The sequence below is a fragment of the Anoplopoma fimbria genome, chromosome 9, assembly GCF_027596085.1.
Source record: "Anoplopoma fimbria isolate UVic2021 breed Golden Eagle Sablefish chromosome 9, Afim_UVic_2022, whole genome shotgun sequence".
Classification (NCBI taxonomy): Eukaryota; Metazoa; Chordata; class Actinopteri; order Perciformes; family Anoplopomatidae; genus Anoplopoma; species Anoplopoma fimbria.
In genome coordinates this window covers 16,113,529-16,185,617 of record NC_072457.1, presented here as the reverse complement: position 1 = coordinate 16,185,617, position 72,089 = coordinate 16,113,529, and positions in this window count along the sequence as shown.

Here is a 72,089-nt window from a genome sequence, read left to right as displayed (position 1 = left end):
TGGCTATGACCAACACTCTGTCTATTTGATCTTCACAAAGTTGTTTCTTTCTCTGAGCAACATCTTAAGAATCTAAATGCAGCTGAGGTAACTCTGAATCGTCCAGCTGTCATTAGCTGCTGGCAATAACATTACCTTTTCACTTTGATGCCAAGTAATGAACCAAGCTCAGGACCGACCTACTTAACCAGCAAGGCAGGTAGCATATGTATATGCGAGGCTACATAAATGAAAGGAGCTGTTGGTTTCTGTGTCTGTGTATCTACAGCAGCAGCTAACCCGAACCCCTAACCCTAACCCTTAACCCCTAACCCTAACCCCTAACCCTAACCCTAACTTTTCCAAATGCTAACCCTAACCCTAACCCCTAACCCTAACCCTAACCCCTAAACCCTAACCCCCAAACCCTAACCCCTAACCCTAACCCCTAACCCTAACCCTAACCCCTAACCCTAACCCTAACCCTAACCCTAACCATAACCCCTAACCCCAGGAGAAGATAACCCTAACCCTAACCCTAACCCCTAACCCTAACCCCTAACCCAGAGGGGCTAACCCGAACCCCCCTAACCCCTAACCCTAACCCCTAACCCTAACCCCTAACCCGAACCCTAACCCTAACCCTAACCCCTAACCCTAACCCTAACCCCTAACCCTCAGCCCAGTCGTTTATCTTACTTACTTTAGAGGCAGGGGAATGAGGTGGAAGCTTAGAGGTGAGATTCCACTGATGAAAAGTGACATTGTTAAATAAAATCTGGCATGAAATAAACGTGTAATTAGGAAAAAATGCCTGAAGCAAACTGACTTTTGAAAAAGGGGGATTTTAAAATCAACTTGAAAATTGTAACAAGAAATAAAAATCCATCATATGATATGATATTAATCACCTTTATGAATAGTTCTTTTTACATATTCCATAAAACTGCAAGTATATGAACAATAATTTGAAATACAATGTAAAATCAGGTTCTGGGATCAAACCACCAATCCTCTGATTTAATGATAACCCTGCTATACCACTGAGCCACAGTCGCCCCACTTACTGCCCAGCCAGCTAACTAAGGATGATGGCAATGCTTTTAGATGGTTGTTTTGTTTATGGCCTTATAGAATATTTGATTCTCTCCAGTTCAAACTGAGCTTGTGCTGTAGCAGCCCTGACACAGCACATGTCCCAGACCTTTCTATGACCTCATCTCTTCCTATCCAATATTCACTACCTCCTATCTTTCCCTCCTTGTGTCTTCTTCCATTCCCCCCTCACTCCCGTCCAAAAAAGTCTTTCATATTTCAGTAGGTTTTAGCAAGGATCAACTCTCTAAGGTTAAATTGCTCCTTTTAAAGGTCTCCAAATGTGCATGTGTGCTTTGTGACAGCTGTACTTCATGCTGCTGTTCTTACTAGTCAATGCATATAGATGTTCAACTTGCCAATCTTTCCAAATGTATTTAATCCTGTTTAAAAACATGGAAAACATGCTGTTATGGAATTTTACCTTTTGATTGCCAAAAATGTTTCAAAATAATGTATCTTTGAAGCAGAGGCCTTTTCTTTTCATTTGTTTCTTTTACCCCTATTATTTTTTTTTTTTTTTTTTGGGGGTCTGTTAAGAGGGTTTGAACATCCTATAATTCGTTATGTAAATTATTCCCGACTAAATTACATCAGCATAAGCAAATAACTCAGCATAATACCATGCTTTGTTAACGTCGGAGGCAATTAAAAGAGAATATTTCCACCAGTGGACTGAATGTCTACTTTTTCAAACTCTGCAAATTTAATATAACAAGCTTGGCTATGTTCTGGTTTTCTACCTTCATGTGTGTGTGTGTGGAGGCTATGCTTGCATTGACATGTTGACATTTTTGTTGTTTCTATTTATGTGCTGACGACAACCTGACCTAAATCTTACTCTCTGATCGGGTCCCTGCGAGGCTTGTACAAGTGCATTCTGGGAAAATAAAACCTCTCACCAGCTGACCCTGTCACACCTTTCTGTCACTCCTCAGGAAGTGAATTTGTATGTTAGTGTGTGTGTGTGTGTGTTTCCCTCTTTTTTTACCTTTTCTTTTCTTGTGAACAGCTTTTTTCACCTCTGCCGCTCTACGGCTGTCTGAAACAAACCCTATCAAGTGAAGTTTTGTCTTTATTAGATAGCGTTGTGTACATCGCCTGAACCTTTCCCAAAGTTACACTTGATACTTTTTGGTTAGCAAGTATGGATAGCCAATACTTTGTAGTTTTATAAATATCTCTCTCTAAATTGACCACCGTCCTTATGATTTTTGTTCTTGGTCTAGTTTCATTCCTGTACTTACTTTTGCTGTGTATTTTGTTTATCTCACAGTGTGTCATTGTTTTGGTGTGTCAGGGTCCACATTCACTTTCTCAGGTTTTACACTTCTACGTTAAACATGAATAGTTTAGGCTTTTTGAGACAACAAAATGAAAACATGAAAATCACTCGTGACATTTTCTCATGACACCAGCAATATGTTCTATCGACCCTTTGCTCTCGCCTACTGCTATTCTGTCAAGCTATCAGAGCTCGCATGGAGCCCACACTGTCACTCGCTGCATTCGCTGCATAACGTTTTTTGGGGAAAAACAAAAGAGTGATTTCAGAAAGAAGCTTGAAGTATAAATACAGGATTCCAAAAGTATTCAGCAGAGGAAACAGGTTGTATAGATAAAGATAGAAGCTTAAACATACAGAACAGTGTAAAAGTGTAATTGTGTTCATTTTTAGTCTTATTTTGATGCAAAGATTTGTAGATTAGCAGGAAATGTAGCACAACATGGAAGTGACAGCATTGCTCTGTTCATTTAAATGTTAAAGTGCAATAACTAATATATTGCCCCTTAAATCAATGAATAATGTTGATTAAATAATAGTGATCTCAACATTGATAAAAAAAAAATCATGATTATCATTTTGGCAATTATCATGCAGCCCTATTAGATGTTTACTCTGAATACTTATCAAGCAGACATACTGTAATAGAGTCCTTTTTGAGAACATTTCTGCAACGTCACACTGCACAGTACAGACTTTATGTTGTATGATTGTATGATGTTTTAGACTCTCCAGCCCTGGCAGAGGCTGTTCTGCCACAGTAGTTCCCCCATCATGTAGCAGCACTGACACAGCACATGTCCCAGACCTTTCCACGACCTCGTCTCTCCCTATCTAATATTCACTCACTCCTTCTGCATCTCCTTCCTCCCCCCGCTCCCCTCTTTGTGTCTGCTCGTGTTCAACCTCCTCCCCTCCTCCCGCCAGGTCTTTCATATTTCAGTAGGTTTTAGCAAGGATCAACTCTCTGAGGTTAAGTTGTTCCTTTCAGAGGTCTGAGTATGCATGTGTGTGTGTGTGTGCTCAGTAGACCAGCATTTCCCAGAGGTTAAGTCGAGTGTTTCAGAAATCAGTAGGAGAGGTGCTTTACTGCTCTATAGTCAGTGCAGCGTGTGTCTGTGTGTGTGTGTGTGTGTGTGTGTGTGTGTGTGTGTGTCTGTGTGTGTGTGTGTGTGTGTGTGTGTGTGTGTGTGTGTGTGTGTGTGTGTGTGTGTGTGTGTGTGTGTGTGTGTGTGTGTGTGTGTGTGTGTCTGCGCCTGTGTGTGTTTCCCCATCAGCAAAGAAATTGTGAAGCATAGGAAGAAACACAGGGAACAAGTTTTTTAAGGCTTTGGACATAAAAATGGGGAGACTATTTGGAGTCTTTCCTCGGAGTGAGCCTTGGAAATTCTATTTCTACGCTGGCAGATACACACATAGGTACAGCTCTTTGACCCGGCACCCCATGTTTTTATGACATTATGGCACCAGCATCATTGGCCTGTGGATGTCTTCCATATGGTTGCTATATACATTTTCACTGGCTAATGATGCAATCTTCATATGCATCATAATCTAGTTTTCACAGTTAGAGGCATATAGTTACAGGCTGTGCTTGCTAGCATTTCCATAATAGTATACTTACATATTTAAATACATAAACATTGTTGTTGTAAGAGAAAAACCTAAAAAAAACATCAACATGCAAAAAAAATAAAAATAATAATTCAGTCAGACTTGCATTGACTTAATGTTTTTTGCATGAGATAGTTGGTTAGTCTTCCTCATACAACTGTAGAATGGAATGCTGCAACATGTTTTCTTTACAAGGCCACATGACACCGGCTGCCTCCGTTTCTATGTTCTCTGCTGACCCCAAAAAGTAGCTGCAACCTCAGATCAAGCGGACAAATTAGTTTCATCATTCAAAGAACCATCACTGTCTATGGTGAAAGTTCTTTTAAAGATTGTATACCATTATCTTAGTGTGAGCTACAGTGACATTTTAAACTACATTCATTTATAATTCTTAAGGATTTTACAAAAGATTAAGGATCAAATGAGCACTGAATGTACAGTTCTTGACACTGAATGACAATTCTTTGGATGACACAATTTCCAGGTTGTTTAAATTGCTTCATGTTTTTGTTGTTTTTAACTTGGTTTAGTGATGGACTCAGACCTGAATTTCCAACTCGAACTCACTGCAAACTGGTCAAATACTGTCAGTTGGTTAGTGACCCTCAGTGTCAACGCACTGGGCTTTCGACTTACTCCATAGTAAATCCATCTGTGTCATTATGAGACGATTAGAGCAACCAATGAAGTATAAAGAGCGAGGTAGTCCACATGCGGTGGGCTGGAGGGGTGGTGACCGGGTAAAACAAACTCAGGACTTTCATTCATGAGACTGCTGTTCGTGTCTTGTGCTAAACTAAAAGTAAACGTTGACATTTTGTCCCGTCAGTGGTGCCTCACGTGAGTCTGTCAAGTGATGAACCACATTATTTTCCTAAACCAAACAAAGTAGTTTTGTTGTCCAAACCTAATTTCCTGTGATTACAGAAGTTTATTTTGAAAAGACATTATGCTTGTCACGAGTGGAAATTGACAGGCTCTCCCTGACATTTCCAAAACCGACGCTGGAGGGGTTTATAGAGCGTCATATTTTGAAGCGCATTGCCACTGGCACAAGTGTATTCGCAGAGTAGTGAGTGAGAATGTGTTGGAATTTCAACAGCAACATTATGAAAATGATAAAGTCAGTCAACAATCACCTTAAGCACATATCAAGGATTAAAGGATCACATCACTCCAGTTCTGAGGTCTTTACACCGGCTTTCTGTCTGTCAAAGAATTGACTTTGAAATACTACTGGTGGTTAATAAAGCCAAAAAAATGGTTTATCTCTGATGTTCTGTTACAGTATGAACCATCCAGACCTCTCAGGTGGTCTGGGACACAGCTGCTTCCTGTCACCGGACTCAAAAGTAAACATGGAGAAGCAGCGTTCAGTTTCTATGCACCACGTATCTGGAGCAAACTCCCAGAAAACTACAGGTCAGCTCCACTGTCACTTCTTTGATATCGAGGGTTGAAGACTTTTCTGCACTTTACAAAGCATCTCTTTTTTTTTGTGTTGTCTTATTCTAGTTGAGCTTTTTTATCTTATATTCTCTTGAATCTTTAATGACTGTTTTTAATTGCATTTAAATGTCCTTTTATAATGTGTTCCTTTTGCACATTGTATCAATGCCTATGATGCTGTATGTAAAGCACTTTGAAATGCCTTGTTGCTGAATTGGTCCAAATGAACTTGCCTTGCCTTAAATTGGCAGTATCTCACCGCTTTATGCATTAATACAATTTCCTTTATTGTTGTTATTTGTTGAAGCAGGCTAGACAGATTCATCAACAATTTAACAGCAGTTGTAGTCCCCCATCCAGCTTCATCTTTTATTATTCTTCACTTGTTACCTCTTCATCACACTGTCCTCCTCCCTCCGCTTTCATATTGGTAGTTTACCCAGTTTTTTCCCTCTCCTCTCCCATTCCTACTCTGAGTTACCAACAGATAGAAATGTCCATTTGGGAAACGAGTCCACTAGTGTCTCTCTCCCCCTCTCTCTTATCTCTGTCTCCATCTCACAAACATGCCCTTTATACCTTTTAGTGACCTATAAATCTCATGGTGATGAACACAAACACACTAAAATGCATCAATTCACACCCACAAACATGCCTGTCCATGTACTGTATCATTCTGAAGGTAAAATACCATCTTCCTGCTGCCTATCTATCTGTCTCTATATATATCACTCACTCACTTACACACACATTTATTTTACTTGGTGACATCAGCCCCTCATCATTAATTTTAATGACCACCAATAACCCATAATACACCGGAGTATGCACGCACACACATCCGCACAGCAACAGGCGCCACAGATCCTGGAGAGCAATTATAGTCTGCACTTTGTTTATTATCTATTACGAGAGGCAAGGGACTGTGTGTGTGTGTGTGTGTGTGTGTGTGTGTGTGTGTGTGTGTGTGTGTGTGTGTGGGGGGGTGTGTGTGTGTGTGTGTGGGGGGGGGGGTCGATAAGATCAGCCCTGTGTTTCTGCTATCCTATCCTCCATTGGCACCTCTCTTTGTCCTGCCAAAATTACAGACACCCAGCATCAAACAGGGAGGGAATAACAGGAAAACATAGGGAGTTTGTGTGTGTGTGTGTGTGTGTGTGTGTGTGTGTGTGTGTGTGTGTGTGTGTGTGTGTGTGTGTGTGTGTGTGTGTCTGCATCCACGCACATGGGACTGAAATACTTCTGACTCTATAAAGAACCTGATTACAGTACAGTGCGGTTTTACTTGGAGCTAAGCCTGCAGAGATTATGCAGGAAACTTTAGTCAAGGTGCAACTCACATGTGATTCGTCATATTTATTCACCATACATTTGTGAGTAGATATGTATTGAAATAAATACATATTAAAAACTTGCTATTTTAAATCTGGGTCAAAGGACTTTACAGGCTGACCATTCAAAAAAAGTCTAACTAACAGATGACAACTGTCCCGATGATAAAGCAGTTTGTTTTGACCCGCAAATACAAAATGTATTTTCGGCTCATGCTTAGATAGCTCTAAGCTTATTTGATTTATTCCCAAGGCGCACCAAACTGAAGAGAATTACACAACCAACAAAACCTCTTGTGTCCTGGACAACTACATGGACCATTATAACCCTAGAACTGTAGAAATCCAAAAGCAGCTCTGACTTTCTGCAATGCTAAGGCCTGCAAAAGCCTCAAATGAAGTGGTTCTGGTCAATGACTAAAGACATTCAGAAAGTATACTTTGTACATGACATCACAGTTTAACTTGTAAAACCTGAACAAAGTAAGTCAAATATGCCATCAGACCTAAAGCTGCTTTCTAATTCTTTGGGAATTCTAGACATGGAAAGTGTTTACTGACCATCGTAGATCCATTCAAAGAGTAACATATGCATGTCTTCAGACATACTTGTCCATTGAATCCAGCTTCAGCTTTAGGATTGGAAATTGGACAAGAACTGTAAAAACTGGGAAAATAAAGGACTGAGTTGATTCAAAGTCTGAAGAAAAGTGGGCTTCATATAAGGTCAAGTTTCAGAGAGGTGTCTCTCTCAGTGTGACTTCTCTCATTTTTATCCCGCTGAACTGGTTACAGCTTCTCACTGTTCTTCCTCACCATGCTATCGCCGCACAGTTAGAGAAGAGAAAGCAGGGGGAGAGGAAAGAAAAACAATCTGAGGAAGAAAAACAGGTATCCAGGGGCTGCAAGACGACAGCCAAGTGGAAATAAAGATTTGAAAGACAGATGGTTTCACGGTGCCACCAGCCGCTAATAGAATAAATAAGTGGCAGAGGGTGAACAGGAGGATGAGTTAAGAAATGGACAGCAGAACCTTAAGTCAGAGGAAGTGTGTGTGAGACACAAAGAGACATAAAGCGAGGTAGACAGCAGGGTAACAGGATGGAAGAGAGTTGACAGAGGTAGTCTCTAAGAAAAATAGATAAATGGAATATAAAAGAAAAGATAATAAATAACGCTGTCTTCTGTGGCAGCTTGAAACAGATCACAATATATCCTCCTGTGGAATTATTTTCCTCCGATTTCCCTCTCCTCATCTTCTATCCTGTCCTTTCCCGTTCTCTGAACTCCCCTCGAGACATTATCGTCTGCCTCTTTTCTTTTCTCAGTTTTGTTCCTCTCATCACTGTCTCCATTTCCTCCCTCATACCTCCCTCTCGCTTCTGTCCTGCATCACCCCTCGCACCTCAGCGTCCACCTGCTTTCATCACCATGGCTACAGCACAGCCAGTGTTTTATGTTGTCATGGCGACTGGGGTCGAGGCTCAAGCCATATTTAACAAGGTGGAGATGGCATATGCAGCTGAGCAGAGGAAACAATAAGAAGTCCTTTGAAATAATTAAACCAGCTTTCTCCTAAGGACTGTCTCCTTTTCAAGAAAAAAATATTCTTCACACTACCCTTAGGTGTATGTCTAATATATTAAAGAATACATTGTTGAAATGTGATCATTAAAGAAGTTTTGCTGCAGTGGTAACCTGTTGAATGTAAGTTGTAGGAGATTAAAGGATATGAGCAAAGGATTTTAATGGATAAGAGGTAGTACATTCTAAAAAAGAACGTAAAGTTGAGATTATGGACATTATTCCTGCTTGCTGTCTCGAGTTGGTTTTTTTTTTTTTTTCAAGTGAACTGAGATGGAGAAAAATTGAAATGCGATTGAATCCGGAGTATGATTAATGAAATCATCATTATTATCATCATCATCATTGTCAGTAATCACACTTGAAATCAGTCACTGAAAATGATGTCAGGGAAAAAATGAACAAAAACCCGCCTTTCTTTTTCTACTGGGAAATAGTTGGATTCTGAATGCACGAGAGTAGCATTTCTGTGGTTGATTTAAAAGTGACCAAAATAGGGCAGGCAGAGAGAGAGGGGGAGCAGAGCTACGCACAATAGTCTCATGCCGGCTATGAGGATCATTGAACTGTATATTTCAATATTATTTTGTTTGCATTAAGAATGGGTTGGAATAGTTTTTGTAATTCAAAGTGAGATATTTTCCTCAGAGCAAAAAGTGGGAAGAAAACTGATTTTGAAATAAATTCTATGTCTGCTGGATGTGTAAAGATGCAACTATTTGCTAACCCATTTCTTTTTACGTGTTAATATATCAGTGTTGTTATTGTTGCCTGTTGCTTGTCCCTTAAAGATTATATGGCTGTACCATGAAGTCAGCCAGTCTTTCTTTGTGTTTTTCTTTTTTTTTTGCCTCAGTGAAATGTAGTTTTTTGTAGGTTCAACACCAAGAAATATGGATAGAAGATCAGTATTTTTTCAGAAACAAATATGTTTGCCATGATAACATCTATCTTCTTCTAAAAAAAATCCCCTTTCTGACTTCACAACGTTCTGGAGCAACTGGAAAAACACAAGCCAGAAACAATCCTTTGCAGCCACCAGTGGAATCTAATTCTACAAATAGTATAATACTAATAGGCTTAGTTAGTGTAATCTAATCAGTATCATATTTGAACGTCAACGTTATGAATGAAGCTTAGAACTACGGGGTAGTGTATGAAAGTCCATTCACCACTTTTTCATTATTATAACCTTTTTATTTTTAATTTGCTCCCATGTCTGTTTCAAACTTCAGTGGTTGCAGCTGAAAGATGACATATTGTCATACACACCATAAGAATGCATCTAAACAACAAACGAATTGAATGGAATACATACATGTATTTGTAGTCAGATCTATCATGCTCTAGATGGGAGGGAGATTATAATCCTATTCGTTTGTTCATTCACACAGACATGTTGTGCTGCGACAGTGTGGCTTTGAGCTTGGATTATGACTTAACCTTTTACGATCTGCACACCAAGCTTTGATTGGTCAGTAAGCGAGTTAATCTATCTCAAACATGATCTGCTCCTGAGCAGTCAGGTGTGTAGCATAAGATACCATGGTGATCTACCCCGGTAAAAAGTGAACCACCGTCACAGGACCCGAAGAAACCTCACTTCACCCAAATACAGCTTCGTAATACAGGGCCAAGGTTATGTGAGCTACAAAAGTTACCATGGCGATCTTGCCAGGTTAAAAGCAGACCACCACAGAGCTATGACAACCCTGACTCTGCTAGACATACCTTGCTGGCACAGATTCTTTAACAAGATGAAACTGGCAGTAAAAATAAAATATATAAAATGACAACAAAGCTCTTTACATTTACTGTATATATCTTACTCTGCCTATTCAGCTACCCAGGATGCATTTCTCTCGTTTAGCTTGCTTTCTGATGAATGCTAATTAAAGATGTAACTAAGGGGAATGGGAATGTAATTGAGGTTCAATTAAGACTTAATCAATTTGAAAGCCACTGCTAATGCAATAGTTGTAGCGTGTGTTGGCCATAGATCAGGATATGAAGGGGGTGTCTTTCTTTCTCTTCTTTTGATACGTCATTTCACAAAATCCGTCTGTCCACCTTGTGCTCTCTCCACCCTTATCTGGTACTATTTTCAGTCTCCCTGTCTTTTGTATTACCTTACCACTCTTTCTCACACTCTCACTCACAAGGCTTACACTATTTACTTAAAGTTCCAGTTTTTTTCCAAGAGACTTCCATTTTGGAAAAGAAACAAATCCCCCCCAGTGTTATAATAATGAGCATGAGCATTAGCACATGATATTGTGCTTTGACCAGATTTAAGGGTAATAATAATAACAAATCAGAGGGTAGCACAACCTAAATAAATGTTGATTCATAGAATCGTTCCATTACAACTATTGGTCCTTTGTCCTCATGTACCTTAGGTTTTCTGATCTAATTCTTTGGCTTGTAGACAGTGTGGGTTTGTTTTATGGAAATTGCTCTTTTATAGCAATACAAAGTATTGTACCAATCCATGATAGGCAATGTTGCCTCTATTTAATGTTTGAATATTAAATGCTCTATACCTCTTAGTGATTGCAGTTGATATTGAATACTGGAACATCAAGTACCAACTTAAATGTGTGTTTGTAGGATCAGGAGTTCTGGGGGAATGAGTGTATGTTTCAATGAAAGTTGAATTGTTAGGGCCGCCACCACTTCAGACTGTTGGTGTTCACTTTCAATACAGTTTGTGTGTATGTAAACATGTCTATGGTGATAGCTGGATGTTTAATTGAGGTGTTTTGATGTCGTTTTCTTGTTAATTAATCTTCTCTTTCTCTGTGAATCTGTTTTTCTCCCTGTCAAAATCCCCCCCCCTTTCTCCATCTCTTTCTCTCTAGCGGACACACCGTCTCCAGCACTCTGCTGAGGTCATTTTGTTGCAGTTCAGTCCATGCTGTGCTTCAAAGAGTGCCAGTATGTGTATTTGTCTGCCTACCTGCATGTCTGTCACATCTGTCTGTGTGCACACACGCATGTGCATCTGCATCTGCATCTAAACCATAGGCTGCATTGATGAGATCCAATGAGCACATCCACAGGTGGTTCTGAAATTTCCATGGTAACTATGCTTCTGTCTGTTGATTCTTTCCTGTGCTCAGCTCACATCAGTCTAATCAGGAGGTGAGATTTCCCTCCTTAAGAAAACCTGATACAGTTATTTTCTAAATAACTGAAAATGTAATTATTTTGTCTTGACGTGTTTAAATAATTGAACATTTAACGTGTTCACTCAAGGAGTAAGAGAAGTTCATTGGAATCATGATGACATTATTTTAATGACTTTTCTATCAAATATGACTGAGTCTTGACTTTCGCATCGTTTTAGTAACTCTCATGAACACATCCTATAAAATAACTTGTTTGTGTCCATCTTGACCAGTGGTCAGTGGTGATGACTTTAATACCACAACATCAACAGCCAATTGCATCACCGCAGAGGTTACTGGCTGCTCATACAAACATACAAACACAGAATTTGTTGTAATGGCATTGAAATCATTCTACCATCTCACCTTGGCACAATGTGTAACTTATTTCTGTGTGATGTTTCCATTTCTAAATCAGCAGAAGGCAAATGGCCCTGATATAAGTGGAAAATGCTAAATGAAATGTATGCCAACGTCGATTCTGTCAAGGTGTCCACCAAATAAATGTTGTTGCCCTTTTTCAGACATGAGTGAGAGAAGCAGGCAAGTTGTTCAACCATAAATAAAGGAGCACTCTGCAATCTCTCATAAAAGCCCACAAAGCCTAAGGGATTCAATTTGTGGACACAAATTAGGGCCTAAATCAAGGACAAATAAGTATGCTCCTCCAACATAATTGGAACTTTGTGTCATTAGCAGGAAGTTAGCTAATATTTAAGTAAGACCATCAGCATGAGTCTGGCTAAGATTGGGGTAAGGTTTTGGTCATGTTTGAGCTAAAGAATAAAAAGTCTGTTGAACAAACGTAGATACTATAATCCGAAGTTGCAAGGAGAGTTGATGATTGTTCAACGTTTTCAACTCACCGTCACTGCTCTCTGTGTGACCATGACAACCACAAAAGCCACAGAGTGGAAAATTACGCCAGAGCTAATTTTACCGGATGTATCCATCCTTCTCTTGCCCATTTAAGATTTAGAACATCGGTTTTGCCCAACGACAGACAAAGCGGTAACTGCTCGCTGTCAGAAAGTACCTTTATCATAAATTTGTCCTTGCTTTTTCAATGCTCAATGGAAGTCTTCTTCAAACTGAATATTAAACAATTTGTCCCAAAAATATTTTTCCTGAACTGCAACCACATCTCAAAGTTGTTTTTTTGCTCAACTAAAGAATATGGTTAGAGAAGCATCTTGATGAGCTCAAACACACATACAGACAATTTAAGCAACATTAAATCAAAAGTATACTGATGAGCATGTCATTAGCTGGGATATATAGTTTCATATTTCATTTTATCTCATCTGCTCTATGCTCAGTACTATATACTGTCCTTGGAGGCAAAATAAATCGGAAAAAAAGTTATCTACATGTTCAAGTTTTCTATGAAGCTTGAAGTCTCCCTTTTTACACTTGACTTTGTAAAAGAAAAGGAGTTTCTATTTTGAAAACCTATCCTGCACTTTTGGCACTGTTTTTGAATAAGGGCCATGGCTAACGTCTAAATCCCATCCAAACAGGGTTGTCGATACAAAGGTATAATACAGAGGTCAAGATATGAGGTGTGCTCGAGCTCTTCTGGAGAGCTCTTGAAGGCATTGGACCATGAAATGTGAAGTATTCTCAATTACAAGTTAGGCTTTTAACTGACACTCTTATCTAGAGCGACTTCACGGCACTCCAAAAGGGTATTAGTATTACTATTATATGAGAGCCTGGCACAATAAATTAATTCCTCTGACCTCCACGCTGTGGGGAATATACTTAGAGAATTTGAAGTTGTTTTCACTCAGCCGAGTATCATACGTCAGCATTCTGATCGTCTCAGCTGTCAAGTTTGTATCTTATTAGTTTATGGTTTTACATTCACAATCTGGTAGTCACAGTTGAACTCGCATGTTAAATCTTCCCTGACCAGATTTAGCTGAAATCATTAGTTACCTGGCAGTTTTACCTAATAACTTCACCATTTACATTTGATTTATGAGCCTCTGTGTTAGGGGGTTGTGCCATATTGTCTTTAATATATCAGGTTTTGAAATCCTGCTGTGGCGTTTCCATTATCCGTGTTTACCTGTACACAGCATGGAAAGCCCTAGCCTAGATGTTCTGCTGTGATTTGTCAAAGCAATTAGACCTTCAATAGAAGCGTGTTCCTCCTTTTAAAGAGCACAAAGCACAGGGCTATGACAGAAGCTTTCTTTCAAAGCAAGATTACAAGTGCAGACGCTTGTGTGACGACTGGAACTTGGCATTCAAGCATAATGCAGAATGCGCTAAGGGTGCTCGCTGTCATGTGGGTGAACTCCATTGTCACGCAGTTCGTGTGGAGCTGTCAAATGCATGTTGCTCAAAACAGATTATATGCTCTTCACCTTAAGTGGTGCTGCAGCAGCTCCGTCGTTTTGTAAAAGGATGTTGCCTTTAAATTGATGCACACGTTTGGTTTTGATCTTTTAATCTTGTAGAATTGGTTGCTTCCAAATCCATTGTGTTGTGTGATTGTGTTTGGAATGAAAAATGATTAGACCGATTAAAATGTGTGGTGGGCACAAACCAGTTTGCATTAATGAGATGCAAACAGGATAGATGTAAATGTTTAAAAAGTTGTGTAGAACTCGACGGGGTGACCTTATTGCGTCAAAGCTTGATTGAGTACAGTGAGAGAGAGAGAGAGAGAGAGAGAGAGAGAGAGAGAGAGAGAGTTGTAGAGTCAGAGATGGTGGAAGGGAACAGCGTAGAGAAAATGATGATGATAGTTTTACCCAATGAAGAAACCATTTCTGCAAAGGGACAAAATTAAAGGACAAATGAAAATGAGAGAGAAGGGGGTGTGGGGGGGGATTCACACCGTTGTACATACGGTGTATACTTTAATGATCAACCAATTCGTTTACCAATTCCACAAGGAGGTTACTTCTTCAGTCAACTAGGCTCCTACTTTTCATTTGGGGAAGAGGTAAGACCAAAACTCTGGTTCTTGTCATCCCCAATTAGAAAAATGTTTTATATGTCATTAAAATTGCGTAAAAGCTGATCCCAGCTGACACTGGGTGAAGGCAAGGTTAACTCCGGACAGGTCGCCAGACTATCGCAGGGTAGACGCGTAGAGACAGACAACCATTCACACTCATTCACACCTTCAGGCAATTTAGAAGACAAATGAGGCAGCGTTTGGATTTCTTCAAGCTGGATGTGGCAGAAGTGCCGAGAAAGAAGGACACATGGTGCAGGTAAAAAAAAAGTTGTGCAGGGGCATTTTTTGTTGGTGGATGGCATTTTAAAAGTTATGCACCAGAATTCAACCTAGAAATAAATATTTTCTCATTGTTGTACTCCTGAAAGTAAACAACAAATCAAATGCTCTAACAAAAAAAATATGAAGGAATCCAGTATGTGTGGCTGTCGCAAGACTTCCTGCCTGCAGTTATTCGGCCCGAGTACTCACTGCTCTTCACCGGAGTCTTAAACAAGTTATTATCCAAAGTACTAACAACAGCCATGTTTATCGTTTCTTTGTTCATTATGTTAATGTTGGGGGAGGGGCTTTGGTGGGAGGCCTGAAGGGACGGGCCGTCATGTTGCGACTTCGGACTATCTTGCTGGATTTAGCAACTTTTGGAGCTAGTGCTGCTAGCTACTTTCATTGGAAAAAACCAAATATGTACCTATATATAGATAGATAGATAGATAGATAGATAGATAGATAGATAGATAGATAGATAGATAGATAGATAGATAGATAGATAGATAGATAGAGAGATAGAGAGAGAGAGAGAGAGAGAGAGAGAGATCATTTATGATGAGGATGCCAATTAGTCTTTCAATGATCTATTATTATACAACACAATGGGAGCTTGTGGGAGTCAACAGTGTCATTTTAAAGATATATCCTCCTCCATTTAGCTGGTCATGGCCATAACTCTCAGACAAATACAGTTATCAAATCTCAAAGACATGTATACAAAAGTGTATGTTTGTGTGTATTTTCAATAGAGCTTGTTGGATTTATTTGTAGTAGAAGTTGTTTTTAAAGTTTTTTTAAACATTAATGATTATTTCGTAATATCAATATAACAAAATAACAAGCTTTCTTTTTGTGCATTTAAAACCCCATAATTAAGTGAAATTACATCTTATGCTAATGTGAAAGGACTTAATTGATTCTAGAGAAAAATGTGGGAAGAATAAATGCACGGAGAGTGAGCCCAGAATGGGATTTTTGTTTTATTTACGTTTTATCGCTACATGGTTTTATTAAAACCAATGAACTCAAAAACACTAAAATAAAACAAATGAATGAATACAGATTTACATTTACGTTTTTGGGTGCCTGCCATTTTTAGTAATTAGCATTATTAAAACCAGAGCCTCAGTATTGTTCCCTTGTGCTTCTCTCTCTTGCCGCATCCCATGTTGGTCTCTCTGTGATTTTCTGCGTGTGTGTGTGTGTGTGTGTGTGTGTGTGTGTGTGTGTGTGTGTGTGTGTGTGTGTGTGTGTGTGTGTGTGTGTGTGTAGTTCTTGTCCTGCCACTTACTCTAGTGCCTCCTGGATCCCTGTTTATCTGCTCACCTGCCATCAATCAGCTCATCAACTTTGCAGCGTTTTGACTCATCTGACATCAGATCGTTACGTTTTTTCAGTTGCTTCCGGCCTCAATCTGTTCTTGGTGCTTCATTCCTGTATCGTACCAACAACTAACTTTCTTGTGCTCAGGATTATCCCTTGTTAGCCTGACAGCCAGCACAGTTGCCCTCTAACTCCAGTGCCTGCCCACGCTGTTCCACCCTGCCCAGCCGGTCCTCTCCTCCTTCCTGCCCTCTGCTCTCCATCTAATATGAGCACTTTTCAATTACTCACTTAAACTTTGTCCCCTACTTGGGTTCACCTTTTGAACTACATTTAAGACAATTTAAATGTAAAACAGCTCATTACATTACAGACGTAAATAAATAGAAGAGATAGAGATCCAGGTAAAACATTTTTGATAAGTCTTTATAAAGATGTTTAAAAAAAAGTATTTTTGAATAAAATAAATTACAAGCAATTACACTTTACCTTTTTACATATGTTTTCTGTTAATTGTATCTCAATACACATTTTCTTCATGTTTCTCTTCACCGCCAGTTATGTAATTCCAGTTGAAAATACTCCTTGAATAGTAAATTATTACATTTGTTTTGCCTAAAATATGTTAAATTTAAAGATGAAGATAAGAAATATCTGCATACACAAAAAAATATTCTCAATAGTGTAAAATCATGTTGTAAATGACTTGAGTATCCTAAGCATTGCCCTTTGTACAACTGGCTGCATTTGTCATAAAAGAACAGGAACTTTCTATGACTTAATCTAATATGTAGAATGTTGTATTTACTGGTTTTCAATAAAATCCGGATAACTTATTGCAATCTTCAAAAAATTCCGATCTATTTACACCTTAAAAAACACCAAATCGTCATGGCAAAGACAATTAAAAGTGTCACGTCCTCTTGAGTTAGACACATTCCTTAGTAAATATTTTATTTCCTCCATCCTTATTACCAGATAAATGGAGGTGTTGGAAACTGTCTAACTAGAATCTGCTGGAGGTCAAATCAATCTGAATAATACATTTAAAAGATTCTTTAAAACAAAATATGTTTTGTTGTGTGTTTATGTGAGTCAATGTGTGTGTGCATTCATACAAGCTGTACATGAGTGACCTTCCGTTCGCATAATCAGTATGCATATGTGTGTGTGTGTGTGTGTGAGAGAGTTTTAATCTGTCGGCTGCCTAGTCCTTACACTCATCAGTTGGGAGTAAATCTAAATCCATATCGACAGCCGGGAGACCAGGACATGATCCATTATTTACACAATCAACCATTTCTCTCGTCTCTGACCCAGAAAGAATGAATTTGTCACTTCTGCTCAGTGCTCCGCCCGGGTAGTTAGTGTGAGGAGAGGAAGAGAGGGACAGAGATTCTATAATAATGAATATTTCACTTCATTGCACAATGCTCTGGTGCCCATTTCCTTACAGGAAAAAAAGTTTTACGACTTTATATGAATACATTATTAATGCTATATATATATATATATTTATTTTTGTGTGCGTAGGAGATTGCAAGGCCGTATTTGTTTAGGTCTGTATCTCTACATTTATATGTTTTCATGCAGTCTATTTCTTTCTATTGATGTGTGAATATATAAACGCGGCAAGATTTTTTATCTTTTCCTGATTCAACAAAGGAACAAAGCCAAAGTGGAGCCAGTGTGTTTGCAGATTTGCATGTGGCACAACTACTTGAAAAAAATTACTTTTTCTACACCCATACACACACAAATTACTTAATATTATATACGCAGGGATGCAAAAACACACATACCGATGCCTTTGATGCTTTTAAGAAATAATCTGATATATTACGTTACAGCCTTAATGCAATGTGTGTAAACGCCGTGCTTGTGTCCTGCCACTTTATAAACTTCATTTTTAAAGTTCAGTTTAAAATGATTTTAATTAATTTATTTTGAAATAATTATTATTCTGTATTGTGTATTATTAATTTCAATCCTAAAGCTTGGACGAAACCAGACCACCACCACGTATATGTACTTTGTTCACACATATACACACAATCATCTCCTCATACCCATACACAAACATGCCCTCACAAATTTATGCCCATTAAGACAATCACAAACCAATTCCAAAGTCCCTCTAGAAAAAAAACATGATTATCAAACTGAGCGAGTGAACAAACCAAAATAACACCATCATAATACCACTATTTAACTGAGGTATCACACCACTTTCAATTACAAAGCTGCCGCATTTGTTTCTTTCTATTGTCGATGTTGAGCACAACTGAACCCGCATCGAGCCACCATTAAAAACACCAACTGATTAAAAACCATTTAATTTGATAGCTAAAACGGCGGTTCCCCGTTTTCAGACGACCCATCCATCACGACGCCAGACACACAAATGCAAAAAAACAATTTGACTCCAAATGTTGTAAGCGTTGAATCACGCTGCGAGACATGCTAAAGCTAATTTGCCAGACAAATTAGTTGGCTCGATTCAAACTTCATTGGCGAAGTTATAAAATCTCGTATGGAGAGGAAAGTGCTCCTGCCGTACATTTATAGTAATTGTTTCATCGGATCCCTGCTGTGGGGGGCATTTTAGACGCCCACCCCCCATGCCATTTTTTAAACACTGCGACTGTCAAATGGCTTGGCTCAGGATACCAAACATTACAAAGACAGCTCCTCCATTCCTTTTCACTACTGGAGTCCATCTTCCCTGCGATGCCAACACATGCCGAACTGGTTGTAGTCCAGTATTTTTAGGCTAAAATGCTCCATTAAATCGTGCTGCAAGACAAGGTAAAAGTTGGTTTTACATCAGAATTAGTTCTATTCAAAGATCTGTAGACAACTTGAGAAAGATGGATAAAACATAAAAAAAACATTTTGAGTTTATCGAAACAAACGTCGACAGTTGCAATTCAGTGGCACATAGCTTCTAAAGCTGTTTAGATGTCAGACAAACCCAATTCCTATTTTGAGATAAAAAAAAGTTATTCTTCTTCTTATGTTAAACGTAAAGGAATTATGTTTAGAGATGTTGTAAGATTTGGTTTCTCTTTTCCGCAAACCCACTAAGATTTGATTTAAGGTTTGATCCACGAACGGAACGTTTGAGGATTTCCAAAACACTGGACAGAGCACTCCGTGTAATCTAATAAACATCTTGAAAAGTAAGAGCCAGTCTTGCTCTCTGTGAATTCTATTCTATGACATTTTCCAAACTATGCTAACGTACAGTAGCCTAGCTTTCCTGGCAAGTGCATCATAGCAAAAAAGCAGAAAAATCAGTGGTGGAACAAATGATGTTAACTTACTTCCGATGCTCGCAGTCCAACTTTGGTTTATAAAGTACTGCAATTTGTTTAAATCAAGACAAAAAGCTCCTTGAGGACAGACTTTCAATTGACAGATATTTAAATGCTAATGAAATAACTCTTACCAACCATTTCCAATATTTAGTCTGTCAGCCAAATACCTCAAACCCGGCTTGCACTCTTTTACTGTCTGGCACCAATCACAAGGGTTTTATTTGTCTTTTTACCAAATTCGAGAATGCACATTGTTCCAGCACTCTTGTGCATCCAAGAACAACTGATGTTACTGTACTGTTCTCTTGTCAAACAATCTCAAAGATGTCCATGTGTTTAAGATATGGTGACTGTGGGGGGAGAAGTCAGAGCTCTTTGTTCTTTATTGGAGTTTAAACAGCCTTGGCATGGCATCAGTGCCTGTTCAAGCTCACCCACCAGCTGAAGATTTTGTACAATTTCAAACCATAAGTGAACCCAGTTTGGCAGTTGTCCTTCTGTCTGTATATTTAGCTAACAAAACACTTTGTAGGTCTGATGATATGGCTGCTCTTCTTTTCAAATTTTTTTTTTTAGTGAGTTGCAATTTTGGCACTTGAATAGTTTCTAAGCCATTAGAGAAAAGCTCTGCCCCAATCTGCTTTATTATGCATCATTTGAAACTAGAGTCTGAGTTAGCTAAGCATTTTCTTTTGCTGGACAGATGTGTCCCTTTTATAATTGTTTCGTCACACTGTCACTGTGATGGCTGCTACCATGGTAACCGATCAGATTCACTTAAATTGCATGACTCCAATTCACACTTACAAAACTTACTCACGCTCTTACATACCAACCTGCATGTTTTTTTTTCACCACAGTAAAGAAAAAAAGATTTACTGTCATGCTGTTAACGGTTTCCATTTCAGTGGTTTAGGATAGGGTGAGCATGTTTTGTGTGTGTGTGTGTGTGTTCACTAAACAGACACTGAAGCAGTCCAAAGCCTAAAGCAGCGCTATTGTATCGGCCAATGGATTAACTGAACGCATGCTAATAGACATACTCAAACCCATGCCAAGGTCTTACACTGACAGACGCACACTCTCCCACTTTCTTTCAAAACCATGAAACACACACACTCACACACTCACACACACATACACACACTCACACACACACACACACACACACACGCACGCGCACACACACACTGCCAAAAAGCCTGATTTCAAGGCTATGTGCTTTGTTAATTGTGTACAATCTGCTTTCTGATTATGAAATGTTATTCTGTGCTCAAGGCCAAATTTATTTCCATGAAAGAAATGCTGTTATTTCGAACAAAGATTGTACACTCCAAATGCATTGTCTTGATAAATCTACATTTATAGAATAGGACACACACAAATGGACGTACACCTCAATTCATTTAAACTATGCAGTTTAATGGGATTAAAGAATGCACTTTATTATCATCATTAATATAATCATTAGGCTAACGTCTTTACTCAGGTTTAAAATATGATAATGTGTTGTTGGGAGTGATTCCTTTAAATGAACAGTCTCATCAAGATAAAGCAGTATCCCACAGTTTGCTGGCAGATGTCAGATGGCCTATTGTAATCTGGATACGGATTAAATGCTCTCCAACCCATAAACACAAGTGGAATTTAGGAAATCATACAACCCAGCACATCCCCAAAAAATTATAAATATGCAGCAAAACCCTAAAATGATCAAGGCTCTAATGATATGTTTTAACTTGGTATATATAAATTACATCTGTATAATTTAGGTTTGGGATTAAAAAAGAGTGTCATTGAATTATTTAACCTTCACATTGATTTGCCATTTTTTCTTCTTTTTGCTGGAGTCTTCAGTATCTGCATTGACTAAATTATATACCAAGTCATGGAAAATAAAGTTTTTTCAATTCACATGTAAAAAGAGAAATAAATTAAATATGTTTTGACTTGAATCTTCCATTGCAAATGTACTGAGAGACCTCACAGCTTTACACAGCTTTACAGCTTTCCTCAGTTTTTTATATATTCTATATTTTATATAGTATATAGTTTTTAAAAAAATATAATAGTTTTTTATATATTATATATTTTAACCAATGTTATGTTTTTTGTTTTCAATTTTTTTTCCCCTGCCCATAACACCATGCATATATTCATGTTTACATGTATCATAACAGAACTGTAATTCAAGCCTGACTTGTACTTCACGTAGAAACTAAGAACTTAAAGCTTTGTTTTCTTGTGTTAATTAGCATGCTTGTGATTAGGCTGTGATCTCAATTCAAAACCCCTGAGCATGAAGTACAGTTTTGTGGATGAATAGATCCAGAAACATTGTTTTGCCAAAGTCACAATCACATTTTCGAGGTCTCAAAACGACTCAAGTTCTAAACATATTATTAGTCACCCTCCATCAAATGTAATGCCATATTACATTTCTAAAAATACATGTTTTTTGTTAAAATAAAGTTTAAAGCTGGGGTCAAATTTTTTGGGGAGAAACCAGCAAGAGTAAGCTAGATTTTGAAATGATCTGACCAATAAACCCAGCCAAGTGTTACCAAATCTTTTCTAATGAAATTACATAGCAGCATTAACATTAAAAGTCAAGAAAGAAAGTCGCCAAGTCAGCATCACTGAACGCTCGACCCTTCAGGCCACTCTCCCAAAATGATCATCATAGGTTTAAACAACGAACATGCAGCTGGTGGAAGACTCCGGTGACACGTGCACAGGGAGAGTGTGCACAGGGCTTCAGGCCAAATGCAATGATTGGACGGCCTGATTAAAGTCCTGCGGCATCCAATGAAACTACATTTGATCAAATCTGAATCTGTTCTTGAATATCTTATGTGATCCATGTGTCTTTAAAGTTGGATATTTGTAACTAAAAAGCTGCTGTGAAAAAGGTCTCTTAACACTATAAGGAAACTGCCTATATGTAGAGCTAGAAGCCTGGAGAATAAGTCTACTTACAAAAGCAAAAGACTAATGGGACAAAGTAAAAATCCCACCTGAGTGTGAGATTTGGATTTAAATAAATTCCTGGGTTCCCATTGGATGAGGTCCTCACCATGTTCCTGAAACACGCCTATTATCTCACTAGGGATTATGACTTGTCCCTGACTTTCCACTACAATATCAGCTGCCACAGGAGGTAAACAAACGTCTGTATCTTTAAATAGCCTCGGTACATCCCCACCCTCGCTGGACGAGTAACTGACTGTTTTTGAATGTTCTTTGAATGTTTTCGGATCCTGTAAAGATCACTCTGCTATCAGTGGTCTCACCCAGCCTGCAGAAGGAAGACATGGACCACCAGTCTTCACAAAAGAGAAGGATAACTTTTATAACCCACTTTCTCATTAAGTCGACTCTCACTGTTTTCCTCTGCTTCCATACAAGTTCCAGGTGCTGTGAACAGGCCAGACAGGCCAGGACAGGTGCTGTGAACAGGCCAGACAACAGTCCTGTTTATTGTTCGAGCCCGAGGGAAAAAAACGCTAAATTCTGCATTTAAGTCTTCTGTTTGGGCAATGAAAGGTTAAGACTAACCTATGTAAGCTAAACTGTTTGTTCTGAATTTAACTGACCACCAAGTCCTGTTTAATGCTACGAGATTACCTGATTTTTTGTGCTTGCTGTTTCCGTATTTTAAACGTTGCATCAGTTGTGTAGTCCCTCCCCTTTGGGCCCCTGCTTGTTTTCGTATCTGTCACATGATCAGTTAAAGGTCCAGTGCCGCTTGCCAGATTACTGAGTAATAAAGGACAGCTTATAAGGATTACTTTTGCTTTGCTTTGAACACTATCTTCTCTCTCTTCCATTAAACCCACATACTCTTACACACCTCCACGTGCATCCAAACACACAGCTCACAGACACAGACAGCGTGGTTGGATATATCAGCATAGTTCTACGCCATAGTGTATCACTGACGTGGAAACTGCGACCTACATCGTGCCTCGCACTTTGTTAAATTAGCGCGGTCTCGTCCGCCATAAGGAACTCCCTATAAATCAGCCACTCACGTGGTCTTGTTTGCCATCTTCCTTCCTCTCGCTTATGCACCTACACACACCTTTAAACATTGTACATACGTGTTGTATTGTTCAACTCTTCACTGTTACCCTAATACATATGAAAAAGTCTTTAAATACTGTCGTTCTGATTGAACAGCCTTTATTTTGAGACAGTATCAATGGTTTGGTTTTTCGTCCCTGATCCCAGGGTGGGGCGACTGTGGCTCAGTGGTGGAGCAGGGTCGACCGCCAATCAGAGAAGCTGGTTCAATCCCCAGTTTTCGCTTGTCCATGTTGCTGTGTCCTTGGACAAGACACTTAACCCCAAATTGCAATTGAATTGGTGTGAATGGTTAGCTAGAGTCCTGATGGGCAGGTTGCACCTTGCATGGCAGCCCGTGCCATCAGTGTATGAATGGGTGTGAATGGTTGAATGATGACATGTAGTGTTAAAGCGCTTTGAATGGTCGGAAGACCAGAAAAGCACTATACAAGTACAATCCATCCACCATTTACAATTCTACTACATCTCAACATTGCCGAAGTGAATGTTTTGATGCCTAAATGCCATAATATGCTGGTGTGAACTGCCTCAATTGTTATGAAAAATATGAAAAGTTGAATCATTTATTAGTCATTTAAAGTATAATGCTGAAGTCACAAGTCATTGGTGTTAAAGTCAGGGCCAACTTGTAGGTCTTTTATGGTCTTGTTACACCCAGTCTTAATGTCATGTGAAGTGAGTCCACACCTCTGGTAGACTGACTGAGGACTCACAGATGTCACGTTCTGCTTTGATGTGCTGCTTTCAACACGTGTCTGATGTTGGCAAGAGGAGCGACAATTCACTCGTCTCGCTCATTGTTTCATGATTGCTGATGCTCGGTAGCAGGTGTGTAATCCCAGAAAGACTTCTGCTACTATGATCGATAATGAAATTATTTTAATGAGAAAATTAAATCTGACATATGTTTAGTTTCAGTTAATTCCTGCTTTATCAGAGCCTAACCTCTATAACAGGAACAAGCAACTTTAAGCACGTGTGCCAATTGTGGCGATAGCTTAACTAATGGTTAACGATGTGCCCTCTCATCTGTACACCAAATTACTTCTTTCACAGCCATTGGCAGTTGTGCGCTTATTATTTATTACAGTTTGATGGATTTTATTCAACCCAGTCTCAGTCCCAACTCTACAACTACAGAGCAAGTGGTTGGATGCCTAAACTTTAACTTCCTGTGAAGATAGAAGCCTCTTTGAAAAGACACTATGTATGTAACGAGTGGTAACTCTGAAAAAAACCTGAAGCTAGAAAGATGTCTGGAGTTTTAGGGCCACTGACCAAGCATCTGAATTTAAAGAGTTGGTAGTGAGAAGGTTGAAAGATTTTTTTCCCCACCATTGTTCTGTGAAGACCTGCCCTTCTCTGTCTCTGAATGGCTAGTAGTTGATTGCTATGCACATTGCTAATATGGATGAATAACATTACAGAACTGTTGCAGATCTACATTTGGATGTGATGTTATAATTAAAGTTAAATATAACCTTAATGATGATATGGCACACTGATGAAAAAAAACATTTTGAAATGGCATTTTGAATCAAAAAGGTTTCCGACCACTGCTCGACAAAACACAACATGAAATCAAAATGAACACGGTGCTTGCTCCTTCCTCCTGCACATGCCGCCCTCACTGTCTCTGTAAAAGCAATGCTGTTTTTATTGTATTTTTAGCAATTTGAAGTAACTAGGATACAGAGGTGGAGTTGTGTAGCTCAGGTATCAAGTTCACAAGTACCCCGTTTAGCATGAAATGATGAAGCTTGTGCTACCTCTGTTGCTAATTAACCAAACTGCTGATAAAAACAAGCCTTATTGTGCTTCTGACACATAGAGCCTTGAAGACTCACACTGGGTCCTCTGTCCTCATGTGCCCTTTTTGATTCGCTTTTCAACTGATGTTGCTTGTTCAATGGCCCTAAAGAAATTAGAGCTAGAAATGGAGAGAAGGTAGAAAGAAAGAGACGGCATGCCCGGCAAGATGAGAAAGAACGAGAGAAAGGACCACAGATGAAGAAATAAAAGAATCACTGCTGGAGATTTTTTTTCGGCGGGATTCTCTGACAAAGTCAAAGTACAAAAAGTTTCAAACCCCACCGGCACTGTTTTTCAAAGTCCCTATATGAATATTATGTAGTGTCATTTTCAAGTTTATTGGTCACATATCAAAGTTTGACAGCACTGTGCAGAGCAAATTGTGACGATCTCAACAAAGCAGCAAAAGCACAACATCAAGTGAAGTGTACAGAGAAAAAAGCAATGGCCTCCAATACTGTATGAAATTCCTTAATACTGTGCATTTCATCTTGATTTTCTTTCCTCTCCGGCTGACCTATTCTCTTCTGTCCTTGTTCATTCACAGATCATGAACTCAGCCCTGAACCACTGGAAACTCATTTCCTGTCTCCACAGGCCGCCTGCTTCTCTCGGCTCCCCTCACTGCTCCAACAACATACAACAGACCCAATGACTGAGAATGAGGGACTGGGCTCAGGGCTACTGGGCAGCACCTTTTCATTTCCCACTGTGAAGGTATACCATGTTCAAGATGCAAAGAAATAATTCATAATGATCTATAACGTCATTGCCGAATAGATCGCGGATCAACATTGTTCACATCAGATCTCCTCCCAGCAGTCAACGTGGGTTTCTTTGTTCAATAAGGGTGATCATTTTCTAACCTTCAATCCTTAAAATGTCAGTGCCAGTCCTTTTGGCCTCTGGTGATACCAACAAGTGTAGTTTAGAACTAGAGCAAACCTGAGCAACTACATTGTTAAAAAAGTACATCTGAATAGCAGCTGGTGTATCTGTTTACAGTGAGGCCAAACCAACTAATATTGTTTTACTTTCTTTCTCGTTCACTGGTCTAGTTGACTTTTGAGTCTTAGGAGATGAGGACAGAATGGACAGTGTCCACTGTCTGTCTCCACTCCATAGAGTACACAGTAACACACTTTTCGATGTAACTTTACTGTCCCCAGAGTTCACACCGTTGTACATACGGTGTATACTTTAATGATCAACCAATTAATTTACCAATTCCACAAGGAGGTTACTTCTTCAGTCAACTAGGCTCCTACTTTTCATTTGGGGAAGAGGTAAGACCAAAACTCTGGTTCTTGTCATCCCCAATTAGAAAAATGTTTTACATGTCATTAAAATTGTGTAAAAGCTGATCCCAGCTGACACTGGGTGAAGGCAAGGTTAACTCCGGACAGGTCGCCAGACTATCGCAGGGTAGACGCGTAGAGACAGACAACCATTCACACTCATTCACACCTTCAGGCAATTTAGAAGACAAATGAGGCAGTGTTTGGATTTCTTCAAGCTGGATGTGGCAGAAGTGCCGAGAAAGAAGGACACATGGTGCAGGTAAAAAAAGTTGTGTAGGGGTATTTTTTGTTGGTGGATGGCATTTTAAAAGTTATGCACCAGAATTCAACCTAGAAATAAATATTTTCTCATTGTTGTACTCCTGAAAGTAAACAACAAATCAAATGCTCTAACAAAAAAAAAAATAAAGGAATCCAGTATGTGTGGCTGTCGCAAGACTTCCTGCCTGCAGTTATTCGGCCCGAGTACTCACTGCTATTCACCGGAGTCTTAAACAAGTTATTATCCAAAGTACTAACAACAGCCATGTTTATCGTTTCTTTGTTCATTATGTTAATGTTGGGGGAGGGGCTTTGGTGGGAGGCCTGAAGGGACGGGCCGTCATGTTGCGACTTCGGACTATCTTGCTGGATTTAGCAACTTTTGGAGCTAGTGCTGCTAGCTACTTTCATTGGAAAAAAATCGGCAACTGTGTTATTCGGTAGGATAACTTGTTAATCTAGCGCACTATTGCTGGTTACTCAACCAAACAAACCAACCAAATATGTACCTATATATATAGATAGATATATAGATAGATAGATAGATAGATAGATAGATAGATAGATAGATAGATAGATAGATAGATAGTGATCAATAGGTTAAGTCACTCTTTGAATCATTACATTTATCATGAATAGGAGGTGCCAGATTGACACTTTTGTTATTGTTCTTTACTCCCACAATCTGGATCCCATAGAAACACTTGAGCGGTGTGTTACATAGCTTCCAAATGTTGCTTAATCAGCAAATTCTTCATTATAGCCAGTACAGCACAACTCAAATACGCCTTAATTAGTTGCAGTACTGACATCACTATTTGGGAAGAACATAGACATATCATACATTTTAGTTTACATAAGTATGAAATGTATCCTAGCCTGCCCTCTCAGATTTTGCTACAGATCCTGGCATAGCAAACCGTGTGTACACAACCGTCATTTTGTGCACACACACACACACACACACACACACACACACACACACACACACACACACACACACACACACACACACACACACACACACACAATAAAATGGTGTCCTGCACGCTGATATTGGGTTGCTGTCTGGCTCCTCCCATGCTCCAGGTGTAACCTCAAGTTTAGGCAAGGTGCATTATTATGACGATGTCATTGTGAAAGGAAATGTAGCTCCAAGATTGATTTTTACACCTTGCTGTGTAACGTAAATTAACGTTTTAAAGTTTCTGAACTGGCCCTGAATAATGCTACCCAGCAAGCAAAGTTGTGTTATTATCTCTGTATCTTTAAAATAGCTAGCTGCTAATTAGATTGCTTGCTAGATGGAAAATACTGCAGTCCTCCCTGCATGTGCCCTATGTCCTCTTATTCTGCGGCCTCTCAGCCATTTCTTGCCAAAGGCTCTGTTTTTAGCATTAATCACCCCAGGGTTACAAGTGTTAGGCTGTCTTATGAATTTGAGCATGGTATATTTATTTTATATTTCACAAATAGAGAAGAAGGGCTTCATGGGTTATAAAGGCATGATACATATTTAAATGTTTATGTTTTAATACCTCAACAGAATCAGTGGGGTAGTGACATTTTACGGTTGACACACTCTGTTGTGCTCTCTGTCAATAGCATCTGGCACAGGTAAAGCTCTGTATACAAAAATATATATATCTAAATACATGCTTTAAGCTACAGTTAGTAACCTTAATAGGAATAACATTTTTCATATTTATTAAAACTGACAGTAGTACATGACACACAAAATAAAAATGTTCCTCTGCCTCCTTGTTGTGCTCCTAATGGCATTTGCAAAGATTCCACCACATCCAAAGGAAAACAACCATTCAGAGCCAAGGAATCTCTAATGTTAATCACTGCTCATGAACTATGATCAAACTGTCAAACTAGGTAGCCTTGATCAAATATGAATCAAGATTCTGTTACTTCCTGCCTCAGATGTTTTCAGAAACATATTCTTTTGTACTTATTGGCTGTTAGATGGGAAAGTTTGCTCTAGTCGGTGGGCGTTGCTTGGTTTTTGGCTCGACTGTTTTCAACATGGCTGCCGGTTCACAAAATGTCTCTGCTGGAATGTGCTTGAGACTCATTTGAGGTCAAATTGCCTCATGCTTTATGATGTGTTTTTTAGATGATGTTACAATAGACATACACAGACACACACACACACACACACACACACACACACACACACACACACACACACACACACACACACACACACACACACACACACACACACACACACATCTTCTGTTAGAGCCCCGTGGAGAGGTTAGTGACTCTTCACACATGCATGCAGTGGAGCACAGTAGTATCCTGCAGAGTGGTCATTCACCTCTCACTCATACACTTGATTCTTGACCTTCACCACGTCTGCAATATCAGAGTTGCATCATGTACACACATGCAGACACACATTACAGATGAAGAAGTAAATGAAGTCTAATGAAGCAAAACCAAAGCTCACAACCGCGATTTCCGCCCAAAAACATTTAGCTGTACCATGTTAGCAACATTTGCTGACTTTAGCACAACAAGCTGATGGACGTTCAAGTCATTGACACTATAGCATGCGCAAATGAAACGCCGAAGCTGGAAGACCTGCTGCCGGCTTTTTTTTTTCCAGCTACAACAGCAACGGACTGAGAGTTGTCTCTAGGAATTCACAAACACAAGAAATAAGTAGACGTTTTTCATCATTCTTTCAGGTCAAGCAGTTGAAACCAATCAGCTGATCCAATAAAGATCAGGGAGCTCAACAAATTCAAGAAGTTTGAACGTGCGGTGCATAACAGTGCAGTGCTACCGCAACACACCACAAATCCAATAGTAGCGGAGGAACAAGCAAAGGCTGCAATAATTTGCATTTTAAAACATGCAAGCAGAGTTCTGTAATCCCTTCCATCATCAATATACCATATCCAATTTTCAATTAGCACACTTACACAAGTGGGGAAGTCTCCAATCAATCTCCAGTCAAAACACTAAACATCTTTCCATAGCAAAAAGCCTAGAGTCATTGGTCAACTTCTGCCACGGCAGTCTGCTTTTTTGAGCTGGTCACAGCAGAACAACTTGCTCAGTAAATCTTACTCCATGAACTACAGTCCATATCTGAATGGGTTGCCACAGGGCTCTGTCCATGGTCCATTACTGTTTAAATTGTACATAAATAAGATAATTCCTCCAAATCAATACTTAAATTTCCATTTTTGGCTGATGATAAGAATTCCATAACCCCCGGGCTCCAGTTCAGGCCCATACTTGTCTTCAGTATCTTTTTAATGCTTTCTATCTATCCCTCTTCATTACAGACTAGTTTTAAATGCATGGCATTCTCCTACGCCACCGGTCAAGCTGACTATCCTCCAATTAAAACTTTAACTGGCATTTCATTGACTCTTGCTGACACATATATTTCCCAGTTTGGCTTAACAGCAGAATGTCATTCAAGATCATATTCATGTGAATAAAAACTTAAAAATCTAATTGGACTTATTACAAAGAAATAAGGATGTATGTCCCTTCGAACCGTGAAATTATTGTGCAGGCTACCTTAATGTCTTTTCCTTGATAATGGAGGTATCTGTTTTGTTATACTCTGTGTATAATGTGCTTTAGGTATTTTTTTTCTGCTTCACATGGTTGGATTGTCCTCCTTAACGTCAACAAGAAAAGGCATCTCTTGTTATTCATTTAGAAAGCATACAGTTAAAGCATGATGTTCATTTAGTAAATTATGGTTAACAGTTGACAGTATTGTTGTTATATATGGTTTCAGGTACTATGCAGCTTTTACATGGAATTAACTATAGTTTGAAGCGAGTTTGAAGCGAAGGTCTTGGGAGTGAGTAGGTGTTGAGAACATTGGTCCAGGCTGAAGTGCTACATAAGCGTTTTGTCTCACTTCCTGTTCGTGTTACCTGATAGCGTACTTTCGCAGCTCCAGCTAAAACTAGTCAACTGTGTTATATTCATTATTATAGCGGCTGATTACCAGCTTTACATTTAAACATTTCAACACTCATAGCTCTCATCCTAATTCAGCGACTTTTCGCTTAATCCAACAGCTGTTGGTTGTTCAGTTCTGCTAACGTTAGCTACCCTCATTTAGCTTAACAGCTAGTGATGGCTTCCCGCTCTCCTGCTCTCTCTTGCTCAGTGTGTCTCATGTTAAGCTATTCCTCTGCCTCCTTTACTGACAACGGTACATGTAATAAGTGTAGTTTATTTGCTAGGTTGAAGGCGAGGCTCAGTGAGTTAGAAGCACGGCTCCGCACCATGGAAGCTCAGTCGTTAGCTACTGTAGGTAGCCAGCTTCTGCTAGCCGTCCCCTGGTAACCCCCGAGCAGCCAGGAGGCTGGGTGACTGTCCAAAGGAAGCATAAGTCTAAGTCGAAGCAAACGGTTCACCACCAATCACTTCGCGTTTCTAACCGGTTCTCCCCACTCAGCAACACACCCGCTGAGAAACCAACTCTGGTTATCGGCAGCTCCATTCTGAGAAACATTAAGTCAGCAAAGACGGGAAATATCCACTCGCATTCCCTGGGCCAGAGCATTGAATAACATTTTAAACTGCTGGCTAAGGTAATGACAACCGATTACGTCGCTCGGAGGTCACTAAAGTTGATGTGGAATCGGTGTGTTCATACGCAAAAACAATGTCGGACTCTGTCGTTTTCTCTGGCCCCTCCCAAACCTGATCAATGATGAAATGTATAGCCGCATGTCATCATTCCGCCGCTGGCTGTCGAGGTGGTGTCCAGCAAACAATGTGATTTTAGTAGATAATTGGCAGACTTTCCGGGTAAACCTGTACTGATTAGGAGTGACGGCATTCATCCCGCTTTGGATGGAGCTGATCTCATATCTAGAAATCTGACCCAGTTTTTATTAGTGGACCTAATCCATGACAACCCAAAGTTCAGACCAGGAAGCAGAGTTGCAGTCTTACAACCGTCTCTGCTCTTCCATTAGAGCAGTTACCCACCCAAAACCCTATAGAGACTGTGTCTGCCACACAGACACTTCAATTGATTAAATCAAAAGTATACAGAAGAGGAGTTACACAGAATAACCTAATAAATGTTAAAACAACCACAACAAAAGTGCAACAAAACAGGAAAACTAAATGTTGACTCTTAAAGATCAGATCTCTGTCATCTAAAGCTGTACTAGTTAATGATTTAATATCAGATAATCATATTGATTTATTTTGTCTCACTGAAACCTGGTTGTGTCATGAGGAATATGTTATATGCCTAAATGAATCAACTCCTCCAAGTTATATTAATACTCATATTCCTCGAGGCACAAGCAGCCATCGAGTAGCAGCCATCTTTGACTCAAGCCTATGAATAAACCTTAAACCTAAATTAAATTATGACTCATTTGAAAGCCTTGTTCTTAGTCTTTCAAACCAGACTTGGAAAACACTACAGCCAAATCTATTTGGGTCTGTATTCTGAATTCCTATCGCAATTTTCAGAGTTCTTATCAAGTTTAGTCCTTAAAACAGATTGGTTTTGACAGGTGATTTTAATATTCATGTGAATATTGATAATGATAGCCTTAGCACTGCATTTATTTCATTATTAGATCTGATTGTTTTCTGTCAGTGTGTACAGAAACCCACTCACTGTTTTCACCACACAGTCGACCTTGTTCTGGTTTATGGAATTGAAATAGAAAATGTAGTTGTCTTTCCACATAACCCTCTTTTATCGGACCATTTCCTAATAACTTTTGAATTTTTACTACCGGAGTGTACGCCATTAGGCAAAAGTTTCTACACTAGATGTCTATCGGATAGTGCTGTCGCTAAATTTAAAGAAACGATTTCATCAGCACATAATTCAATACCATTTCTCAATAGAACAGAGGACTCCTACGTTAACTTTAGTCCATCCCAGATTGACCACCTTGTCCATAGTGCTACAGGCTCATTGTGAATGACACTAAACTCTATTGCCCCTCTAAAAAAGAAGATAATAAAACAAAGGAAGTTCGCTCCATGATATACCCTAAAACCAGCGAATTAAAGCAACTCCCTTAAGCAGTGCCTAGGCTGGTTAAGGAAGTTTTATCTTTAGTTAGCAATTCTTTATTATAAATTATCTATCTGTCTTTACTAATGGGCCATGTACCACAGTCCTTAAAAGTAGCTGTAATAAACCTCTTATTAAGAAACCCACTCTTGATCCAGAGGTGTTGGCTAACTATAGACCTATATCTAACCTTCCCTTCCTCTCTAAGATCCTCGTGAAAGCAGTCGCTGTGTGACTTTCTACATAACAAGAGTTTGTGCATCATAGCACAGAGACAGCACTGGTGAAAATTACGAATGACCTTCTAATTCAGACAAAGGACTTGTCTCTGTACTTTTATTGTTAGACCTTAGTGCTGCGTTCGACACCATTGACCATCAAATCTTCAGAGCATCTAATTGACATTAAGGAACCGCACTTAGCTGGTTTAAGTCATATTTATCAGATCTTACTTTGTTTATGTAAACAATGAAACCTCGATGAAAACCAAAGTCAGTCACGGAGTTCCACAAGGGTCTGTTCTTGGACCAATTTTATTCACCTTAACATATGTTTCCTTTAGGGAATATTATCATAAAACACTCAATAAACTTTCATTGTTATGCAGATGATACCCAATTATATCTATCAAATAAGCCAGCCGAAACCAACCAGTTCGCTGAACTTCAAGCATGTCTTAAGGACAGAAAAACCTGGATGACCTGCAACTTCTTGATGTTAAACTCCGACAAAACTGAAGCTATTCTACTAGGCCCAGATCACCTTCGAAATCAATTATCTAATCATATAGTTTCTCTAGATGGCATTGCCCTGGCATCCAGCACTACCGTAAAGAACCTTGGAGTTATCTTTGATCAGGATCTGTCCTTTAACTCCTATATAAAACAAATTTCAAGGACAGCCTTTTTTCATTTACGTAACATTTCCAAAATCCTGTCTCTAACCGATGCAAAAAACTAGTTCATACATTTGTTACCTCTAGACTAGATTACTGCAATTCCGTATTATCAGCCTGCTCTAATAAGTCTATTAAATCTCTCCAGTTGATCCAGAATGCTGGAGCATGTGTACTAACAAAAACGAAGAAAAGAGATTACATTACATTACAGTCATTTTTAGCAGACGCTTTTATCCAAAGCGACTTACAGTAGTATATTACATATCATTCACCCATTCACACACTGATGACAGGCTACCATGCAAGGTGCCACCATCAGACTCTAACTAACATTCATGCAACATCCAGTCCACACCGATGGCAAGCCTTCGGGAGCAACTTGGGGTTAAGTGTCTTGCCCAAGGACACATCGACTGCTGTTCTCCTGATTGGAGAACTACCTTACTCTCCACTACGCCACAGCCGCCCCACGATCATATTACTCCTGTATTAGCTTCTCTGCACTGGCCCTGTTAAATCAAGAATAGAATTTAAAATCCTTCTCCTCACCTACAAAGCTCTAATTGGCCAGGCACCGTCTTATCTTAAGGAACTTATAGTTCCATATTTTCCAACTAGAGTGCTGCGCTCCCTGAATGCAGGGTTACTTGTGGTTCCTAGAGTATATAAAAGTAGGATGGGAGCCAGAGCCTTCAGTTATCAGGCTCCTCTTCTGTGGAACCAAATTCCAATTTCAGTCTGGGCAGCAGACACACTCACCACTTTTAAGAGCAGGCTTAAGACCTTCCTTTTTGATAGCGCTTATAATTAGGGCTGGCTCAGGTTTGCGATGATCTAGTCCCTAGATATGCTGCTATATGCCTAGACTGTCGGGGGACTACCTAGGAAACACTGAGCTCCTCTCTCCTCTTCTCTCCCTCCATCTTTATGTATTCATGTCCTATATATGCACATAACTGACTTTGCTTCTTCCCCGGAGTCCTTGTGCTTTCTCGCCTCGCAGGTTTCCATGAATCATGGCTATATCTGGTCCGTGGTCTCGCCTCCTGCTGTGGCCCTGCTGACACCCACTGCTACTACCATTATTATTATCAGACACATTACTATTACTATTACTATTCCCTGTACTATTACGCTTATTGGCTTTGCTTCTGCCCTGGAGTCTTTGTGCTTTTTCGCCGCGCAGGTTTCCATGAATCGTGATTGTACCTGGACTGTGGTAGTGCCTCCTGCTGTGGCCCTTCTGACACCCATTGCTACTACCATTATTATTATTAGTCACATTACTATTAGTATTCCCTGTACTATTACACTTATTAGCTTTGCTTCTACTCTGGAGTCTTTGTGCTTTCTCGCCTCGCAGGTTTCCATGAATCGTGGTGGTACCTGGACCGTGGTCGTGCCTCCTGCTGTGACCCGGCTGACACCCACTATTATTATTAGTCACATTACTATTATTATTCCCTATATCATTATTATAATTCTACTAAATTAATTGCTGCTGTTATTATAAGTAGTTATAATAAGTTTTTTCCTTAGTTACTCTGCTTACTACTTATTATATGAATCATTTATGTTATATACATTGGATATTTTGTAACTCTATTCTGTTGTTCACTCTGTACACATGACATCTATTGCATTTATGTCCATCCTGGGAGAAGGATCCCTCCTCTGTCACTCTCCCATAGGTTTTTCCTGTGCCGATGTGAGGGTACCAGGACAGAGGATGATGCATGAGTACAGATTGTAAAGCCCTGTGAGGCAAATTCGTAATTTGTGATTTTGGGCTATATAAAATAAATTGAATTGAATTGACTTGAACTACAAACTGCCCTCAGTCTTACATCCCCTTTGGAAAGTTTTATAATCTAATGATTTCATGATTCTTCTCGGTTTTTAATTCCTGTAGTTGTATGGCTGATTTTGTTCTTGTGAATGTTTCCTTTTCTCTGGTTCATCTTGGAAAAGAGATTGGTATCTCAATGAGAAAGCCTGACGAAATAAAGATAAAATATAATTGAATAAATAAAATAAAAAAGGTAATGTAATCTTAAACTATTTGGAGTGATAGTTGGGGAATCCTATATGGTAAAAATGTGAGGATGGGAGAAATACTAATACTAGAAGAAAAGAAAAGAAGATTAGAGGCAGTGAGTAAAGTGAGGATATCCCTGTCTTTGCTTAGCAAACAGGTGATATAGCGACAGAGAGAGGGACAGATTACAGAGAGAGATAAAATAAAGAGTCAGAGAGGAGTTCTGCCATCCTGCCTTCGCTCAGCAAACACAGTACAGTAGATCAGGGGGTTTTTTAGGAAGGAAGGAATGGAGACACAGTGAAAGAGAGATAAATAGAGAAGAGCAAGATAAAAAAAATAAAGCACAAGTGAACAGGAAGAGTGAGACGTTTAAGGACAGAATGAGGAATCAGTGTGTAAGGGGAGGCAGAGAGTGACAGTGCCGAGGGCTTGTTGAACAGGCTCCTTTTATGCAGAGGCACGGAGGCCTGACAGACAGCTCTGATATGGAGCATTAACAAACACACACTATACACACAGTACACACTCAACTAGTGATAGGGTGTATTACATATTACAAGCTGTTAAGTCTGCAGTCAGAGCAGATGTTTATTCATGACAAGCACAGGAGGAGAGTGTCAGGGCTTACCTGCTGCTGAGCTCGTGCACACACACACACACACACACACACACACACACACACACACACACACACACACACACACACACACACACACACACACACACACACACACACACTACTTGTTTGTATATGGTTGATGTATATGTACATGTATAGGGGGTAATAGCATGAGGCACAAGGGGAGTCGTTGCGTTGTTCAAGGGCAAATTAGCAGTAGGTATTATAGTATCTTCGTTAGTCTGTTTTTTGTTAAATTGTAACATATTTTCATAGGTTTGAACCTTTTTATCAGTCATGGTAACATTGTACTCCTCACATTGTGGTGCGACTTTGGCTCAGCAGGTAGAGCGGAAGATCGGAGATTGATCCCGGGGCCTCTCCTGTCTGCATGTCAAAGTGGGCAAGGCACTGAAAGCACACCTATCAGTGTGTTTAGGATTAGAATCAGGTGGTTACTTGCATGGCAGCCCCTGCCATCAGTGTCTGAATGTAAGTAGGAATGGGTGAATGTAGACATGCAGTGTATTGCACCTTGAGCGGTCGTAAGACTAGAAAGGCGCTCTATTAATGCAGGTCCATTTAGCATTTACTCACCAAGTGAATTGCTATGATCTGGGAATGCAGCAAAATTGCAAAGAATGGTGATTCTTAAAGAAACACATTACCAACATTGTCAGCGTGCTCACTTTTTGTTTCAATTCAAAAGGAAGGGGTTAATGTTGCTAAACTTGTCACAGTTCTTCCTCCATACTGTCAGTAGCTCCATACTCCCTGGCCGTTTCTCAATACCAAGTACGGTCAAGTATGGACTTGCAAACTTGCAAGTTCATACTTGGATAGTTCGACTCGGGAGTACAAACTCCCGAGGACGGGAGGACGCAGTACGGTCATTTTGCAATTGGAACAGCAGCGAACTTGATGACGTCACCAACGTCACGACGTCACCAACTCAGCTCGTCGGTGCCGCCTACTCCGGTTATCTTCAGTCATATATATTGACAATAAAACGAAATATGATATAAAACACAACCTTTTTTCGTTTTCATTTATAAAAATATTATGTATAAATATATAAAATATTATATATATGTATATGTTTTGTGTTTACATCTGCAACCACAACCACAGAGACACCGGAGCCAGCGGCACATCTGGAGGAGCCTAGCCGGGATCAGGCTGCTGTCAGCGGGCTGCATGAGCACCACCGCCTGGTCTCCTCTTGGTCCTCTCATATAGATATATATATCTATCTATATATATATATATATATATCTCCTCTCTGGTCCTCTCATCTCCGACAAACGTCGGCGCTTTTTTCAAACAGGCTCTATCTTGATAAATCGACCGCATATTTTAAGTCTTAACAACTACATTCTCGCTTAAAAAAATGTTAAAACTAAATTCCGTTACACAACAACAGCAGTATTTAGACAGTTATAACTGACAGTTGTGAGCCGTCTCCGCTGCTGTCGGCTCTTGTTTGCTGGTGAAATGCATTCTGGGAGACTTGGCTGTCCAAAGTCCACACAAGTCTACTCCGATGCATCCCCGGTATAATGGGCGGAGCGAGGACACTTCCGGGTATCTGGACCGTACTTGGCTTGATGCGAACTTGTGTATTGGAACAGTACTTGGGCCGCGCTTGATGACGTTTCACAAGTTCACGAGGACACAAGTACAGAGAAGTTCACATATTGAGAAACGGCCCCTGTCACTCTGTCTCACTCACCTAATTGGCTCACTCTGTTCACCTGCCTGTCACTCTCACTCAGTTCACTCCGGCCACTCCCAGCTCCACTTCCAGCTCACAGCCCAGCCCCCTCTCTCTCACCACACTCTCCCTCACTCACCTAATCAGCCTCATGCAGTGCACCTGTCTGCCACACCCACCTCGTCAGCACAATCCCTCTCACCTGCTCACTCTGCTGGGGTTAGGGTTACAGTACTATTTTATCACAACCTAACAGATATACTTAAGCATAAGTATCATATTACACCCTTTTATTCTATCTTTCAATTGTGTAGTTACCAGTATTTTGCATGTGTGTGCCTAGAATACCATGTGGCAAACAGCTGGGCACAGAAACATTGGAGAACCTTTTTAAAAGGGCTTTGTGGCACTGAGATATGAGGACGCCCTGTCACTTCCCATAATCCACCTGTACATCACATATAAAAGCAGGGTTTTCACCATCCTAAGTGACTAAATTCATTGAAGGGTAACTCCAGCCTTAATTCACTACTATTACTCTGCCACACAGCATATTTTAAAAATGCAGCAGGGGAGTAAGGGATCAATGATTGTATAAGGCCTGCCCTCATGGCTACAATGGGAGACTGACCACCACTCGGTGCAAATGGAGACGTGGAGCTGGTAGTCAGAGCTAACCAGCCATGAGCAGCTACTGTCAGACTCTCTGTACCTCAGCAGGAAAGACCTGGAGTCCAGCAGAGCTTTGACAGTCACAATAAGCACATTTATGTCCATTTGAGAGAGCTGCTGTGTGGGTACCTGTGATGTAGCTCCGTAAGAAGCTCTATGTAGCCCTGCTAAAAAAAAGTTCCTAACAAAGTTTAAATAAAAAAACTCAGGAAGGCAATTAAAACTGAAAGTAATTAAGTTTAATAATAATGGTTAACTGTGAAATTAAGATAATTTAGTCATAAATAAATTAGGATGTGAATAAGAGTTAAAATGAACTGCTCCAAACAATATTGAAGGATAACGGTGGGTTTAACTAAGTTAAAAGAAAAATACACTGATTGTGCCTTTAGTTTTAGCTTGATTGGCTATTCAAGGTATCAATTGGTCACACCTGTGGGAATTGGTCGTAGGTAAAAGAGGAGGCGGGGCAAAAGAGAAGGGAGAGAAGTTGCGCATGTAGAGAGTGAGAAGGACAGAATGGGAGAAACGCGATTGATTGCTTAAATCTCTGTTGATTTAGCCGAAAGTTGGTGCGAGTGTGTTCAGGTATAGCTAAAGTTTGTTGGTCGCTGGAACAAGAGTACAAACGACAGCTGGATTCCCTCCTTCACACACACAACAAATGCATACTAGCTGTGTCCCAATCCAGCGGCTGCAGCCATTCGGAGGAACCAGCCTTCGCGGTCTACGTAGGCCGGGTCCTTTGAATACCGCGAAGGCTGGACCGAGTGGTCCCCGAAATGAGACGGTCTGGTCCACAAATGATTTCTTATTTGCGTCACCAGCTTTTCGCGCCCCCACCCTTTTGCCGCTCCCGTCTCCTAGCAACCAGCTGCGGTTGTCATAAAAGAGTATAAAAGAGGTAAAGCTAAGTTAAAATATTAAAATGGACGAGCTGCTGTAAATAGCGTCAGCTGGTTAGTTAATAGCGTCACGTAAATGAACCGATCATTTTAACATAAGTGTGATCTGATCAGGTCCCTTGTTTTTAGTTTTAACACTTGCATCTGTAAATATTCACGTGAGTTAAAACCCAATAATTATTATTTAAATGTGAATTCTCCCGTTGCTGGTTCACTAGTCGCCATGTCATTAAAAAAATAAAAATTCAACTTCACCGAAATGCAATGAATCTTGGGATATGTTGGGCCGTGAAGGATCCATCAGTTGTATCCTCCAAATCTGGGAAAAGCAGGCTGCATTTGTCGGCCGCATTAGGAGTCTTTGAAATGGGACAGCCTCGTCGCGGCCGCTGTGACGCAGTCGGTCTACAAATACACCCTCTGAAGGATGCAGCCGCTGGATTGGGACACAGCTACTGATTCAGGTAATTTACCGTCTGGAACGGACTGTTTTCCTTTCCTGACGAGTGACCTGCCGTCACCGCCGCTGTTGCCTGTTTTTTCTTCTGTTGGACAACAAACTGTTTCTACAAGTGCTCTGCTGAGGATAAGGACGCAACGTTGTTATTTTGTTTGTGTGAGTGCGAGTGTGTGTGGGCTCGCGTGGTTAAGAGTCAAGTAAAGTATTAAAAAAGGGTCTAAAAATATGGATTTAAATGAAGGATTGTCTTATTTTATCTTATCTTATCTTTCCTTATTTATTTTGCCAAAGGAAACTGAAAAGATTTAGGTTGTGGTTTGATATATTTTTGTATAATTCAATTCAGATTTGCACATTATTCCTAGAAACTGTTTGACTTTATCATATTTGTAAGTGTTATTTCGATTGATTCATTTTGAAAGTACTCTTTTTCAAAGAGGTCTAATTTGTGTTACTTGTATTTTGGTTACTGTCCCCCGAAAGTGTAAATATTATTTTGAACAATTTAAAAACACAGTCAGTAAACTGTTGTAAACAAGTTGTCAGTTATGGTCAGTTATTTAAATAGAGTTTGGTCTAATTGTATAGAGCTGTTGCTCAGTTTAAAACTTATTTTGTTTATTAATAGGGTTAAATATATATTACCCAAACCAGGTAAACCTTCGTGGTAGCTACGTTTTAATAAAAACGAACACAAAAACCCCATCATTCCAGTTAAAACGCTTAAAGAGCAACTTATGTCTGCTATAGAGTGTTGGGGTGCTACATCTACAACGAGAGGGGTGTGTGTGTGTGTGTGTGTGTGTGTGTGTGTGTGTGTGTGTGTGTGTGTGTGTGTGTGTGTGTGTGTGTGTGTGTGTGTGTGTGTGTGTGTGTGTGTGTGTGTGTGTGTGTGTGTGTGTGTGTGTGTGTGTGTGTTGCAGAGACCCAGTACCTAGCCCTGCTGTTTGTCACGGTTCATTTTGGTGTTCATTGGCTCTGAATATAGCACAGTTATCGGTCAGCCAGTGTTCTGCTATGTATACTTTGCACAGACCTCAGAGTTTTGTCTTATTATGTCATGGTTAGAGATAGGCAAAAGTTGGTTGGAACAAACCTCCAAATCCTCTTTTTCTGTTGGAAAGAAATCACATTGATTATGTGTACAGCACAAAAAAAGTAATATTGTGTGTCGTTTCTCTTTAAAGTGGCAGTCATGAACCATTTTGCACACTGCTTTTGTGAGTTGAATGTCACAAACTCACATTTTGTAAGGAACCTTAGTTCAGTTGTGGGTTGAGTCGAGTTGGTAAGCTTGAAAACCCAACTCAAACTAAATCCAACCAAAAAACCCAGCCAACTGTTGCCAACTCTTTAATAATCACATTAGTTAACAGCAAGAGCTCCAAAAGTCCCTAAATCTAGCGAGAAGGTTGCCATTTGGCAACCGACAAAGCCACTCCCCCAAAATTATCATAGTGACCAAAACAACAGACATGGCTATTGACAGGACTCAAAGCTGTTAAAGCTTGTAGAAGTGCAAAATGCACATGTAGGCAGGCAGGTATCATTCCATGCTTTTAACAGTCCTCCTACAGCCACAGAGTATTTGATTTATTGATTGCTTTTGATTTAAAGACAAATTAATTAAATTAAAATATTTTGAAGAGAATTATCAACCCTAGCTTTAACAAATATCTAATGGCAGCCCACATTAGATTCTAATACTTTTGGATAATTCTAGGAGGAGCTATTTTGAGCGTCTCTGGTTCTGGAAGTAAAAGTCCCAAATATTTGCTCAACAGTTCATTTAGCAAGCACTCCTCTAACTTGAAACTCTCAGGGTTAAATTATCAGCACAAAAGGTAAACCATTCTTGTTAGAATAAATCTACAACTCTGCAAGCATGGTGCATTAGGGCAAGAAACAAACAATCCCTAAGCTCTAAGTTTTAAATAAACAATTTTAAAAGCTTACCAAATTATAGGCCAATATGATTGCGACATTATCGAGAAGAGTTTCTATGTTAACTAACATAATATGTATAGTTTAAAGAAAAAAACTCAACGGGCCCTCCCACTTCACATCATGGATTCTTTGAAGAATTTTAGATTTGCAGTGATTTTGAATTTTGGTAACTGCAACCTCTTACTGCTTTTCAGGCTAAACTGAGTTTAGATTTACCTAAAAAATTGTTGGTATTTGATTCTAATGTTCTATTGTATTAAATCGCATTATATTCTTTTCCCCTCTTCTCTATACTGTGGCTGACAGGCACATTGTTTGGTGACCTGACAGTGGTTCTCACTAATGGAGTCTCTCTGTCACCACACACACACACACACACACACACACACACACACACACACACACACACACACACACACACACACACACACACACATACACACACACAAACACACAAAGTGCTGTGGAGAGGACAAGACTTTCGATTGCACTTCAGTGCTCTGCTATTGCCAAATTGCCACCTTTACCCTCCTCCCCACTTGTCTCTGCCTCGCTCTATCTCCACCTCCGTATTTGTGTCATCCAAAACAAACCATGGGCGAAGGACAGAAAAGGACACAGCGGAAAACACAAGGGTCAAATCACGACAGCGTTTCAGGACCCAACAATTACATAGTGCTAAAGCCCACTGAAAACACTACAGCATGCCAAGACAACTCAAAAGAGAAATAATCTCCATCGGCGGCAGTTCCTATTTTAACTTTTAACAATTTTCAATCAAAATATTTTCATTAACATTCAAATAGCAAAGAAACCAACAGACAGTAATTTGCAGAGTATCATAAGAACTCTGGAGTTATTGGACACAAATTGGGAAAATTGGAAATTGGAAACACTACTGATATCTAATCATGCAAATAGTATAGTACTAATAATATAAGTGAAGCTCGATCTTTATCAGCCACTGTGAAGTAAAACTGAAAATGAATTAAAGTCCAAAAAACAGAAGCTGGTCAGCATTCAAATGTTGATTTAGAATTGGACTTGGATGATCAGGTGGGCCTTTCCCTCCTTCTCCACCAGTTTCCTTATTTTCTTCTGGTCTGTTATTCCTTTTTTGCATAACCTGTAAAATCAAACCATCAACTCTTTACCTGAGCCACAGTCTGATCTCAGAGGACTCAACAATAACTGCCTTGTAGCCCAAGCCTCTTCATGAAAGACTTCATCCTGTGATAAACGTCTAGGCAAAAGTATTTCCTTATATAGAGCAATGGGAGCGTAGCAGTATGTTGATTGCAAAAGCAGGCAAGCGCCTGTAAATTTAGAATGATTCTGATTCACTAACATACACACGGTGGTGAGAATAAAATTGGCTGGTGGGCACATCATGAAGCCAACGGTGATTTTGTGTGTGCACTTATTTTGTAAATAGTAAATGGATTGTTCTTGTGTAGCGCTTTTCCAGTCTTCCCACTCAAAGCGCTTTAACACTACATTTCATCATTCACCCATTCACACCCATTCATACAGTGATGCCACGTGCTCATGAGGACTCTAACTAACATCCATACCCAATCATACACCGCTGGCACAGCTTGCGGAAGCAATAACTGTCTTGCCCAAGGACACATCGAAATGGCCCAATGGAGCCGGGGATCAAACTGCTGATCCTCTGATTGAAGGACGACCCTGTTCTACCACTGAGCCACCGTCACTGCTCACAGTAAGAACATTTCTTCGCACATTTTAGTGAATGAGGACCATTGGTTTTGCCTCAGATAAGTTTAGTAAATGTAACAAAACCATTCATCAATAAGCCCTTGGAAAACGATTGAATGAATTGAGTGATATCTCAGTCTAACCAGGTGTAGGAGGAGTTCATGTTGACATTTGCCAAAGCAAAGCAGCTGTCAGACATCTGTTGGCTCCTTAAAAGCTGATCCAGTCACTCACTGAGTCATTTTGGTTTACGCCCACTGATGGTGCCCCTGATCCAAGTAAATGCCAATTGTCCCTTGTCCCTTGTCAGACCATAATGAGTGAAGATAAATCTGTTGGTTGGCCATATGAGGCTAGTTATATTGTTGTATAACAATATATATATATATATATATATATATATATATATATATATATATATATATATAATATATTTTTAAAGTAAAAACCTCCACACTTGTTAAAGTGGACTGTTCTTAAAGCAATGACATATTTCCACCAAGGGAATGGCAATTTCTAAGAGATGGACAGAAAATTTGTTTCTGTCTACTTTCTTTCAGCCATTATAGTTCTGAACATCATTAGCCTTACAATAGTGGAACCCCTTGGGCATTTTGTTGAGCTGTTTAAGTCTACTACATTTTGGGGGATACAGATTTACAGTCCTGAAATTGAAACGTGGAGTCAGCAAAACTCCTTTATTACATCAGCAGTGAAGAATATGGAATATAGAGCATAGCAATGATGGAGACTGAGGGGGAAAGACGGATATGGCAGAAAGAAGAGGGTATTAGAAAGGAGAGGAAGCAGAGAAAGAGTGAGTGAGAGGTATGGATTATAGATTTCCAAAAGAGGAACAAATTAAATATTACTAGAAGTGCCCAGCTGTGCTGCGCCTACAACTTGCTGAGTTGACACAAACAAAATCTAAAATTCATCTATCATCATCCTCTAAGAAGTCAGTGGATTCCAGTCGTGTACTGTGTAGAATCTTTAACATCTCCTCTTTCCATCACTTCGGATTTGTCTAAACTTTGTCTAATTTATCATATTACATGGATTTGGATTATGTGTCCTTATTGCGGGTCTTCATCCGGCCATCAGAGAGTCTTGTTGTCAACATTATCCTCAATATGCATGTGTACATTCAGATCAACATTTGCTGAGTCAGTCACCGGAAAAAAGTCTAGTTTTTCATAGCAATGATTTGAATGTTAGCAGAATTAGCACAATGATGTCGTACATGTTACATGGTTTTTATCCCACAATGTGCACAGATTATCGTAATTGACACTTTCAACTGAAGGGTAAACATTTCTTTTTTTTAAACTGGTCCCCATTTTGGAGATTTTAATTATTTCTCATTGGGACGATTCCCATGCCAAAAGACGACAGCACTGTGTTTCCTGTCAAAAATACAGGAAAATACTCTTTTATTGTCTCAGAGGTTATAAATGCCTCTGAGACAATAAAAACCAACAATGACATCGAAATCCTATGTTGGATTATAAAACAACTCTTTCTTTTCAAAACCAAGAAAAGGTTGCATTAGAAACCACTGTAATGTTGATGATGTACAAACATCCAACTGCTATTTAATCAGTGTAAACCTGCATTGGAAGCTTCTTTTATTAGTCCATCATATGAGAAATTGTTTTTATTACTAGAAACATTCTGTCATGGCATAGGTATTATACTATATTGCATTCTGATGAAATAAATGTGTGTACTGTACAAGTACTTATATTGATTATTTCTAATTGTAGTTTGAAATGTTAAAGTTGCCTATCAAAATGAAAACAAAGACTTCAAAGCTGATAATCTCATTGATAACCTGAATGCTCTTTGTATGTTATGTATATACTCTAAAGTTTTGATCTTAAATCACATAGCTGCTGCAACACAGCAATCACATTGCACATCTGGTAAACCTTGTCCAACATTTCAGCTATTCAAAATGCTATTCACGACTAAATATTTGGTCCATCTCTGGGTATTGGCTGTCTCACACTGTGGCCTTTACTTAGCTCATCACAGTGTGTGTCGACATATCTTTAGACAAACACACTCCTAATAACTCTCTCTCTCTTATTCTCTTTCTGTTTGAGTCCCGCTCTCCTCTCCCTTCTGGCTGAGAGCCGGCCACAGTGGATTTGTACACCACACTGTTCAAACAAAGCACTGAAAGAAGCTGAGCCCTACAGGGAAGACTTGATATTAAAACCAGTTTCAAAGGAACACTCATGTGCAAGCTTGCACACATGCACATTAATGTATGCGGTCGCTTGAATTCAACGCAAAGAAGATTCTTTTTTGTAATAAACAACCCAAACACAATATTGTTCAATATATATATTGTTTTATATTTATATATTGTCTTAATATATAATGTAAGAAAGTCATAAGCTCACTGTCCACTGCCATTGATGATGTATTAAGAGCTCAAAATAAAAATAAAAAAAATTGCACTGCTGACGGGTTTGTATAGATAGCTCTTTTCTCTGTCTTTTCTCTCTCAATTGGTTGCTCTTTATAATAATAATAATACTTTCATTTTATATAGCGCTTTTCTAGATACCCAAAGATGCTTTACATAGGGCGAAGACACAAAAAAATTAAAAAAAAAAAAGAACACAAAGGAGCAAACAAAACAAACAAACAGAACATTTAAAAAAAAAAAAAATGGGGAGGGTGTTCCAGAGGGAGGTGTCTTTAGGTATTTACAGGCCTCCAGCATCTCTTATCTTGCTATTGACAGGTATAGGATGGCATTGATGGTTTGTGCTTTGTGTGAGCTAACTTTATTACAAGGCTTCAAATAAATCAGAGTCACTTTAAAAGGCAACATTATTTCCAAACTAAAGGAGTCTAAACAAACAGTGTCTGTCCGCCCGTATGTCTTTATACCTACATTTTAAGAACATCTTTAATAAGCAAAGAGGATATTAATATTATAGTATACTGGGTGTTGTATAATTAAGATCAAACTTTTCATTATGATCCCTTTAGCCTTAGCCTTTTCACTCTCTCTAAATACGAGTTTTTGTGAGTGGTTCAGATAATACAGCAGTATCACAAGCATGCTGTTGGGACATTCTGAGCCTTACTTCTGTCCAATAATGTACACACTATATACACAACCAAAAACTGCAGATCAATCAGTGTGCTTCAGTCATGTCTTGCCTCTGAAGGAGCTATAATGTTGCCATTGGGTCAACACAACACAAATCTCATGCTCCATTAATGTTGTCTTTAGTGGTTGTTTTAGTAAATCTGCACCATTAAAGTCATGCTGCAGTAGCTACTTGCACCTCCTGTTTCCACAAGAATCACATGATCACTGTTTACGAGGTATAAAACATCCAAAGATCGATGTTTCACAGGCATGATTTTAAGTTGTAAGAATTGCTTTTTGGATGTGATATATTTACAGATTCATGAACATTTATCTTCAACAAACAATGAACACATTGTCTACCGCCAGAAAGAGTAAGTTGCGCTGATTCCAGCAGTATGTTAATGCATCTCTGTGAGTTCCAGAGTTATGACTCTGAGAGGAGGGGGTTTAGTTTAAAAAAAACAAACAGCATGCCTGCTTACAGTAGCAAATCACAGAACTAAAATAGGAAAGTCAATTGTTTGACCTGCTTCTCATGTGCCCGAATACTGTTCACTGTTTGTAATTCATTTTTACCATATGCTGTATAGCAAATGCTGTGTTAACCTATTTACGAAGCAGGTAAGCAGTGAAGCTTAGGCCCTACTTCATGTCCATGGATAAATATGTCAGGCTAGCTCCGGATAACCAGATAAAAATGTCCATTCCACTAAAGTGTGAGTTATCATTTCTAATTTAGATTACACAAAATTAAGGCAAATGCTATTTTCCCATAAATAGTGAACAACATTGAAAAAGGCCTTAAATATCTGAGGGTAAAAGGCGTAACTTCTACCTACTACAGCAGTTAACATCTTTTGTGTTACGGACATTGAATGTTCATTTGAAAGAGTGAAAAAGCATGACATATGAAAGAAGGAGGACAAAGAGAAGGACAGCATGACAAATTGTTTTCCTCTTGGCTGCCCTCTCAGGTTACATTTTCCCCCTGTCATTCATGACGCTTTACTATACCATCAAAGGGGTTTATAAGGCGTAGCAGTTACGGAATAATTCTTAGAATACATTCTGACACAAAAAGCAATGTTGGACATTATAATGCAAGTGTCTGCAGGTCTGAAAATGTTAACAAGAAACACACTAAAATACAACAAAGTAGGAAGGAAAAACAGTGCCAACAATTCCATTCATCCAAATTAAATACCATTCATTTCACTTTTCTGGCAGTAAAACGTGATTGTAGCAATCTAAGAGATCTAAGAGAAAACTGTACAAAACGAGTTACAAAAATGTGTGTGGACAAAATTAACCCATTCAGTTTATGAAGTTTAGTGGACAAAATAAAAGTGGTACTGGAACCACTGGCCTTGAAATTAGACAGACATACTAACTGTGAGGTTGGTGGTCTAGTGGTTAGGATGTTTTATCCAACCCAGTGGGCAGAAAAAGTGTTGGCATAGTATGTTCCTGCAAACCACGGGTATGTTGAATATTGAAGTTTCTGAACCACATATATGTTTTATAAAAATAATCCTTTCATATCAGCCTTGTGTCAGACTTGCAGAAAAGCACAATTTCACAACAATAATGTTGTGAAACAATCAGTTATGTTTAGGCAACAAAAGGTTACAAAAACATCTTGGTTTGCGTTAAAATAATACCATAACAAAATATCAAGCGTACCTTCATAACAAGCACACGTAGCAGACTTTCTTACCCTATGTTATTAAAGAAGAATGTTACGTAACATGTAGAGTCAACATTTAATACGGTAAACTAACAGAGGTCTGCTGGGTGAAAGTCCTACGTTTGATGATTTAAGAAAACCATTATCGTAAGATATCAGCTTTTACAACAAATAGGTGACTTAAGAATTGCTGGTACATACCAAAAGAAGGAGAAGCATTTTTTTTCTTAATTTAACTTTGTAGCTCCCTTTGCGAGACGTCAAGATTTGACATGCAATGTTTTGCTTGAATCGGTGAAATGTCATTTCTACAAGCTCTAGAAAAATGTACTCAATGTTGGTGATGCAACTTTAAAGACCAACAAAATGCTAATATAACTACATGAAATACATTATGCAAATCTTTAAATATTGCGTAGTTGACAAAGAAAGGTTCAAAAGTATGTTTTTGCTAATTTTGACCATACTTTTGCCTGTCTGGCTGTTTTGAAGTTTTTTAATAGACAAGGTGCAGAAGAGGAAAGGTGAGAGCAACCGAATGGGAGATTGTTTTCTTTTCCTTTTCATTGCTAAATTTCACCTTGACATTGCACTTGTTTTTGTCCAAGACCTCATCTCTATTGAAACCTCATATGTCATCACCAACCAAAGACAGACAGGCTGTGGCAAAGGTTGGGTTGTGTATTTTTCTAAATGGACTCCCTTAAGAAATCCTTTTGATAGCGACAGATTCTCAGAAATACTGGGGTTAGGGTAACAGTGACACAATACACTCCGCCATGAAAGACAACTTCGCTGGAGGTTTCAGCTTTCCAATTAAGATCTCGAGAAACGTTGTCTAAATCAATCAGGGAAGCTGAATCATTCCTGTACGTTTTGAATTGAATATCTGAATGAAGGCTAACGTACCTACTTTTCCCGCACACAATGCATCAACAGCATTTCCCCAAAGGGTCACAAAATGTTTGTGAGCATTGAACATGGAACAAAAATAAAATAAAAGAGCTCTTTACACAATACTGTCTCTCTGTCGTGGTCTGAAGATCATTTTACACTTGCAGATGTGGAGGCTTAATGTCTCCCGCTTCCCACAAATAAAAACAATTTCCTTAAAAAACTTTTGTCTGCTCGGCTACATAAGCATCAGTTGTGGAAAGGCTTCTTTTTCTTACCATGTTCAGCAATTTTACAGGGAGAAATACAACATTGGGGAGGTTGGCCTTCTTGGAGTCGTTGGGTAGTGTTCTGGAAGGGGCACCGACTAGGGACTTGATAGTTCTGCTGAGGGACTTCAACGCTCATGTGGGTAACGATGGAGATACCTGGAGGGGGGTGATTTGGAGGAACGGCAGGGAAGTAGAAATGCTGACCCGGACTGGGGATACTGTCGGGCGGTTGTAAGTACACATTGAACAACTCCTGTGGAAGGGCAGCCCGGGGGTGGTGGTTTCCATCTTTTTTAAAAAGGAGGACCTGAGAGTGTGCTCCAATTATCAAGATATCACACTTGTACAACCTCAGATTCAGGAGGAGCAATGCAGATTCCGTCCAGGCCTTGGAACAGTGGACCAGCTCGTTACCCTTGCTTGTTGGAGGGGTCATGGGAGACTGCAAATCTAGTCTACATCTGTTTCTTGGACTTTGAGAAGGCCTTCGACAGTGTCCCGCGGGGAGTCCTGTTGGGGGTACTGAGGGAATACGGGGTACCTGGGTCGTTGCTACGAGTCATACGGTCCTTGTGTGACCAAAGTGAGAGCTGTGTCCGGACACTTGGCACAAAGTCACATGTTTTCAGTGCGGGTTGGCCTCCCCCAGGGTTGCCCCCTTGTCACCAATCACAATTGGGATTTTCATGGACAGGATTTCAAGGCACAGCCATGGGGATGAGTGTGTCTGGTTTTGGGACCTCAGAATTGCATCCCTACTTTTTGCAAGTAGTTCTGTTAATAAAGGAAGGAGACATATTTCTATAATTCAAATCCAAAATGATGCAATCTTAAACACTTAGGTGAAATAACATGCCTCAAACCCACAGGCATCACGTATACCCTGCGTACAGCCAGGACGGTCACATGATGGTTATTTTCCCCAAATAATGAATCATTACAAGGGAGTGCAGTCAGCAAGTGAACCAAGAAAGGACAAATCAAGAGACATTGAACAGGAGGACAGGATATAACAAATAAAAACTCCCAGGGTACCATCACGTCTTCCTCTCTGAGAGAATTCACCACCTATTGGCTCTTAATCACGGCCACAAAGACAAAGGTTTGGTATTTAATATTTTGAAATTTACTGTACACCAGAGGTTGTTGGTTAAAATTAAACAAGGGAAAAATTATAACCAACTAACCCTTAAACCAACTGTCATCTACATTGCACTTTCTCAGCAAATTTGGACATCTGACAGTGGGCACTGTGGCATTTGCATCATGTCAACACTGGTGATTCTGCTTGTATTTACTCATTTTATTTGACAGCCACTCCTTTAAACAAGCATAAGTAATAATCAAGCATCACTTTAGTTTTCCTTTCGTATGATATTGTTTCTCAAACACAAACAACAGCAGGCATATATATCACTTCGGCCAAAGGAAAAACAAAAGATATTTCATTTTTACTTTGATCACAGTGTGATTTTTACTGAGGAAATCTTGTTTAGAATATAATGTTTGCTTTACAAGGGTGGACACAATAACATGAATACCTGTGGAGAATAATGAAATCTACTGCAATAACCCTGCAGTACGTTTTGCCTCCGCTACTATATCTCAATTTCAATTTTAATATTGAAGCAAAAATGAGTAAGTAGAAGAAAGCACGTGAGGAGGAAATAATGAATCAGTAAGAAGAGAGAAAAGACAAGAGAGTTGAAGAAGAAGTGACTTAATTCCTGTAGAGGCATTAAAAACAAAACAGCAAAATACGGAGAGGGGAGAAATTACTAATGCCAAAAGAAGAATAAAAAGATGAAGCTTAAGTGAGAAGAAAAGGAGACAGGGGAGATGAAAAAGAAGATAAATAAATGATGTAAGATGAGAAGGTCCGGTTGAGAGGAACAGGGTGGTGGGGGAAGAGAAGGGTATAAGAGAAATAAGGTAGGATGTAAAATGTACATGAGCAAAGAAATAAAAGGAATTTTATGGCGATGTGAGTGGAGGTGAAATGAAATGAAGATAAGTCAAGAAAAATGGCAAGAAATACCATGAAAAAGAATATAAAGAGACAAGTCAAGAAGACAAAAAAGGCCCTGTAAGACAATGAAATAAGACAAAAGCAAAGTGAAATACTTATTTCACTTTGCTTTTGTCTTATTTCAATGAGTAAGCAAACACAACAACAGAGAACTGGTGATGAGTGAAGACAAGCAAGAGATGGAGAGGAAGGAAATCAGTGAAGCATGGGTAATGTGTTGGCGGAGAGAGAGAGAGAGAGAGAGAGAGAGAGAGAGAGAGAGAGAGAGAAGGAGAGCAGAAGGCTTGTAAATGTTGGATGAGAGAAGTATACATGGCACTGTGACTCACTGGAGCTGCCCCAGCACTTGTGAGGGCAAGTGCTTTACACACACACACACACACACACACACACACACACACACACACACACACACACACACACACACACACACACACACACACACACACACACACACACACACACACACACATACAGCCACAATAACATTACCCTTGTTGCGAGGACTGCATATCTTTCCCTAATCCCCTAAACCAAATAGTGCTCTAATCTTAATCTTTAATCCTAAACCACCTCTGTAGATGATAACAGGGTTAGTGGTGGTCATATTAAATAAGGAACCCTGAATTAATCAAATGAAACAACAATATAAAATATTGTTAAGAAAAATTATAAGAAATTACTTAAAACCAGTTTTCTTTCATGCAGCTTTTTATTTTATAACAACACTAGATAGCAGTGCTTATAAGAAGCTTACTGGCTAAATCAGGTAGCAGGAGCTTTCTTGCTTAAGGGGCAGGGCGCCAGGTGATTTGCTGAAAGGGGAAAAGTGGTGACATTAGTTGTCATTACAACTTATGGAATGGATGGCTTTATGAAATGAAAAGGGGCTTTTGAATAACATTATTTCTATACCTACATAAAACAAAGATATCCCCAAAAGTATTATTACATTGTTACATAACTTTTCATAACAATAAGTTGAGTTTTTATCATTTATCATTTCATATGTTTATCAATTTCCTGTCTTTTTTATTCATTTACTATTAAACACAAGGATGTTCAACTATTAAAATACTCTGCTTTATGCTGATGATTCACAGTTTAAGACCACCTTAAACCAAAATAAAGAAATATAAAAACATCTGGATTAATAAGCTCGATACAAGTGTGCTTTAAGGAATGATTTAAAATAGGTTCCATAGTCTGGGGGCACTAACAGGGTGTTTCGCTTGAGTTTCTCAAGCAGTCCATCAGTCATCAGAGGAGAGCCGATAGCAGGGATATAAGGAGGTGCCAAACTCGACACGGCTCTAAAATGATTTAAAGTATTTAAAAATGAATTCTAACAGACACGGGTAACCAATGTTAAGAAGCTGAAGAAAGGGTAAAATGGTCAAATTGCTTTGAACCAGAGCTGAGCTGAAGCATTTTGAATGATTCAGAGGTAATGAAGAGACTTTCGGGAGATACATGTACAGGTAGTTAAAATAGTCAAGGCATGATGACAAATGAAAACCATTAGTGAATAACACAAAAGATTAGATTTTTGTGCTATTCTGTAGTTGATAAAAAGCACAATTTGATAACCGTTTTTACAAGGAGGTCCAATTTAAGGTCAGGGTTGAGTATTTAACACAGTGTCTGTCAGAGGGCTTAAATCGAAAGCCAGTTGACCAAGGACGTTGGTATCAGTCTTAACATTGGGGGGCAAAAAGGATGACCTCATATTCAAACTGGAGATAGCTGTCAGAAAACCAACTTTAATTTCTGCTATGCAATTATGAATGGTTTGTAGGCTGGTTTTGTCGTATTGTTTTTATTGGCATTTATCACCAACGTAAAAATTGAATGTTATGGTTAAGTATGATGTCTCCAAGAAGGAGCATATAAAGGAAGAAAAGGATATGACTTAAAATGGAGCCCTGGGGAATGCCATAGAGGGCAGGAGACCGGGATGACACAGTATCACCTAATCTAAAAGAGAAGTGTCTACCAGTTAAATGGGAGGTAAACAACTGAAAATCAACACTTAAATTGGCCCTATTATGCTTTTCCACTTTTTCCCTCTCCTTTAGTGTGTTATATATATTTTTTTACATGTAAAAGGTCCGTAGAGTGTAAAACCTGAAGTCCACCCCTAAAAGGAGTTACCCTCCCCCTCAGAAGCTCCTAAGCTGCCTGAAGCGGCTCGATTCAATTCCCTCCTTCACTTCTGTAACATTATGAGGTCATAATGTAACGGAAGTCACGTAAAACTCTCCGGCTAGTTTGGCCCGCCCTCAAACAACAAAATAGAGAGACATCTTCCATGGTAGAGTGGTTATGACAGCAGTCTCTCACCCAGGTGGCCTGGGTTCAAATCCCTTTCTGACCCATTGTTCATTTGTCACGCTCGGGAGGGAGAGTTTTTTAAAATGTGAAACGTTGACCAATCACAACAGAGCGGGCTAGCTGACCAATCAGGGCAGACTTTGCTTTCTGGAGGGAGGAGCAAGCGCTACAACGGAGCGTTTCAGAGAGAGGTTGAGAAGAGGTGCTGCAGGACAGCCAGGATGAGAAAAACAAGGCGGATTATGAGCATTAACGCATGTAAACATGTTGTAACTGTAACTTCAGATAGAAATATGCACCCGGAAAATAGCATAATAGGGCCTGTTTAAGATCCCTTTGCAGTCCTAGATTGTTCTAGATTACTTGGAAAGAAAGCATAGAATGATTATGATGATTTGGCACATGCAGACAGCAATCCTGTTTCTGTACTCAGGCTTTATTTTTCCATGTAACCATCAACTAGCCAAAAAGACCAGTTTATATCAGTTTTGAGAAACACTGGACACACAATGGATATTAGTAATTTGTCGGAATTGTTTTGCTCTTACATGATTTGTGGTATGAATGATGAATGAAGTTGCATCAACTTGATACTATCATTGATATGATATTTGGGGGAGTCAAAGAAGCTGTTTTCAACATTCTGAACATTAACGTAGGAGTAAACGACTATTTGCTATATAATGTAAGTAGAAAGTCATTTCTACCAGAGAATGACGTCACTCTCCCTCTGTGTGTGTTGTTATCTGAGCTTCTCCTTGCTTTGTTGACGTAGGGCTGGCCGCACATGCTCTCTGCATTGCTCCCATACAGCGGTTACAGCTGATAACGCCATCTTGACTGACAGTAATGTCGTGGGAGCATTGCAGCCACCCTCCTGTTCCCCCTCAGGTAAACACTGATAGCTTTGTCAGCAATTTTGCCGTTGTTTGCACTGTTAGCGCTGGTAGCACCGTCAGCGACGAGCCGCAAGCTGCATGATGAGAGGCAATTCAAATGCTCCCGATCCTGAATCTTGCACCTCTAAGAAGTGGGTCAAATAAATTTTAATAATAGTGAAGAAAATGATTAAGCCCTGCTCCCCACCCAGTCATTAACATACAGCTCCCCAGCATGAACCATGCAAATGCAATTGAACTGTGCCCACAACTTTGAGCTCCACTTCTTACAAATCAAAGTTGATTTAACAGTCATGTGACTTGCTTACACCTAATTTCTCAATTTTATGGTAGAACAAAATTACTGCAATTATCCTTTAATATGTCTATTTGGGGTTAACTAGTTATTTTCTGCGCATGAAAGTGCAATGTGACATGTGTCTCTCTTTCTCCCCCACTGTCCCTTGTGAACACAGCACACCAGACAAGTATAGTGCTTTTTTCTTCCCTTGGTTGGGCAGGTAAAATATGTATGAGTGTTTTAACCTCAGGCTGACCCCAGTGCAGCATTACAAGGAGCTTTTTCGGAAAGTTCCCATGGAGGTGGAAAGACTAATATACTTTGAAGAGAGCAACTGACATGTCCTTAGGTTTTTATTGATACTGTACATGTTGTATTTGTTGGAGTGACAAAGTTTGATTCAAAGGTTCAGCATAGGCATATAATGAAGTAGGTTGATTCTTAGATTGTGCATGCATACAGGAAAACGGGAATGCACACATGTATAATGTCATACATGAGAGATTTTTGTTATCTCTGTTCTGCATGTATCCCTGCCTCAGTGTGAGCCAGCCAAGCGTAGCTGTCAGTGCACTAAGTGCCTCTTTTTGCTTCCATTTTCGGTCTTTGTTTTCCCTTTTTCCATTCCCTTGTCAGTATCTCTCATGTCTCATCCGCCGATGTTACTGTTCTATTGACAGGTGATAATTTTACACCCCAGCAGTTGTTTATCTGTTACTTACATGATTGAGTAATAACCGGGGAAGAGGAAGGTTCCCAAACAGCTTAATTATGTCCTCTGTCAGATTGTTTAAGGAAAATAAACCAAACTGTGACTTCCTCTTCACTTGATTTATTCTCAGTTACTGTGCTCTGTGGTTGTTCTACTATACAGTGTGCTGTTCTCAATAAATTATCCTTATTTATACTGAAATGCATGGAACAATAAAACCTGGCATTGTCTGCCAGAAACAAACAGTTTTTCTGCTCTTTGAAATAACAAGAGTTCCCACCAGAATCCCTTTTTCAGGAGAGTTCTGCGTTCTAAAAAGTGCTTTGGTCTTCGGTTAAATAAATGGATGACACGTTTAGTTTGCCAGTTTGAGGTTATGTTTACAGCAGAACTCATGGTTTAAACTGATATAACAGTTATATAGAGCTAGAGTTTGAGAGCATGTTTCAAGACCACGTGGAGGGACAACATGATCCCTAGCCTTTTGCGTCTACTGTAAGTCGATGTTGGAACAAACTGACTCTGGATCCGTGCGGATTGTCCCGACTCGCCCTATCATTAAAATTAAATCATAATAGGTCCAGGGGTGCAAAGTGGGGGGCCAATGGCCCTTTCCCCACTTTGTACCCCTTACTTGCGGTTCTTGCCTTGACCGCACTCAACTCATCCTTGTTGTTGTTCTCAACTACACATCTGTAAAGTTTTGTGACTGCATCTTGCACAATTGTGAAGCTAAAGTAAAGTGAGCTGTCTTTAGCTGTCCTCTTAGATTTTGATTTCTGTCTATACGTGCTGTTATGTCTGGGCAAAGAAGGATCAAGAAAGACTTACATTTAGGAAATAATTTCTCACATATTATATTTCAAATAAAAACGTCAGCAAAGAAGTCTTAATTTAATAAAACATTTTCCATTCGAAAAAAAAAATTGTTGCTGAAAACTTCTTTATGCAATGCTTTTAAGCCCTAGTTCAAGTTGGACCTTATCTAATAAATGACTTTATATCAATAATATCCTAAAAAAATATTAAATTACAAAAGAAAAGAAAAAAGAGTAATCAACAACAATGCACGGCCATTTCACCCACTGCTGTCTAATATTCAACACTTGATAACAATTCATAGCTCTGATTGGACCTCATCAAGTTGCTTCTCTGGTCAGAATAGAGTGGCCAGCTTGCTCACATTTAAGAAACCGCATGGCCGGCTCAGGAACACTGAGCAACACATGTCAGGAGGCAAAGTTGTAGAATGACTGCTGTGGAGTTTTTAGCATGGAGTGGAACTGCAGGGCTCTGCCACAGCGGACAGTCATATGCAAATGTGTCAGACCTCAGGGCCTGTGCGTGTGCATGTGTATGTTCAAAGTGTCAGGGGCTGAGATTGCAGGGTGCAGGCGGACCACTGACGCATGTCCAAACCTCGGCCACTGTCTCTCGTCTCAGACACACACTCACTCACACACACACAGGCACACGCACGCATGCACATATGCACACTGGTCTCTGACACATCCCTGAGGCCGATCAGTCCATTGTACAGGCTCTCCAGTGAGCCATAGCTTTTACATATATTAAAATGAGCCTTGGGTGGAGAGTTGCCCCTGAAGACCTTCTACTCTCAGTCCACAGTGCACACACACACACACACACACACACACACACACACACACACACACACACACACACACACACACACACACACACACACACACACACACACACAGACGCAGTGAGGACACACACAGGCTGGAAAGCAGCAGTGTTCTGTGTGTGTGAAGACAGGAATGTAGAGAAGGCAGCAGACCATATCTGAGGCAACATTGGTCTCTTCTTCTTATATAGTTGAAACTTTTCTACTTCATGGGGTTCAACTTTGTTCTTCTTAGAATTTGGACTTTCACTGGGACCCAGACTCAGAACTAACATTATTACTTTTATCTTATGAGCAAACTTCTAAGACCGATCGCAAGACAGAAAGTGTGCAGTCTTCAGCAATGTTCACATGTTACTGTTCAAAGGTGTAAAAATGTCAGAAATACACAAAAACTTGAGTGATCCCTCTTTAGCATCCTCTATGTTCTCCTTGAAAACCCCAAATAGTTTTTTATTTAAAAACAGAATTAAACATTCTGATATTCCAAGTCTTAATTATAGCATGTAATTTAATCATGAGCATTATTTTCATATAAAATTAATAATTATACTGTATTCAACTAATTACACTCACTGTAATAAGTATTTGTTATTTATGTCATTTATTAAGTTCTTGCTTGAAATTCTGGTTGTCTTTCCCCTCATATTAAACTCAATATATTTAGATAACACTATTTAAAGGCTCCCATAGTTTCATCAAACAAATCCTAAGGAACTGATATGCAACTCTACAGTCATTTAAGAGAGGTTTCCCTACTTTTTTTACTCTTTTAAGGCTAAATATTAGATCATGTAAGTACTTAAGAGAGCTAATGAAATGATATGAAACAGTCAGAAACAGTTTTTCTAAAATGCAAACTGATTTCTGCAGGCCTCCGTGTTTCAGATCATTGGGACTGATCCAAGGTACATGTTGGGAATAAACAGGGTTGTCACCATGTCGCCTCTTCTCCCACTTTGAAAGTTGTGAAGGTACCATCTGTGATGATATTATTTCAATGTGCTGGTACACTTAGGGATGTAGCTAAGCTATAGGGACCATATGTAAAGCAACCACAAACCATCAAATACCACACTTAAACCATATTAACCAGGTTACTTTCAGTGTACATGAGGAATTAATCTAGCAGAATCTTATTCCTGCTTATTGCTGGTTTCTAAAAGCAGGAATCTCAGATAACAGCTGTAAGAATATTTTGACGATGTTGTTTTGATTATGTGAACTAAATCCCCTTCAGAAATGATAAAGCAAGAACAGTTATTTCAGTACAATTTAAGGACTTCTCTTGAGATTTGGGCAATGCCAGAGTCAGTTCCCTTCTTTTGCTATTAATAAAATATTTTAGGATTAGTTATTTTTATAAGTTGCAAAAGTAATTTAGTCTTTTAAATAAAAATATCCCAATTTATCGTTTTATTTGTTTTAGCATTTATTGTTCTAATAGTGAACATATCGGTGAATATGCATGGTGGTCGGGAGGTTGAAAATACAAATTCTCTTTTCACTGTGATGATGGTTGAGTTGGTCTGAACTGACCAAAAGACATTTGAGTTGGTCAATAGCAAAAAAAAAAGTGAAGGTGAAACTAGGATGGAGAGATGAAACTGTCAGAGAGGTATCGGTGTTTCTGTCAAAATAAACAACTGAAGATATGAATATCAAATGTCAACTAGCCTACCCTTTAATCATCATTCAGTTGGCTGATTTGTCACACTTGCAGTTAAAGAAAAAATAAATATGTGCTCTTTATTAAGTTTGTCAAACCACAGAAAAACATGTTATTAACCACAGAGGCAAATTTGATTGATAAAAGAAAAATGGTCTGTCGAACTACCGATATAGCCCCTTTAATGGGGATACAATAAATCTACTTATACAATATACAATATTTACATATACAATGTACATTTCTTATAGAATTTTCCAAATGTTATATGTTCCTCAAAATCTGATCTTACATTGTTTTTACATGTTTTCAGCATTTATTTGATGTAATGTATCATGTGTTTAAAAGCAGATCTCAGAATTTACATTAGCCACCCAAAAAAAAAAAAAAAAATCATATCTCAAGAAGTAGAGTTTCAAAGAAGAAAGACCACTTACCAGAAATCTCTGTCCGTGATGGCTGGAGTTCTGCTATTTCATCAGACGACCTGAAAGTGGAATAAGGCAATTAAGAAAGGATATTGTCTATCGATTGACTGAATGCATACTACAGAAACGGAGAACGAGCTTGAATTATGCTGAGGTGAATAGATGATTGAAAACAAAAATGGAGACTGGAGACTGGAAGATTTTTAAAATGCCTTTCATAACTGAGTGTACACAACAAGTTAAGAATGACAACGTACACCAGAGAACAAAATGTATTTCACAATCATTAATCTCAGAGAGTACTCAGTTTACAACACAAAGAGGAAATTCACACAAACAACATCAACACAAGGAGAGCAAAAGCTCTCAATGTACTTATAAACAACGTTGTACACCTAGGCCAAGGTACATACAGGACCAGATCATAGAGATAGAGCCCATCATCCAAAGGAAAAATGATTTACCCTTGACCGAAAGTGGAAATAAAACAATACATCAGAGAATACATCAGCCTTCTTTAGTCCAATGAATGAATTCTGTTCCGGTGTGTCCTATCACCCGATTATCACACTCTGCACATTAGAGGAGCAATTAATAAAAAGTGTGTTGCCAGACAACTAAAAGACAATAACTTAAATCCTGCTGATGGAGGGATGAGCAGTTGTTGCCCAGGACAAACAGAAATGTAGTCTGGAGATTTGTCTAAGATTTGGCAGACTTAATTAATTAAACCCCCAATATTAGATTCAAAGATAAAGTTTCAAAGGTTTTGAATTGTGAAAAGCAGGAAGTGTTGACTCAGTTTCCTAATTTATAGCGATAAAGGAAGAACAACAGAATACTAAGGATGACATGACTGTTGTGCAATTGGAGATCTACATAATACTGAATTTATCAAGACATTAAGGATGTTTGGGGTTTGCATTAAAGCTAGGTATTTATTCTCCAGCAATCAATAAATCAAATGTTCTGACAAAAAATAAGAGAAATAATCCTGTATCTGTGGCTGTCACAGGCCTGTATTAAGCCCGTCATATAATTTTGTTTGGTCAAGCCCGTCTACCTTCCTGCCCTCCTGCCTGCACTCTTCTATAAGCTGCTGGCTTGTTAGCTGTGAGAACAAAGAAAATACATGTTTGTTGTTAATGTTCTTAATAACAATTTATGGGGATTGGCACTCTTGGAAAGCCAGGAAGGGGCGGTCTGTCAGTGTTGAACTTTTGGACCTAACCCTAGTGTCTACTTTCGTTAGAAAAGAGTTGGTAATACTAGGCAGGGTTTTTCAGTTGGATTATGTTCAGAAGCTAGCGTACCCTGGCTGGCTTCTCCAATGTTGCAGACCCCAGCTTTAACAGTAAGAAGCTTGAGCAGAACATTTAAACATCAGCAGGTTAGAAAATAGATGAGCCTCTTACAAAAAGAATACAAAATATACTAATTAAGCAGGCAAAATTATTAAAAAAAAGACTCCACTCGATCCTGCACATCCCTTTCCCCTTCTTTGTACTCACTTCTCAACAAGTGGTTCCCAGTTCTTTGCACAACCGGCATATTTCATGGTGGATTGTACAGAGGCACACTTTGTGTGGTGGTTTGTCAAAATTCATGTTATTGAACCCATGGTAATCTAAGTATGTGGCTAACTAGTTTAAGGTCATCTTTAGCTTGCCATCAAAGCAGTTGTGTCGTGTAAGGTATACACAAGTACACGGCCAATTCCAATTATTTTTCTGGTGTCCAACTGCTTTTTAAATCCCCTCTGATATGCGTCTTTGCTATACATTGTTTGAGGGTCCATAAAATTAGGTAACTGAGAGCAACCATCACTAATGTTAACGAAGCTCCTCAGGGATTAAAGCTGTTATTTTTCTCACTATGACAATCTAACCGTTGATAAGTCAGTTGTCACTTTATATTAAATCCAAATAAATCATATTATTTATTTTTAGAGAGAGTGTCTAAAAGCTTTAAGGTTGTATCGTATCCATTTTCTTTTTTCAATCAGACATTTTACAATGAATCAATGAAGCCTATTGTGTTTAATAAATTCCTACATTTGCTATCATACAGTACACTGATGCATTTGTAGAAGATGACATCATTCTTTGGTGTCCATCCATGTGGGCTTCTACCTGTCTCAGGTTTATGCCAATAAACAATCACACCTAAACATTTACAACACATTTAAACAATGCATGTTTGAGTGTTATGTAAATGTTTGACACATGTCCACACATATCTGCCTCCCTGTAGCATTTTTTCAAATGAAAGATCTACTGAGCATACTGATTCACACTTTGTATCCACCCTGCCCATTCATCCCTCTCTTCCTCCCTCCCTCTCTCCCTCCCTCCCTCTCTCCTTGAACTTGTGAACTCTGCATTCCTTTTCCATGGTGAGGAGAGTGAGAGCAACCAAAGTGCACCAGAGTTGTTTCAAAGTGCCTCCAACTGGAAACCGTGAAATGTGGAGAGAAAAAGACGGATGGAAAGATATATATATATATATTTCTAAATATATATTTCTTTTATATTTTTCTATAAAAATATTTCATATTTTTATATAAAAGATCCAAAGAGGAATGTATTGCTGGGCTGTATTATGTTTAATTTTTTTGTACAGTTGTCCAAATTATTTTCTGGTATTTTACAAATTTTAGTGTGTAAATTTGTTATTAAAATGAACGTTTCTTTAAGAGTAAAATTACTTTTTTATTCTTTACTGAGACCCAAAGTAAATAAACAAACCTACAAAACGAGCCTGACATCGGCATAAACATACTGAATACGTTGGGTAACTTTTATTCACTGTCTGAAAGGGATGTTTGCTTATGTTTATTGTTACATTGCTGCCTCTTGGGTTTCCACATAATCCTTTCCAGCTGAATTTAACATAAGGGATCACTCACAGGGGACACAGTATTGGCTGCATAGCTTGGTCACTTTCTTTGTCTTTCGTTTTCATTTTCCTCCACCTTAAGGTCACAGGCCAGCCTACACAACACAGCTGATAAGGGTCTGACTCGTTTCAGCGTCAGCTCTCATACAGATAAATACTGAATTGAAGGTGGGGACAGAGAGGCTGAGCAGTGAATAGTTAACATGCTTCATTGTGGTTGTTCCAGGCACCGAAACAGTATTATCTCCTCATTTGTCAGTTAGCACTCCTGCTTTCTTATCAAGGTTCATTGACTGCAGTCTTAGTATGTAATTTATTGTACCACTGTTCAAAGTTCATAGTGGGAATGACAACTCTGCCATTTGCACTCATGGTGATCTCAACATTCCCAAACCTGCCCATTTCACACATCCACAGCACTTAGTCGGAGCAGTCGCAGAATTGAAAAGGGGGAAGTGTCCAGACATGGATTGGACATGGACAGTGAGTTCAGGGCTAGGGTTACAGTGAACCTGTCGAAAATAAATAGATAGACCGTCTGATTATGTTATTTACATTTCATGACAGGATATGAGTCTTAAATAAAACAGTACTGCTTACTTTAAAGCCACATTAGTTTGTTTCTGGCCACTAAGGGGAGGCAGAACTCTGAAACAAGCTGACACATGCGCATCCCAATGCTCTTTAAATGTGGTTTAACTAATTCAGGCTAACATGGTGTAATTAGGATACGTCATCCTGTTTATTGACATTTGGCTAAGTTGTCTCTTTGAAAACACTTTGAGGATTGATTTGTCAAACCTGAATGGATTTATCTTGAATAACAGTATGATTTGTGTTACTTTAACATAAAGGCTAAGTAGAGAGCTGAAACCATCACAGCATTCAAATGATTTGCTGTGTGCTGATCATATGATTGCATTTACATGAGGAAAGTGTATTGGGAACCCTCCCAGCATGCACCGAAACAACGGATTCTTGGACAAAAGTTTACGAGTATTTCTGTATGTTTAAAGGTGTCGTGTTTTACATTGTTCACAGCAGTGTGGCATTTTTTTACATTCTGTTAAACACTAGCAGGGGGGATGTGGTTAGGCTATGAGTGTTGATGGTACATGATTGGTGGGGTTCTCCCAAATGGACTGGCTCGCTCGCTAGCCCAACTGCCACCAAACCAGGAAGGAAGCGGTAAAGTAGTAAAGCCCGCCCCCTTGCTTGATTTGATTGGCTGTCTGGGACAAGTGTGACATAAACAAGCGGTGCAACTCCGCTAACTTCATTATCTACGTAAGATGGACGTGGCTCAGATGTAACAAGCCCTTAAAACTTAACAACAAAACATGTCATTGTCCTCCAACATGATACACCTGAGCATTGTATGGTTTGACACCCCTACCCACAGGATGGCATTGTTAAAAGAACTAAAAGGGTAAGGGAACTTATACTGTTAACTATTTTAACAAGGATTGGAAGAATACTATCTTCACATTTCAATTATATGTGTTGGAGGTGAGTTTTTACTTTTGGACTTTGCTATTCTGTGTTCTATATTAGTACGCCTCAGCATGCTAGCTAGCTGACAAGGTTAACTTAATGTGCACACAAACTGCCCAGGAGCATGCAGTCTATTCAATCCTTCACAGCTGTGAGAGGGTGCACACAAGCACAAATCAAGCACAAATTGCAGTATGCAGCATTAATCCGAATTATCCTCGCAAAAGGGCAGTCTGCCACTGTGCTTGACTGAAATCCCATAATGACAGCCGCCTTTTTGTTTTTTATTGAAACCACTGAGTAAGTGGAGCCCAAGAGGTGACTTGTGTCTTATTTTGCCTCCTTTGAACAATGCACCAACTTCTACAAACCTTTACTGTTAGACACTCAGGAGTGAACTGTAATGCTTCCTCTGAGCAGCACTATGGCCCGTGGAGATCTGTTGCTTTACACTATGAACAATTGAATCAATACTGGAGATGGACAAAATAACACAAACACATCACTATGTAGTCGGCTCATAATGGTCTTAAGATGGGGATGTGTTTACATTGAGATCGTTAGTAGCACATTATCAGTTTCAGTTCTATCAGTGTCAGTTCTATGGCTCCAGTGTTTCCCTTCCATACAGTGGGGCATTGTCTGTAATTTCTCTGATTATTGTGACATGCAGTCAACAAACCGGTCATAATTTAATTTAATGAAAACTGTACTCCTGACATTCGCTCTTGGTATTCTTCACCTCTATTTTGGAAGAAGGAAATAGCAGCATAACATGCGAACCAGCTGTAAAAGTTATTTATGCCAATGTGAAAATGGATGGTTTCATATTGAACTTTATATATTTATAAATATATAAAGAAACTTTGGCAAATTTTAAATTGTTAAATTTGAGAACTGAATTTGGTGTTTCATTGCCTTGTAGGGTTAGATTGTCTTTAGATAGAAAATGTGTTGGTCGTGCCGTTCAGGAAATTGCAAAATAGTTCAAAAAAATTATTAAATACATTTTTTGCCATATTGCCCCCTCTAAAAAAATGACACTTCGTATGGAGGAAAACAAGTATGTTGAAAAGAGCTATGGAAATGGAGAAAAAAAGGGACGAACTGCAGAAAAAAGAGATGACAAACAAGTGGTGACTTGAGGGGAAAAGACATTCGCCACTCAACGTCTGTGCCATTGTGGATATAGCAGGGGAACAAAAAAAGTGTCCCTGCCCTGACCCGAGAGAGACTGACAGCATGTTTCACAGAGAGAGAGAGAGAGAGAGAGAGAGAGAGAGAGAGAGAGAAAGAGAGGGAGTTTGTGTGTAAGTGTGACAGATAGAGTGACAGGGACAGCGAAGCAGCAGCGTCCCCAGCGATTGCGGTTTCTTGTCTGGTAACGTATTCAGTCCTGACGGACACTGAGGGCTGAATAAGGATTTACTGGACTGGACCGTTACAGACAGAAATATACGTTTGAATTAACTGCTTAGCTCTCTGCTTAAGGCTGGCAAACCTTGATCAAATACAATGATATTTATCAATAGCTGATAAATCATAATCATTTTTTCTTTATTTATGAAGCTAATATATTAGAAACATGAATAGCATAAACATTTTTTGCCAAACAAGGGTTTATACAATTATTTGTGAAAGAACTGTTCTTGTATTACGGCTCTCTCTCGTCATTCTTCTAAAGGCCAACACATGGTACGCCAAAACAACCAGACACCAGAACAGCTTCTTTCCTCTGGCCGTCCCTCTGATGAACAATTAACCAGCCATTCTGCAATAGCACCTCCATTTTGCACTATTACCTCCATTCTGCTCTTTAAATTCCAGTTCATTGTTGTTATGTTTTTATGTACTTTTGTATATATATATATTTATATTTATACTTGTATATATAAGTTAAATGTTTATGCCTCCCTTATCCTACTTTGCTGTCCTTGTCTTCTGTTTTTTATTTGTCTATTTCTATGTATGTACGCCGAGAGCGACCGAAAACAGAAGTCAAATTCCTTGTATGCGTACGGATACTTGGCAAATAAAGCTGATTCTGATGGAAAAACGCAATATGAATCAAGATGAGACAAAATTAAAAATGTGAGTTTGTTAAAGAAGAGAAATTAAAGACACTGAGTGTTGTTTTAACCCGTACATGCGTCGGTGTTTTTACTAACATTCCTTCAGAACAAGTTTTTTACAAACCCAAACACACAAAAACATATTTTTGCCATTTCTGATATTTAAAAAAAATAAAATAATAATAGTTTAGCTTAGGCTTCTGCTAACCTCCTCAGCTGTCACTGCTGAGCTGAGCTCACCACTCACGCAGAATGCTAAGCTACAAACAATTAGAGAGAAGAAGAGAGCCTGCTACTTGGCTTATCTTCTGCAACTAGTGCAGCATCAGATGCATGGCGGAACCAGCAAGCCGGCCTGCAGACTGCTGGCCTCTTAGCCGGCCTGCTATTTTCACCATGCTACCAGGCAACACTGGTCACAGAAAATGATCCAAACAAAGTTGGCATTTATCTGGCGATAGCATTAAGCTTTCCTACGCTGACAAGAGTTTGTGAATGAAGCATTAAGTTTCTTCAATTTGACTCATTGAGGGTTGGCTAGTTAGCTGGCTTGAGGTAGGCCTCAACATTTAAAGGTTAATGATATACAGTATCTGGTAGGTAAATGTTCACATTAATCTTAAATATCCATGTACAATGTTGGGTCACACAATTTCACAATAAGTCTACCAAATACTTTCTTTAAAGGAACTGTCAAGTTGCCTAATGCAGTTTGTATCAAATGGTGTAAATACAGGTCCAACATGTATGGAAGCCCTAAACAAACATTAAACTTTTTTTAAATAATAATGGTACATACACAATACATACTGTATATGGAAATACAATGAACTGGATTATCTTCACAAGCTTGTTGCCTGTGTCCCTAATTGATTAAAAAGAAAATAGCAAAACATTGTGAGGCAAATATCTTTACACTTCGATTTTCATTTGCTGACAAAAAAAGAATTATTCCTGTCAATGACATGCATTTGAGTTGAAGACATCTCTGACCATATTCAGACACAAGATTCCAGAATTTTTATCAAATCCAAGATTTTCCAAAGGGAAAGTCTGTCATTTCTACCCTAAAATAACAACATTTCCTTTAAGATCTGCGTTATATCAGTATGTATGCAGTCAGAGATGTCCAGAAGTACAATTTAACATCAATTGTCAGGAATTATGGAGCGATTTTTTTATAGCCCCTCAGGTATTCAAAAATGTAGCTATTTCAGGGTAGAAATGTGGGACTTTGGAAGGTCAACAGAGTATCTCAAGGCATATTTCCATACATGTATTTTGTAAATTCCCATGTTAACAACCGACGTAGTCACACCAGTATCATTCGGCTAACTTCACCAAGTCCATCGCTGTCTACTTCTTCTTCTTGTTCAACCTTTGGTTTTCTTGTGATAACAATTGTATTATCTCAAGAAAACAAAGCAGGTAAAGAGATAATTAGCCTGAGATCTCAAGATAACAAAATGTAAAATAAAAAAAAATGGCCATAGCAATGTAAATAATTACCCATACGTTAAGAAATAATAAGAAGTTAAATTGTTGCTTGGAATTTTTTATCACATGGGGAACAAACTGGGGTCTCCTGGATAAAAAAATCATTGTTTGTTGGATCCATTTGCTCCACTGCTGGTTTTATCTTGTCCTGGTTTTAAAGGCTGCATAACAGTAAATTAATGTCATTTTCTGAACTTATTTTACTTTACCCACTTAGTGGCATTATAAAATTATTTAGCAACAATACAAATAGTCAAGCCTACAATATCGTCGCAATATCAATATTGAGGTTTTTGGTCAAAAATATTGTGATATTTGCTTTTTCTTGAACTTCAGGTGCAATTTTACCTTTAAAAGATCTTTAGAAATAGTTAAGATTGAGTGAAATGAATCACACATGTAATAGGAACAGCAGCTGGTCTCTGCCACTCCTTCTCTTCCCATCTCTCCATCACTGCAGCCATCCTAAAATCCATCCATACCCCTAAATAAAGAGGTTAACATGACCGGGCCTGGATTCTAAATGTGATTACTGAAGTGATTTTTTAGCCCATCCAACCACTAATGTGACAGGCAGCCATTTTCCGCTAGAGTTACACAAACACACACACACAAACCCAACACCATCATGCAGACATACACACCAAATCCTGCGATACACACAAAAAACACACACACACAAACACAAACAAACTCCCCAGACACTCATAAAATTAGATGGACAGAGATGAGAGGAGGGATGGGTAAAAGGTGGTGGTGGTGGAGGTAGAGGAGGAGGGGTCAGGGACAACTGGGGAGGGAGGAATTTGATTGTTATTGCTTCCTCTGGGTCTCTGCAAGTGTGTGTGTGTGTGTGTGTGTGTGTGTGTGTGTGTGTGTGTGTGTGTGTGTGTGTGTGTGTGTGTGTGTGTGTGTGTGTGTGTGTGTGTGCGTGTGTAAGGGTGTGCGTGTGTATCTGTGTGTGTGGGTGGGAGAGGGAGAGACAAAGAGAGATCGAGGGATAACAGCGATGAGAAATAATAAGAAGAGACGAACATAAAGAGAGGAAAGAGACAAACAAAGAGAGACATACGGCATCAACAACGATACACTCATGTACAGTTTGTCAGACCGGTACACCATCCTAATGAATTGTTCCACCTTCAGCCTTACGCATGTTTCGGAGAGTTTAGTTGCTCAGTCGGCTAAAAGTAAACTGATTATTTTTATTATTATCAATTTATAAAGTCATGTCATGAGGTCATGTGAGGTGAGTGGCTTTGGGGAAAATCATTTTCTTTCTGAAAGTATAATCTTTGTTTCATAAAATTAAAAAGAAAATTAACTGACTCTCTGAAAGTGTTAAATAACAGCAATTTACTGTTTAATATATTTTCTATTTTTGCATGTTTAAAGATTGCATGAACAATATCAAAAAATGTATAATCAAAATAGTTGGTTGGCATCAGGCATATTTTGCATTTTCAACACCATTTGATTGAGCATTTTTTTCTACTGTGCTGTATGAATTTATTTTAATTACTTACACAAACATACATTTAAATAGCAAATATCCCTAACCCATGTTGTCACATTATGCAGATAATAAGGTTAAACCAGAGGCATTTATTGAGGTATTTGCACTCTACTTGAAATATATATTTCTAGTCTATTTCTATTTGACGGTTGAAGTTACTATTTACTATACAGATAATATGTCACATGTACATCAACAATAAAATATGATACATTGCGATGGATTAAACTAACTAATTATGTATAATAGATTAAATTAGCTCCACCTTAGTGCCGTTGCCTCGCAGCAAAAAGCTTTTTCTCCGGATGCTCCCACGGTCCAAAACAACGCAGGTTAGGCTAATTGGAGAGCAGATGCCAGCTGGGATCAGCTCTAACGCTCCGTAGCACTCTATATAGTTGATGGGTGGATAATAATACGTCCAATTTCATAAATAATATTTCAAAAGGGGACATTCTTCATTTCACTTTTGAAATGAAGAATGTCCCCTTTTACAGTACATTTTTGACACTTTTACAGTACATTTTTGCTGATCTTTATTGTTATGTATAAGTTAGAATGTTTCCTTGAAAAAACATTTACAGAAACTCTTTTATGTCCTGTCGTTTCTTAATAATTTAGAACGGTAACTGGAAGTAGCCACATAACTTGGCATTAAATATAGGGGGCAAAAAGACAAGCTAATTTATTTGAGCTTTAACAAAGAATCAGGAAATTGCAATGTTATAAGATATTTTTGTGAAGTTGATTTGCAAAAAGGTGTTATTGAAAGAACTGCTGCAATCTCATTATATAAATACAGAAGATTACTAGTTTTATAAAAAATATTACAACTAGCACTGATAATTGTCTTTTCCAGGAACTTTCCTATGAATATACAGTTACATTAAATATATTTTTTGGGAAATATTTAGGACACAATGGGACCCTTGCAATAAAGTGATACCAAGTACGTGTACACAGATTTTTCTAGTTGTGTAAAATATTTGAATGCATCTTCCATCACTGGTAACAAACGGGTTCTTAAAACAAAGGAGGGAAGAAAGAAAAAAACCCTTTTTGGAATGTTAGTCACGCCATTAACTACAGTCTTACACAGATTTCTCTGTTTTATACAAACTGTGGGCGTTTTGGGGGTATTTTCTATGGCTCTGGTATTATGATAGAAGCTAGTGTTTAGTTTAACAATAAATGGCAATGGAGCATATATTATGAAGCCAAAAGAAATACAAGGAACACAAAGTGCCGAAATCTGCTGTGAGAGAAAAGAAAGAGAGCGATGGAAAGGGAGAACGCAGAGCCTTATCTCTTTCTTTCTCTCTGTTGCTGTCTGGCTCTCCCTCGCTTTCTCCCCTCCTAGACAAATGTGACACTCGGGACTCCCCTCTTTCCACTCTCCCTTGATGGATAGCACACACACACACACACACACACACTCTCTCACTGATGTATTGCCAGAGGGTGGGGGTGTGTGGGGGTTGAGGGCTAACGATTACGGGAATTGTCATTCCCCGATCATTCGTCTGCATTTGTAAACCATCAACGTCAAGAGCTCACACTCACACACACTTACACACACATATATCAAGACACACACACACACACACACACACACACACACACACACACACACACACACACACACACACACACACACACACACACACACACACACAGATGTTGCTACAGTGGGGGTTGTGGTTATGAGTGTGTGTGTGTGTGTGTGTGTGTGTGTGTGTGTGTGTGTGTGTGTGTGTGTGTGTGTGTGTGTGTGTGTGTGTGTTTCTGCCATTTTCCGTCATCTAATCTCCAAAACTCACATTAAGAACATTAGAAATAGATAATGTATCACTGGTCTGTCTGTCATTTTCCGTCATCTAATCTCCAAAACTCACATTAAGAACATTAGAAATAGATAATGTATCACTGGTCTGTCTGTCAGTTGTGTGTGTGTGTGTGTGTGTGTGTGTGTGTGTGTGTGGGTATGTGTGTGTGTGTGCAGGGACATTCTTTCCCTGCCCATTGACACTGATGGGTTGTAAACGCAAACAGATTTTTTTTTTTGTAATTAAGGTTTTCAAAACATTCAAACATAATGGCACAACAAACATTAGCTTTAGTAGATCAATAAAACATAAGTATTCAAAACAAACAAAACCCAACAAAATAAATTGAAGTGAAAAATAAAAACAAAACAAAAATAAATAAGGAGGAATGCAGACAGATTATAATTATTAAAGAGTAAAAGAAAGAAAGAGAGAGAGACTTGACCTGTTGGCTAAATTATCCTTGTTACATACATTTCAAATTTAATTGAAATTGAAAGAGGGAGAAGCTAAAAGTGTAGAAAATCAAAGACGTTAAAATGACTTTAACGGACTCAAACATGTGTGCAGCTAATATCCAGCTGATCTCCCTACAGCCTGTTCACAGAGCATCCAATCCCCAACACATAATGGAGGATGTTCAAATGTTCAGCCCAAGGAGAAGAATGACTAGAATGATAACTTTACATGACTTAACACTATATTGGGAAAAAAAGCAACCCATATTGTGGTTCCAGGTAGAAGTAAGGATCCCTTTTAGCATTCTGGTGCTGTAACAAAATAAAAAAGCTCAAATAAATGGATTACATTTCCAGTAGCTCCACAAAATCAACCACAAACACCCACACGGGCAGCCTGGTCTAATAAATAAATGAACATGTCCGTCATCCAAATTGAGCCGACTGTAGATGTCTTGATCCCTTGAA